The 72,089-nt window shown below is 33.1% G+C and overlaps 4 protein-coding genes across 7 annotated transcripts; 2 read left to right on the top strand and 2 right to left on the bottom strand.

The window, feature by feature from the left end:
- Positions 1-492: 492 nt before the first annotated feature.
- Positions 493-2,601, bottom strand: LOC132713836 (elongation of very long chain fatty acids protein 5-like). Its single transcript, XM_060696515.1, has 3 exons — positions 2,446-2,601; positions 1,829-1,980; positions 493-1,424 (listed from the first exon to the last, which is right to left on the bottom strand). The coding sequence occupies exons 2-3, from the start codon at positions 1,973-1,975 to the stop codon at positions 849-851; spliced, it is 723 nt and encodes a 240-aa protein (XP_060552498.1). The 5' UTR covers positions 1,976-1,980; positions 2,446-2,601; the 3' UTR covers positions 493-848.
- Positions 2,602-3,968: 1,367 nt separating this feature from the next.
- LOC132713835 (elongation of very long chain fatty acids protein 5-like) lies at positions 3,969-9,016 on the top strand. 3 transcript variants are annotated; one of them, XM_060696513.1, is made up of 3 exons: positions 3,969-4,263; positions 7,578-7,732; positions 8,281-9,016. In XM_060696513.1, the coding sequence occupies exons 2-3, from the start codon at positions 7,589-7,591 to the stop codon at positions 8,905-8,907; spliced, it is 771 nt and encodes a 256-aa protein (XP_060552496.1). In that variant the 5' UTR covers positions 3,969-4,263; positions 7,578-7,588; the 3' UTR covers positions 8,908-9,016. The 3 variants fall into 3 exon arrangements, with proteins under 3 accessions (XP_060552496.1, XP_060552497.1, XP_060552494.1); XM_060696514.1 differs by lacking the exon at positions 3,969-4,263 and adding an exon at positions 4,519-4,843; XM_060696511.1 differs by lacking the exon at positions 3,969-4,263 and having other exon boundaries at positions 7,360-7,732.
- A 9,913-nt stretch (positions 9,017-18,929) lies between these two features.
- On the top strand, positions 18,930-48,261 carry LOC132713831 (general vesicular transport factor p115-like). 2 transcript variants are annotated; one of them, XM_060696506.1, is made up of 22 exons: positions 18,930-19,067; positions 28,780-28,866; positions 30,095-30,233; positions 30,628-30,731; positions 31,465-31,623; positions 31,957-32,077; positions 32,352-32,542; positions 32,853-32,993; positions 33,922-34,010; positions 34,959-34,973; positions 37,217-37,371; positions 37,581-37,786; positions 38,423-38,533; positions 39,271-39,392; positions 39,989-40,170; positions 40,563-40,678; positions 41,252-41,390; positions 41,810-41,919; positions 42,374-42,592; positions 43,287-43,439; positions 43,841-44,002; positions 45,788-48,261. In XM_060696506.1, the coding sequence occupies exons 1-22, from the start codon at positions 18,984-18,986 to the stop codon at positions 45,845-45,847; spliced, it is 2,865 nt and encodes a 954-aa protein (XP_060552489.1). In that variant the 5' UTR covers positions 18,930-18,983; the 3' UTR covers positions 45,848-48,261. The 2 variants fall into 2 exon arrangements, with proteins under 2 accessions (XP_060552489.1, XP_060552490.1); XM_060696507.1 differs by lacking the exon at positions 34,959-34,973.
- A 1,328-nt stretch (positions 48,262-49,589) lies between these two features.
- Positions 49,590-67,163, bottom strand: LOC132713816 (DNA-directed primase/polymerase protein-like). The gene is made up of 15 exons (XM_060696489.1): positions 65,145-67,163; positions 64,597-64,680; positions 63,093-63,171; positions 61,054-61,154; positions 60,670-60,716; positions 59,750-59,841; positions 58,428-58,501; positions 57,022-57,099; positions 55,764-56,140; positions 55,171-55,333; positions 54,578-54,672; positions 53,768-53,969; positions 52,618-52,700; positions 51,877-52,014; positions 49,590-50,566 (listed from the first exon to the last, which is right to left on the bottom strand). Exons 1-15 carry the CDS (start codon positions 65,201-65,203, stop codon positions 50,481-50,483), a joined length of 1,758 nt encoding a protein of 585 aa, XP_060552472.1. The 5' UTR covers positions 65,204-67,163; the 3' UTR covers positions 49,590-50,480.
- Between the last annotated feature and the right edge of the window lie 4,926 nt (positions 67,164-72,089).

The following is a 72,089-nucleotide window of genomic DNA, read 5'->3' as shown; positions in this document are numbered from 1 at the left end:
CACAATAATTTTGTAACAGAGTATACAGAAATCAGTTTGTCTGTATTGTTATCCACCTGACCTTCAACTTTTGTTTTCCGGATTATAATTCAACAGTTGTTGAAATTCCATAGATGTTAGCTCTTTGTAATATTTTATACTTACTTTGGTCAGGAGCATGACTAAAAAGGTATTAATACTAGCTTGACACTCCTTAAATGGATAGATCTCATTTAGGGGATATACAATGACCTGGAATCATAACTCTTAAATTGTTTTAGAGTTACTGCTCTTGAAATGTTTCATACTTGTTAATGTAGATAGCGTAACTTTAAGTCAATTTAATGTATCAAGATATAACTTCATTAAACCCGCTAAAAGGGTATTTGAACCAAGACAGTGAAGGTTCTAGTTGGCCATTGACATTTTATTGGTAATTTAAAGCAAAATGTTCTACTGTATGGATATTTGTCAGAAAAGATCTTAAACTTGAAATATACTAGAACAATCAAACATTTTATAAAAATTTTATTAAAAAGTTGTATTTGTTGTTGCTTTGGAAAGTAGCCAATTAGAGACACAATATTTTAATATGTATCATACATATTGTTACTTTTATTATAACAAATGTGTAAATGCAACCGACAGTTAGCTAGCTAAACAAACTTCTAATACACATATGGGAAAGCAAGTGAAGTTGAAGAACACTCCCAGTAAATCTCGTTGATTTAGCAAGCATTCTCATTGGCTTGTCTAGATTTTGGCAAATTTGTGACTAAATGTTTAAGACAAAAACGTTGGTATAACCTAAAGAAATATACATCAACTATTTCAAAACTTAAAAATGTAACAATCATTTAAAGTTTATGCTAAATGCCCTTTCTTTTATTTGATGGACTACTTTGTTTGGAGTACGCTTTTATATAAAAATTTGAAAACAGTATTATCATTGCAATACAATAAAACACTCCATAAATACAGTAATTATAAAACATGTAACCTATTGTTGCATGTACAAGATCAATGACAAACTGAGTTATTTGAAACTGAGTTAGGAATTCTTTCCACTGCGGAGGATTTTCCGGATGTAGTGCACTCAACCCGTAATACAAGTATAGTAGCACGTGCACTGCGGAATTTAGTCCTAAATATAAACTAATTGCAACGTATGGATAAGAATGGTAGGTCATATCGCTAAGTAGGAGCATACTACTGTGGTGATACACGTGCAGGAAAGAAATCTGACGTTGTTTATGACGTAACACCATAAAAACAGTATCGAGCAGTTCTAATGTTTTAGCAAACCAGTAAACTTTGTAGGTAAACTGAAGTTGTTCTGATGTCTGCCGGCTGAAAGTTGATTCTGAGTTGATCAAGGCTACCGCACTCCCATACAGCGTATAAAAGCTGATAGCACTTGCAGTTAGGTTGTAGATCACTAAAACCTGAAAATCAGAAATACTAGACTTTTAAAATAAACAAAAGAAAAACGACCATCTCTTAAAGGAGCAAATTACCATTATGCAGGCAATCGGATTAAATTTGCTTAGAAAATAAAGTCACTTTGGAATACTAGTATCTCAGTCTTATTCACCATAATGATATAGTACGCGTATAGACAATGTCTTTCCGTAAAACATGAACTTTGGTTACTCAACTATGTTTAAATTGTATTGTATATTAATAAATTCATGTTTACTTATTTGAGCTTGTTATCGAACCTAAAGTTCTATCATAATACTGTTTTATAAACCGCGACCAGGCCGACCATTATGTCCTGTTGTAAATAAATGGCATATACAAACATACTCTCTTTTTTTAAGAAAATAAAAAAGTCAATAAAACTAACAGGCCTGAGGTTTAGAGGTTTGAAAAATTTCTTCCATTGTCCAGCCAGCAGTACCATCAGCACATACCCACAGAATATAGGGAACGAGTCAAGCCGGGACACATATCTGGCCACATTAAGTATATATTCAGTCGTCGGACTTGTCATGTTTTCTGTATGAAAAATAAAGTCAAGCAGCTACAATTACTACGTAATTTCATATACTACTGTCAAGTAAGTTCAAATAATATGATTGCAAAAAGTATTTAGTAAAAACAAATATACGAAACACATGATATTTTTTTCGATATTAAGCGTACATATACATCTACATGTATTTATTTAATTAAATATATCAAGACTGTAAATTTGTGTACAATTTATCTACAGGTATGCATGCATCAATATTTTACAGTGTGTATTTAAACCTTAGTTGTGTATAAGATTAGAAACTTTTCGATCTTTTCCGTCAAACTTCGGAGCCTAAAGAAAATACAACTGTTCGTAAAGCAATTTAACAGCCTGTTTTTGTACCATTAAGTGACCCGGTAAATTGAAAGCAGGTGGTGTCATTTTTAATTTGTATGGTTATAACTAGAGTTTAAACTTAAGTACATTAATATACAAATAAATTTTACCTTCAAACTATTGCAACACGTATGGTATCTATATACAGATAGCCTACTACATATTTACATATATATTCACCAGTGGATGTCGTTTTGTACTGTGAACCGTAACAACGTTTGATCATTTAAGGTCAGATTATTGTGTTGTAACATGGTCAGCGATTGGCTGAAAAAAAAACGTGAACTCTGACCTTTCACTTGAATAACAATGGCTTTAACCACAAACATTGACTAACAAATATGTTGTGGTGAAATTCTTATTTTATCCACTAATCTGATAATTAGAATTGATCTATGTATCGGTGATTACTCGGTGATTAGGCGACATGTAGGGATCACTTCTCCGTCACAAAATGTGTCCGTACAATTCCTCATGAACTGCTCGTGCAATTTCATCCGATCTTTACAGAAATGATACTATGTCGTGCGCATGAGTTATTAAGTCGTGCGCACGAGTTACTAAGTCGTGCGCACGAGATGTGGTGCAAACAAGATAATGAAGTCGTGCGCACAAGATAATTAGCCAATCAGAGTACACTATATATATGAATTTTTTACTTAGAAAATGCCTGGTTAATGTTTTAAGTACATGCAACATGAATCTTAGAAACTACTGAAAGTATTCAGTTGAATACATGATACATGTCTTTAGGATCATATTAGGAGGTCACTATCCAAGGCCCATAAATCAGTATTTTTGACTTAGTCATGGCCCTTTTATGCCCCCCCCCCCCCCTTTCCACTTGAAAGTGGTGACCATCCTTTGATAGGATTGATCAGTACGTACGTACTAAGGGCCTGTTAACATTGTCCATACGATAACGTGAGAAGGAATAAGCACTGCATGGTTTACTTTATTTGGTAGGGACATTGCCCATTGCCAGTAGATAACCTCAATTGATGTTTGAGGTCTTAAGGTCATGGTAACCATGACACTTCTAACTTGAAAAGGAGTAAGCCATGGTTTATATTACCTAGAACGGACATTGCACCTGATCAGTACATGCCATCTTTAGATTTTGAGGTCATTGGATAAAAAATCAGGTTCACAATGACGCTTAATGTAAAATCATTGTCCAAACAATAACTTGAGAAAGAATATGCCATGCGTTTGTTACTTGATAGGGAAATTGCCCTTTGTCCCTCTGTGGCCATTAGAAAAACCTATTGATTTCGATGTCATTAGGTCAAAGGTCAAGGCCACAGAGACACAATGTCATAATGTAAAATCCTTGTCGAATCAATAACTTGAGAATAAATAAGTCATTGTTTATGTTACTTGGTAGGAATATTGCTCACTACTACTGACTTTTAGGTCATAAGGTCAAATGACATTTGTCATTGAAAATTCATACATATAGTGTAATCTGATTGGTTAAAATGTAGTGCGCACAACTTACTCATCTCGTTCGCACCATATACTAAGTAACTCGTACGCACGACTTAGTGACATGATATCTCGTGTACACCACTTAATTATGCTGTGCGCACTATTGAGTATCTCGTGCGCGCCACTTAAATATCTCGTGCGCACGACATGATGTAAGTGCGAGTATGAAAAATTGAATGAACGGGATAGCTTTAAATGCAAAATAGTGTTAATTAAATGAATTGAATCATTTTAATTAAATAATTGAAAATGGAACGATTTCATCGGACTTATTATAGTTTCAACCGAAAGAATTAAACAATTTTATAGTTAAACACACTAACATCGAGCATATTTGTGGTGACAGGTCAGACGTGACCATGCTTAAAAATAACATGTATACACTATACTAGTATTCACAGTTGAAACACACAAAATTTATGTGGAGTTTAAGCCAGGTAAATTTTTTGTTGTGGTCATTTTGGTTTATAACATCATCGTTTGTATGCATTTTAGAAATAACAAACTTATCGTTATATTGAAGTTTACATGTAGCGAATTGATTGAATTATTAATTAGTGTGTCAGCTTCTGTATAGCAGGTCAAATTTCAGTACTATTTGAATTTACACAATACTGTGTAAATGTAAGAAATCGTAAACAGTATCCGGTATTTATTGACAAAACCGAATGTATCCTATACCGTCGTGCATGTAAATGCCTCACTCTCTCGGCTAGATTAACCAAACATGGTAATTAACATACGTACATGCAGTGATTATAAAACTCCTGTTCATATTTCGTTTAATAATAGCTCAATGAATACATGTACAGCAGTTTTGTTACAAGCCGACAAGTTTTCCGATACATGAAGTTGTGAATTTTTCATAAATACACGTGGATCCATAAATGATGTTAATACATTATTTACAGTTCATTCAATAACCGCATGAGGGCCAATAAACTGGTGATAAATATAACATTCTCTTAAAAGTATTATATAAAGTGATTAGAACGGATTTGGAGTTCATTATTTCAGGTATTTAAGGATTTCTTTTATATGTTTGCTTCTCTAAATACATTTTGCTACACGAGCATTTTTAATTGATTCTTCTAATTGAAAATCATGATCCAAATCTCTTTTGTTAAAATGAACCATGCAGTTTAACAAATGAAGATAATACAGCGCCTTCTGTAGGTCTACTAGTTTTACAGGAAAATTGGCCTATTTATTTGTACGCACAAAATGCATCCCACCAGACCCATATAACTTGACACCAAGCAATGTATCATATACATATAAGTCAAAGTTATTTTATCTCTATATAAATCCGGTGTTTTCGCTTGAGAAGTTACCTGACACTTTGAAAAGTTATCTTAAGTGAAAATGGTTTTCTATTTCAAGCAACAATGTACGAGTATACTCTAACAATATGACAAAATAATATCATAAATATGTATTGATGTTGTTCATTATTCAATCGATTTGAATATTACAGCCTTAGGCCTTCATAGGTATGCAAAGTTTATAAATAAAACAGTGTCACATTTTCGATAATATAAATCAATAGTCAAATGGCTGAATGGTCTTCAAAGAAAATTTCCCATAGTGTAGATCGTGAAACTGTGACCACTGTACAATGAAAATTAAAGTCATCTTTGAAATTTCTTTATTGATCTCCTCAATCCGACTTAACTCCGCTGTAACTATTTTAAATAAGTACACAGCGTACATAATCCTAACTTATGCGTTAAAGGTATTTTTGCAGAAGACAATGTACAGGACTACTTACTACTACTACATGTATTCGGTTTTGGAACAGATATTAATTTGGAGTGATGTATTTGCATGGTAGTCTATATCCTGTATCGCTTCAATGTAATTGTTTTATATTATTATTGTTCTAAACTAAATTTTGTGTTGTGAAAATGCCATAATTTTTATAATATTGCCTGTGCTAATATTGTGAAAATGCCATTATTATTAGAATGTTGCCCGTGCTAATGTTGTGAAAATATCACTATTGTTACCATGGTGTTGACCGGTGTTATTGAGAAAATAATCAAAATATCACGGTTGTTTGCATCCCCTCGCCATTAATTCAAAAAGTGGTTCTCTATCAGGTGACTTCTGATGTTAGCACAGGCATAGGATGTAATGCGTTATACATGCATGTGTTTATTTCACATCCGTTGGGAAACAAATGCTATCGGTAATGCTATGCTAAAAAACATATCTAACAGTTATTTGTAAAATGTTGTCAGTGTAATTACAAAAAAAAAACATCACTTTTGCTAAAATGTTGTCACTGTTATTTTGAAAATGTCATTATTGCTAAAATGTTGTCACTGTAATTTTGAAAATGTCACTATTGCTAAAATGTGGTCACTGTAATTTTGAAAATGTCACTATTGCTAAAAAGCTGTCACTGTAATTTTGAAATGTCACTATTGCTTAAATGTTGTCACTGTAATTTTGAAATGTCACTATTGCTAAAAAGCTGTCACTGTAATTTTGAAATGTCACTATAAAAGCTGTCACTGTAATTTTGAAATGTCACTATTGCTAAAATGTTGTCACTGTAATTTTGAAATGTTACTATTGCTAAAAAGCTGTCACTGTAATTTTGAAAATGTCACTATTGCTAAAATGTTGTCACTGTAATTTTGAAAATGTCACTATTGCTAAAATGTTGTCACTGTAATTTTGAAAATGTCACTATTGCTAAAAAGCTGTCACTGTAATTTTGAAATGTCATTATTTTTAAAATGTTGTCACTGTAATTTTGAAATGTCACTATTGCTAAAAAACTGTCACTGTAATTTTGAAATGTCACTATTGCTAAAATGTTGTCACTGTAATTTTGAAATGTTACTATTGCTAAAAAGCTGTCACTGTAATTTTGAAAATGTCACTATTGCTTATATATTGTCACTGTAATTTTGAAATGTCACTATTGCTAAAAAGCTGTTAATGTTATTTTGAAAATGCCACTATTGCTAAAAAGCTGTCACTGTAATTTTGAAAATGTCACTTTTGCTAAAATGCTGTCCCTGTAATTTTTAAAATGTCACTTTTGCTAAAATGTTGTCACTGTAATTTTGAAAATGCCACTATTGCTTAAATGTTGTCACTGTAATTTTGAAAATGTCACTATTGCTAAAAAGCTGTCAGTGTAATTTTGGAATTTCACTATTGCTTAAATATTGTCACTGTAATTTTGAAATGACACTATTGCTGAGCTGTCTGTAATTTTGAAAATGGCACTATTGCTAAAATGATGAAACTGTAATTTTGAAAATGCCACTATTGCTAAAATGTTGTCACTATCACAAAATACCAAGTCTTAAAGTATTACAAAAAGTTAAAAGTGAAAAAAGGCGATTAAAGCCGTCGTAAAGCATATCACATGCACACATTTTTCAATTATAGCTAGTGTATACAATTTCATGTACATGTACTGTAATTGTCCATAAAAGCGTTATTGTTAAGAGGATCGTTACGAATTCAGGAAGTGAAAGAGCAGGAATATTAACAAAAGTAGCAATAAGACGTTTTTAAGTAGCATAAGATCTGTTTACATGAACATACGAATTAAAATCTGTATGAGGAAATAAGCGTACCTGCAGAACTCGACCAATCCCAACGTAACATTGTCAAAGGATACAGCGTGTGTATTGAAGGAATGTATAGTTTTTAATTCTAAACTGGTGACTCTTTATTACTTTTGATATATTTTATTTTACCTCGGATCTAATTCTCTCACCTATAGGTACTGTAAGTATGGGTTTGACTCCCGAGAAAATCGCTGCTGGAGTACTACTGGTGTGTCGGTTGGATTCATTCCCGGTTTTCTGTGGGTATATGTTGATGATTTTTCTGGCTGGGCAATGGAAGAAATTTACCAAACCGCTTGGACTTAGACCTGTAAGCTTTATTAATTTCGTAAACATTGTATTTAGTTTATACAGATTTTTTTAGTTCATTTGTAAAGGAAGCAACGAGCTTAAAATGTTTATATTCTATTTGTATTCAATCATTGATTTCATGATCGAATGATTTTAAATATTTAAAGTCAGATACTAGTATCATATTTCAGTACAATTTTAACATTACAAATGTATTGATAACATTCATTATAAAACATTTTGTTTAATTAAACATTTATTTTGACAATGTATTCTAAATTGAATAATACACGTGCATTCATCTATGTACATTCTAATTACTGTCACACAAATATTAACTATTACAAATAATTTACATATCAACAATCAGTTAAAACCGACTTTTCAACCACAGTGTTATACTTTTGTCAGATCCTCAAACAAGGAAGTTTTATGACAGAGCAGATTTATACGCTTGTTACTGGCCGATTATACCTCTGTGTAATTTTATACTCGGAAATCCTACGTAAATTTAAAAAAATACATGTAGTATCATGTCCAACTCTTATATTTACTTCTTCCTTTTAGATTTTAGTGGTGTACAACTTCACAGCTAGTGCTATCAGCTTCTACACAATATACGGATTTTGTCACGGACTGTACCATGCGCAATCATCGTTTGAAGCACGTTCGTTCGAGCCGCTAGTGCCTGTATTTAAAATATATTGGTTCATGAAAATATTCGAACTCCTGGACACAGTATTCATGGTTTTACGACATAAACAGCGCCAGATTTCTTTTTTACATATATATCATCATGGAAGTATGTTAATTCTCAGTGACATTGCCTACAACTTTTACCCATATCCAGCTTTCGCGCCTTATTTGGCGCTAAATTCCGCGGTGCACGTGCTGTTGTACTTTTATTACGGGTTAAGCGCAATGTATCCCGATAATCCACCTAGATGGAAGAAATTTTTGACTCAGTTTCAAATTATTCAGTTTATTTTAGACTTGTTTCATGCAGGTATAGGTTATATGTATTACAACTATTGTATTTATGGAATCCTTTACGGATTAACAATGGTTTCATTATTCTCGAATTTCTATTATACGGCATATGTTAAGAAACGGGTACCAACGGCCAAACCGGAAACAAATGGAACCACCGAGGCAAATGGTGTTACCAATGGTGATATATTAAGGGGAGACTAGGAACACATCAGGAATCTCTTGCATCTTTTATACCGATATTTATAAATTTTGTTTTATTTGATAAAGTTTTGTATTTGTACTTTTAAAAAAAAAATAATTGTAGACTATTCATGACTCGTACTTCTTTATTTTTGGCACTTTCTTAGAAAATGAGTTAGTAACACTGATTTTAGTTTTGCTGGTTCTGACACCACGAGTTATAAATACTTGTAAAGATACAGCAATTTCCAAAATAAGTTCGGGCCCCTATGTCTATTGAAATAATAATCTTATACAACCATCACTAAATGGCCGCAAAAAAATCTCAGTTTTAATTCATTAAAGCTTTGTGAGATGTACGACGAAATTAGCATAAGCAATTTACTACTAAATTAAACAACACACCTGTTACAACATGAATGTAATTATAATGTTGTTTTTTTTTATTATTCTGATGTCAATAATTTTGAATAATCAATACATGTATCAAATTTCACATGGTAAAAGATTTGATTTTCAATGAGAGAGGAATCTTTAAAACCACGATGATGTATGCGATATATAAATATCCTATTTCTACAAGTAGATAAATAGCAGATACACTGCTTCTTATGGTGGTTAAACATTTGTATGAAGTTTCATTAGAATCCCCCATATGTGTAGGAGATATGCTCTGGACAAACTCTATATATCTTTAGTAACATTGACGATCTTCTTTAAGTGACATTGACCTTGCATATCCTAACCTAAATTACATGTTTCACACCATGATAATGACCATTTGTGTAACAATCCCTCAATTAATGATGAATAAATGGTCCGAATATACATTTTTTATCTGAACTTTGACCCCTATGTGTGATCTTGACCTTGGCCGCAGGGACCTAAATTTTGCACGCATCACTCCGCCTCGCAATGGTGTTTTTTGTGTGCCAAGTTATATTGAAATCCCTCTGTGCATGTAGAACTTTTGTTCCGGACAAGTGTTTTTCAATTACCTCTAAGTGTGACCTTGACCTTTGACCTAGAGACCTGATTCATGCGCTTAACACTGCTTCTCATAGTGGTGAACATTTGTATGAAGTTTCATTTGAATCCCTCCCTATGTGTAGGAGATCTGCTCTGGACAAAATCTTTATATTTTATCAGCTTTAAATAGTGACCTTGCATATATTAACTTTAATCACATGTTTCAAAAACCAGTAGTCATGATAATGAACATTTCTATGAAGTTTCCTTAAAATTCGTCCATGCGTGTAGGTGATATGCTCTTAAAAAATATCTATAATTTTTCATGTTTAGTGACCTTGACTCAAATAATTTGAGACCTTGACCTTGTATTATGCCCATATAAGGGTATATAGTGAGTAAACAGGTAAAAGTCAGAACAAGTTTACATTTTTTTTGAATTCCTTTCAATTTTATAATATACTTCGCATGAACGATAAATTACACACGTTGCCCCCTAAAAATATCTGAATATCTACCCAAATTTACCTGAAACAGTCAATTTATAAAAAGAGTGGGGCAGTCTTTTTATATTTAAGGCAGGATATATATTCTATCCAAAACGTTTTCCAATATCGAGTGTTGGTCAATCACCATAATAACAGTAAATCTTTCGAAATATGTTGTCAATTTAGTTCAACTTGACGATGAAAATATGAGCATAATGTCACTTTAACCTAAATCACAAGTTTCACACCAGTAGTTATGATAATGACAATTTGTGTTTAAATCCCTTAATAAATGATGACTAAATGGTCCTGAATACAGATTTTCATATTTTTATCTGAACTTTGATCCCTTTGTGTGACCTTGACCACAGGGACCTAAATTTTGCAAGCGACACTCCGCCTCACAATGGTAAACTTTTGTGACAAGTCATATTTAAATCCCTCTATGCATGTAGAAGTTTTGCTCCGGACAAGCGTTTTTCAATGACCTGTAAGTGTGACCTTGACTTTTGACCTAAAGACCTGGTTCATGTGCGCAACACAGCTTCTTATAGTGGTGAACATTTCTATGAAGTTTCATTAAAATTCCTTTATGCATATAGGAGATATGCTCCGGACAAAATATTGGACGCCGACCGCACGTCCACCCGGCCGCCAGGGGGGAAACTATAATACGACCCTTTTTCAAACGGACTTATAAAGATAGAAAGGGACCAGATGTTATGAAGTCTGCCTATTGCAGACAAATTTAAAGAGCATGTAACGTATCCTAACAAATGGTAGAACTCTATACCGTAATGGCTGGACTGACTGTGTAGAAAGGCAGAACCCTTCATCACCGCGTTTAAATAAATCTTAATGTTTATAAAAGCATGGTTAATATAAAACTAAAGTCAACCTTTTGTAAGCAGACAGAAAGGTTACTTAATAAAGACAAAGGCTTTGACAATTCTGTCAATAAGGATTATATATATTATTTTATACTGAAATGACAATTATTTTGTTCTACATGTTTATACACATGCATATGTACTTATTTAGTTACAGGTATTTTAATTATACTATCAGAAACAGTAAATATGACTACCTTTTCTATCTCCTTAGCAACTCAATTGATTTTTGTCCTCCACTATAAAAAACAAGCCAGAAATTCGCAAATTACCATGGTAATAATAGATACAGGTGCCCATATTAACATATTAACGGAAAAGGAATTGTATTCGTACGACAAACCTTTCATATTTTGCCATTCGTAATAGCTGTAATATTAAACGTATTTGTTACAAAATTTAGATGAAAAGTTATTGCATGACGGGGAACCAGGTATTTCATCTAAAATGTCTTTATGTATAGTTTATGTTTTAAATAAAATACATATACATGTACATTGAAACATATTTGCTTCCTATTAAGATTTTTTAATTATAATTATATAGTTATGAAAAGGAACTCCATTGAGGTCCAAAGGCCTAAAAAACCCATAAAATTTGAATTTAACAAAGGTCAACTACGGCACTTAAAACAGAGAGATAATTACATTTAACTCAATTGATTGTTGTCCTCTAGTATAAATGTATGTTAAATGTAAGTAGGCTGAAATTCTCAGGTGTGCAGACTCCTACAATGTATTGTAACAAAGGAATTTTATTATCAAGAATTTTATATCTAACTTTTAAGGGTACTAGCGGAATGATTTTAGGGATTATAAAGTATTAATACACATGGGTGTTATGGGAGAAAGTGATCACCCTATATCCTTACTAAATGGACACTTTTATGTGTCCTCTATGATAATTATATTACATGTGATATTCTGCTGACTGGGTCTAGTGCAATGCTTCGATACTCCTATTTTGCCGCCCCTCCCCAAATTACCTGATCACTCACTTGGGATAACCATACACAGAATCTGATGATTATCATGCACACACATTTGGTACAGACACTTACAGTCCAGAGTAATCACTATATACAACATTGTTTATAAACAGACAACCAATCTATACTTAGACTCCTACTTTGTACAATTATATGTACACATTTGGTCAATCATTATAAAAAAATTGATACACAATTGGTTAACAATCATGTACACACTCGACCAATCACACTGTACAATCATGTACACACTCGACCAATCACATTGTACAATCATGTACACAATCAACCAGTCACACTGTACAATCATATACACACTCTACCAATCACACTGTACAATCATGTACACACTCGACCGATCACACTGTACAATCATGTACATACGCGACCAGTCGCACTGTACAATCATGTACACATACGATCAGTCACAATGAACAATCATGAACACATACAATCAGTCACATGGAACAATCATGTACATACACGACCAGTCATTGTACAATTAGGTACACAATCAACCAGTCACACTGTACAATCATATACACACTCTACCAATCACACTGTACAATCATGTACATACGCGACCAGTCACACTGTACAATCATGTACACACACGCCAAGTCACTCTGTACAATCATGTACACACGCGACCAGTCACACTGTACAATCATGTACACACACGCCAAGTCACACTGTACAATCATGTACACATTCGACCAGTCGCACTGTACAATCATGTGCACATACGACCAGTCACAGTGAACAATCATGAACACATACAATCAGTCACATGGTACAATCATGTACATACACGACCAGTCATTGTAAAATTAGGTACACACAGGACCAATCACAATGTACAATCACATACTCAACCAATCCCAATGTACATTCATCTTTTTGCAATCAAACATATTTGGTCTAGCTCTAGTACTTTTTTTTTTACATAAGATGTCGGATTTTTGTATTGTATCTTTGTTAGCTCAGACAATTATGGTACATTTGTCATAGTATTATAATTAATAGACGGTTATGCACAAATTTGACTCTTTGGTTATATAATTCATGTTAGATTGTGTCTAAAATTGATTTAATTGTTATTAAAATGTAGATACTATAGTCATTATTTTTAATAGAATTACAGTCTCTTAAAACTCCTTATGTGGGAGAGGCTTTGTGTTGTGAAAAAATTAAAAGATTTTTTTAATGTATGTATACATATATATGTAAAGAAGCACAAAGATGAGACATTAATAAAATAGAGTTGAGTTTGAGTTGATTTGTAATTAAAAAGTGTACTAAAATGTATGTTTGCACTATTCTAAGCCCGATTTGAGTGAAAAGCGTTGCAATGCTTTTCAATTTTGGGTCTTTTTCACTACTGGAAAACGGAGTGAATGAATCATCTGAAATTTTGCAAATAAGTCATTGGGTTTTACCTACATCAAATAATCAAATAAAACATTAATCTCGGGAAATTATTTAAAGTCTGGTCATTTAAAAAAACCATCAGTGGAGTCATATTGGCAACGACGCTGTGTCCACCATACAAAGTATACTATAGATATGCTGGCTGTCTATTACATATACTTCTGCATATTAAGTAACATAAATACGTTACTTATCTTGTCTTGTCTTTTATCAGTCTGATAATCATAGACAGTTTTTTCTGTTCTATTAAAAGGAATTTGGGGAAAATTTTGGGAACTTAGCATAAATTCGATCATTAAAATGACCGATCATGATCATCATTTGTTCATTTATTTCAAATAAAGAAGAGTGACGACAACACATTATCAATTTAATACAACTGATGTGGAGAAAAGTCTGACAAATACTGTCACTCATTACTTATTCAATGTACAGCTTAATTCTTGGTAAGGTAGCTAACTCTCCGCAGCAACTAGTACTTCGCCTGATCAGTGGAGAGTTGGTGTGTTGTAGTTTAATAAAAGTAGGCATTTTGAAACTCTTTGCAAATGCGTATGCTGACATGAATAATCTTAGGTTTCCGGCAGGTTGCCTTGTTAACCAAAAAGTAGACTCTAAGATCCCGGCCGAAACAAGAGCCATCGCCATGCGGGGATCACGCTCGACTTTTTCTTATTTCTTAACAGATTTGAGGTAGAATATTCTAGTAAAGTAGAAATATAATTTAAATTTCACATTTGATCTTGACGGCCAATGCCATTTGTAGCGAATAATACGTACAGTGATTTCGTTAGGTTAGCAATCATTTGTTATGATGTCAAAGCAATTTTGAGGAAATTTTTCAATTTTGATATTTCAGTTATCGTAAATAAAGAATTACTTTTAAGGGTCAATGACTGGAACAATAGCTCGATTTTTTTTCTTCAAAAAAGTCGAGCTATGGGCTAGCAAACAATTGTCAGCCCCACAACAAAACCGGTTGTTTTCGTGCCAATGTCCATTAACGCCTTGTGTATGACATTTTATATGCATGTTACGCAAAAATGAAATAAATCTATAAGTCTAACGCCTTAATAAAAAGAAAGCAAAGTGGATCTAAGACACAGTTTTGCAGAGCAACAAGAAAGTAAATGTTTAGTAAAGCTTGACAATTGAATACAGTTTGACCTGGACATAACAAATATATTCACATCTTAAAAGAAGTACATGCATTAAGTTTAGGTAATTTTTCTCTTCATTTTCCATTTTTATTAGCTCACCTGAGCTTATGCTCAGGGTGAGCTATTAGGATCACTCTTCGTCCGTCGTCCGTCGTACGTCGTCCGTCGTCCGTCGTCCGTCGTACGTTGTCCGTTCACACTTTTCAAACGACATCTCCTCTGAAACCATAAGGCAGATCATAATGAAACTTCACAGGGATGTTCCTTGTGTGAAGCCTTAACAAAGTTGTTCAAAGAATTCCATTCCATGCAGAACTCTGGTTGCCATGGCAACCAAAAGAAAAAACTTTAAACATCTTCTTCTAGAAAACCCAAAGAGCTAGAGCTTAGATATTTGGCATGAAACATCTTCTAGTGAGTGTCTACCAAGATTGTTCAAATAAAATCCCTGGGGTCAAAATTGGCCCCGCCCCAGGGGGTCATTGATTTTCCCTATATGCATATAGTAAAAACTTTAAAAAATCTTCTTTTAAAGAACCCAAAGAGCTAGACCTAAGATATTAAGCATGAAACATCTTCTAATAAGTGTCTACCAAGATTGTTCAAATAAAAGCCCTGGGGTCAAAATTGGCCCCGCCCCAGGGGGTCATTGATTTTCCCTATATGCATATAGTAAAAACTTTAAAAAGTCTTCTTCTAAAAAACCCAAAGAACTAGAGCTTAGATATTTGGCATAAAACATGTTCTAATGGATGTCTACCAAGATTGTTCAAATAAAAGCCCTGGGGTCAAAATTGGCCCAGCCCCAGGGGGTCATTGATTTTCCCTATGTGCATATAGTAAAAACTCAAAAAAATCTTCTCTTAAAGAACCCAAAGAGCTAGAGCTAAGATATTAAGCATGAAACATCTTCTTATCAGTGTCTACCAAGTTTGTTCAAATAAAAGGCCTGGGGTCAAAATTGGCCCCGCCCCAGGGGGTCATTGATTTTCCCTATATGCATATAGTAAAAACTTAAAAAAAATTCTTTTAAAGAGCTAGAGCTAAGATATTTAGCATGAAACATATTCTAATGGGTGTCTACCAAATTTGTTCAAATAAAAGCCCTGGGGTCAAAATTGGCCCTGTCCCTGGGGTTATTGATTTTCCCTATATACATAGAGTAAAAAGTTAAAAATCTTCTATTAAAGAACCAAAAGAGCTAGAGCTAAGATATTTAGCATGAAACATGTTCTAATGGATGTTTACCAAGTTTGTTCAAATAAAAGCCCTTGGGTCAAAATTGGCCCTGCCAGGGAGAGGGGGGAGGGGGCAAAAGTCATTGTTATTCATTATTTGTGTATAGTAAAAACTTAACATCATGAAATATCTTTTAATGGGTGTCTTCCTAGTTTGTTCAAATAAAAGCCCTTTGGTTTAAACTGGCCCGGCCCTGGGGGCCTATGTTCAGGTGAGCGACCCCAGGGCCATCATGGCCCTCTTGTTTTATATCTATTGAAATCACCTTTTTAAGCGTCTTTATTTCAAATTATACATGTTTCGGACACTCTTTATAATCCAACTTTGATAGCTCAGCAACTAAACTTGCAGCATATTTCTGAACTCTCAAAACATTCAATATTAATATCAATGGGCTTCATGATTATACAGGTCTATTAATTAGGCTGCCAGGTCTTACATGGATTGGATGTATGACTTTAAAACAATTATTATTATCATTATTATTTTGAAAACAACTCTAAAAAAAACCCATCTTTTTGAAAGGCTTTCTTACCCACTTTCTGTGATTGTAAAAAGATGATACATTAGAACTGTGTCAGCATGCAATAAATGCTACCGTGTTCGTAAGTAGAAGGAACTATTAGATCTACCAAAAAAAGACATAAAAAACATATGTATACATTAAAAATATATTTGTAGCGAATAATACGTACTGAAAAAGTGATTTCGTTAGGTTTGCAATCATTTGTTAGGATGCCAAAACAATTTTGAGGAAATTGTTCAATTTTGATATTTCAGTTATCGTAAATAAAGATAGATTTTTAAAGACTTCTGCAAGATATATCTCTTTTGCTATGCTTGCAGTAGATAAAGAGATGAAAATATGTCTTTTTAAATTAAAACAATTCTTGCGGCGAGCTATATGCTTATATACCTTATATATATTATCGATATAATGTATATAATTTTTTTTGTTCTTGATATTAATCAACGGGAGATTATTTTATGATGATTTTACCGGCCCTTATTAGAAAAATAATGAGCGGAATGCCTGCATATGTGGATCCATGCTGTTTCTGTACAAAAAGTAAAAACATGTAGCAGACATTGGTTTAAAGGGTCTCCACTTAGGTTCAAAAGGGAAAAAAGCATCAATAAATGCTGCATTCGACCACGGATTTATATTACAATATTATTATAATTATATTGCAATGTTAATCCGTACTAAATTAAGATGATCTGAAATTTTGAACAAGAGTTATTGGTATAGACCAACATACAATGGAACATATTAACTTTTAAAATCAAAGCACAGAAGGCGCTGAATTTGTTTGGGTCTCAGAATGTAAGAAAGGTGCAGGTTGTGAGATTATATGTTTAGTGCCACCAATGCTTTCCAGCGTTTTAATTGTAGTAAATTGGCTATAAGACTAATTGCAACACTGATATTCAATCCAATGTTTATTTGACTTTAACAATTTAAAAAAATGAGTTACCTTTACTGGGATTTGAACTCCAGACCTCTCGCTTCCTAAGCGAGCCCGAAAACCCTTCAGCCACGGTTAAATTTATATGTGAACGGCCTGAAGAAAACCATATTATTCTAAATTAGGGCTTGTAACGACTTTTAACTGTTGTTTAACACAGATGTAAATAATCCTGAAGCTTACTATAAGCATGTATATTTATAAAGAATCAAAGGGCTTCAAGTTCTTTGGTATTTTCTGATCTTTGCAATCTAAATCGTACTGTATATCTGTATGCATTTTCCTGTATAAGTTTATTTTTATGTATTATAATTCATTTTGTAAGGCACATACGGAATTCTGCATAACTAGAGTTGCATCAAAAAATCATTTATGTACTTTTTTACGACAGCCACACTTTATCCTTGTAAATCATGGCTACTTCCTTAACAAAAACAATTAAAAAAAGAATTTAACAAAAAAAAAATTTCCTCGACTGGGATTCGAACTCGAGACCTCTCACTCACTAAGCGAGCGCGTTACCACTGTACCACGGAGAAGTTATACACAGAATGTCTGAATAATATCGAGTCATTCTAAATTTAGAACTTCCATTGCATTCAGGTTTGTAATCCTTATTAATTTCGAGGTATTTTGTTCAGGGTAAACCTGTTGTTTAAAATTGAAGTAAATATTTTAGCGAAAATCCTCTCGCCCAAACAGTCCGACATGTAGAATCTATATATTCTTCTACTCGGTTTGTGTAGTATTCGGTAATCTACATGGCTAAAAATAGTATTTTCATTGATAAAATCATATTCATCCGCGTAATTTGTGATTGTGCATTTATTGACAATTCTATAATCCAACGCTATTGTTTAACTTTAAATGCGTTGTAATTTGTTGGATACTTGTAACAAAATAATATATTTCTTTCTTTTAAATCGCTAGTTTTAAGCTGTTTTGAGAACTACTTGTTGTTAGGTTTGTCATAAACTTCTGTGTCAGAGATTGAATGTCCGCTTTGTATTTAGTTATTTTCGATCAGAAAATACCAGAAAACAATATTAGAAATCTTCGACCATTCGGGAATTACTTTGCTTGAAAATTGATGCGCCTGTCTTTGACCATCTTTACGCAGTGATCTCCCCTGAATTTTTCGGCTTTAGTGTACATACAAAAGGGAAGTAACCGCTTCAAAAAAGTGGACTACTTTCGGCATTTGCAATTAAGAACATTAGACTCTGAAATTTCGCTACCATTATTTGTTTGGTCTGACGACCCAAACAAATAAAAATCGATTTAAAAATAACAGAGAAGTGCCTTTAAGATTTATTTTGCGGTTTGATAATTGTACAGGCGCATGCAGATAAAAGTCTAATAGATCGTCACGGATTTAAATTACAATTCAATTAAAGTCCGTGTAGATCGTTAATGATAATTGCAAGCGCTTACCGACAAGGCATACTGCCACGTCGCTGCGCATGCGTTACAGTTCCAAAATGGACTACTTCCGTAAATATTTGGGAGCACAACCTGGAGAAGGACAGCCCAGTGGTGCTGAAACAGTAAGTTTAAGGTGTTGAAAAGTATGTCATGTGTAAGAAAACATTATTTTCTTGTCAACTTACATTTTTTTAAATAAACTGCGTCAGTGCTTGAAAGAAAATTAGACACCGGTTTACGTGTACAAACTGGTGGGTGGGGTATCAAAATAACTGGCCAGTTTTGGCGAAAACATGTTTTCGCTAGGACGTTTCTGGTAAAGTTCCTAATAAGGTACAGGCACCTTAGGTTAAACTCTAACTCCACCTTGCTCTACCCTTAGCAACTGACAAATATTTTTAACATGAGCAGATGAGTGGGCATTTAAATAGTCCAATATATTAGACGTTACAGGCTTGTTATAGTTTTTGTCGGTCAAGCCTGACGTCTAATAGTTATTGCTCAAAAACGAATAGCATCATAAAAAATTCCAAAAATGTCTATTGTCTTGCCTTTCAAGCTTTATTCAAAAGCTTATCATATTTTCTTTCAATTTCATGCTCAATCATACACAAAAACTTTCAAACGATGTACTTATCAATTTAAAATAAAATATAAACATCAATCTATTTTTGTCTATCAGCCATACTGGTTAAGCAAGGTGCTTTACAGATTGATTCCAAATTTTTGAACGAAAAAATATATTCGAACACACTGACGGTGCATGGGCAATTATTTCGTTAAAAAAATATTCCGTTATATTGTTCTGACTCAGTTAAACGCTTGCATTTGAATTAGCCAATCAGATTTCGCGCACTTTACGGCCGCCATTTGTTTATCAGCTGTAAAAGGAATTGAAATACATGAGAGGATTTAATCATGATTTTTAGGATGTGACAGTTTAATTATTTTGACAAAAGGTATTTATTTTTTAGTTTTGTTTATAAATAGGTCAAAAATTATGTAAATACACGCTGTCTTCATTGTTTTTCGTTCCGCCCGATTTTCTGGCGGAACATGCTATGGGTTTTTGAGCAATTTCGATATGACGTTGCTTTGCCCAGAAGCAAAAATATCCCAAAGCGACGTCATATTTATAGGACTAGCATTTAAACAGATATTTAAACAACGGCAGTCTGCGAAATGAGTTTAAGTTTGATAACATTTTATTGTAATATGAAATTAGGTGCTACCTATGGCAGGGTTTTACATCTCTTTGAAATTTTAGGGGTCCAGTGGATGCACAGCCTAGAAAAGTAGGGGTCCAGGCCTGAATTTTAGGGGTCCAAAATTATATTCACTATAAAAGACTATGAAGACCACTCTATTTTGCTTAAAATCGTTTATTTACCCTGTAAGAAATATGCATGTATATTGTACTGTTTTCATAAGAAGTATATTATTTCAATATCTTTTATCACTAGGTTTTTTATAGCATTTTAGTAGCCCTTTACAATAATATCATGTGCTATTTCCAAGGCTTATAAGTCTTTGAGTGGCTGGAATGTCAAGTTTTAGTAGCATATGTTGTTATTGACAAGGTGATTACACCAACAGACTGAAAATTTGTACTGATCTATTTGTAAATATTTTAGCTGAACAAGTAAACACACAATAGATGTCTTTACAGACCAGTCAGCTAAATATGTTGTGTTTTTAAAAATATCATAAAACAAAAGGCCGACAAAACCGCTTTTGCACCTCCTCATAAGCTGGGACATACTTGATGTCCCAGTCATAAATTAAGTTCGCCGAAACCATTATATTTATAACACCAACGATAATAACATACCCAGTGACTTAATTTCTAACACTTTTTCATATAACACTTTGCAAAAAGCACTGCATTTTTTATTATCGCTGTTCATGTACAAAATACAATCGCCGAACTGGTAGATCGACATTGGATACGCTAACCAATAGTAATTGCTTGTTATAAATAGTCCGTCTAAATATAGCAATAGAAAAACCAAAAACAGCTACCAAAAATAGATTTTACGGTAAACGTCATCAGTTACTGTAGCTTGCACGATAAACGTCATCATTTTCTGCAGCGGGCACTTGCAAATAGCATGCGCAGTAGATTTCAATTATGTTAACTTCCGAATAAACAATGCAAGCATTAGGTTCAAATGGAATTTTATGAGCTTCGAGAAGAAAGAGATAAAATCATGTCGGGTCAGAAACAATAATATCTATTGTCTAGAATTATTTTTGTGCGTACACTTGGACGCAAGTGGATAACTTATATGCGTACATGTCAAAATTTATGCGTATAGGGACGCAGAATTCTGCGTCCCGTAAAACCCTGCTATGGCGCGGAAAGCTCTTATGAATAATGATTTTAGCATAACATGTTTAGTGTACATGTAAACCAGATCTTTCTACCATAAATAAGTGCGCATGCGTGAAGGGAACATCATCTCGCCGTTTCCGCAGAGAGAAAACAAATTGTTTTACGAGTTACAAACAACACCACGATCTTCTCCTTGGTTTGATCATTCCATTGTAGTATTCCCCTCTTTATGAACCTACAAATACTGTCCTGCACCCGATTTTAGCGAAGTTTTCCACTTTTTTTCTCGCAGCGGTAAAGTGACGTCACAACAGGAAGTCGGATTTGTTTACATCCGAAATTTATGTACACATCCGAATTGCGTTCAAGAGATGAACCTTGTTTTGCTGTCATCGTATTTCATCGTATCCCTGATAACTATCAGCCACTGCTATAGTGCCTACACTCCACCCCGGCCTATAACATGTACACAGATTGTATTTTATCCAGGTGTTTTCAACATCAGCTGTTCTACGTTCAACAAACATGCAATGTTTTCAGCCCCAAAGAAATGTATGTCCGGACATTTTCTGTACCTGTTCTCCTTGCTGCTTCTGAATGCCTCAGACTGCCACCCAAATCCAGGTCCAAGAACTGTCAGGTTTCCTTGTGGGGAGTGTGGGAGAGCATGCGTTTGGTCCAGAACTGTCAGATCAATCCAGTGCACTAACTGTGAAAAATGGTTTCATAAACATTGCTTGCAAATGACTACCCTTATTTATGATGCGTTAGACGGTACTGACATCACATGGAATTGCTTGCCAATGTGGGATCCCCAACTTTAATTCCAGTCTATATATGGACTTTGAAGCATCAGCGTCCTGCTCGACACCTTCTTCAACCTCGTTTTCTTCCAACCAGTCTTCAGTCTTTGGTTCCCCACAGTATGCGTCATCGCCTACTGCCAGTCGTCGCAAGCAGCCAACTGCCAAGAAGAAATTGCGTACACTGATCATCAACTTTCAGAGCATGCGTGCCAAGAGAGAAGCGTTCTGGGCACTACTTGAGCAGGCAGACCCAGATGTTGTCCTTGCCAGCGAGACCTGGCTGAACACTAGCATCGCAGAAAGGGAAGTTTTGCCTGACAACTACAGGTTTGTTACACGCCGCGATCGACCGAACAGCACATACCGTATAAGTGGTTTTTTCTGCGATGACTTTATTTCTGCGTTTTCTGCGGTCAGTTTCGGCACCGCAGAAATAAAAACCGCAGACTATTTTCTCTTACCTGCTACGATATGTATCCTTCATTGTGACCTGTTTCGTCTAAAGTAATAACGACAAACAGTATTTTAATAAACGGTTTAGCGAGTTTTCAAGTTGTATAAAATTGCTGTCGGCTAATTGTATGTAATGTGTGTTTGTAAGGATGTACTTATTGTTAATTATGCTAATTTAAGAATAAAGATATTTTAAAGAACCATTCCAACCCTTATACTGCTAAATAATCGTTGTTTACTTTAATTGTCATCTAATACGATACGGTAAAACTTATGTTCATTTTCATTTAATTAAAGATCATACTACCGGGGTATATTTTTCACACGTTACTTTCACGCTGATCAAAGATGTATAGCTTTCTATTGTTGCGCATCATATTTGTTTGCAAGCAAACAATATAATTTTTGTAATTACTATAAAGTTTTGCAGTGACGACGACAAACAAATGCGAACGTGTTATATGAAAATATAATAGATAGGGTAATGTGAACTTAGACTTTGATAAGACGAGTCGCAGAATTTAAATCATGTTTTGTCCAAAGAATGTCCCGCAGAAATAAAGTCCGCAGAAAAAAAAACATGCCAAAATTTTGAAAAACCGCAGAATTTGGAGCCCGCAGAAAAAACCACTTATACGGTATGGTGGTGTGGCGATTATAGCGAAGCAAGACATGGAAGCCACCGAAGTACTGAATAGCGATACCTCTGAGTTTGTTGCTGCATCGTTTAACACCACAAGCTCGAAGAAGCCTATTATCATCGGCTGCCTTTACCGTCCCACAGATAACAACATATCTTATGCAACAGACCTCTGCAAAGAAATCCAGAATCTCAACTCAAAGAATAGGAACAGTTCCATCTGGCTGGGCGGGGATGCCAAACCTTCCAGATATAGATTGGCGTCAACAGACAACATCCGGGGCCACCAGTATTCCCGTTCCATTAACCAGACCTTCATTGACAACATTTTAATGAACATTGGCAGCGAACAGATAGTAAATTTTCCTAACACGTAACGACAACCACACTTGACATTTTCTGCACGAACAGACCAACCTTGGTGGAAAGATGCTCTTCCATTCCTGGCATAAGTGACCATGACATTGTGACTGTGGACTCTGATATTGTTCCCAGACGCCAGAAACCAGTCCAACGTCGTATTTACTTATATGGAAAAAAGCTAATATACCGGCCATGAACGAAGATCTCAACAACTTCTCCCAACATTTTATACAGGAACACAACTCGAGCACCCCAATTAACACCCTGTGGACCAGCTTCAAGAAGAAGTGCTCAGACACCATCGATGAGTTTGTGCCATCTAAACTGACATCCACAAGATTCAATCAACCCTGGTGTAACCGACTGATAAGGCGTCTAGCCAGAAAGAAGAAAAGAGCCTACAGGAAAGCCAGAAAATCAAAAGAACCAGACAGACTGGGACATTTACAGGAGCATCCAGAAACAGAATCAACAAAAGTGCCGAGAAACCAGGAACAAGTATGTTAGGAACATGGTCAGTGAGCCCTGGTACCAATAACAAAAAGCTCTACTCGTACGTCAAGAGCATGAAGAGTGACAGCTCAGGCGTTGCACCACTCAAGAAAGATGGCATCAGCCATTCCGACCCATGTGCCAAAGCAGAAGATTCTCAAATTGCCCAATTCTCCGTCCGCGTCTTTACCGAAGAAGGGAATTGTGAAGAGCCACCGAACATGGGCCCCTAACCTTCAAGAAACAGCCCCTCCAAACTGCAGATCCCATGAGAAGGGATGGTCAAGAAGCTTCCTGGAGAATTCAACCCCACCCAAGGCCCCACGGACCGGGACCAATCCATCCAGAATTTCGAAGGGGAAATGGCTTCAAGCCATATTCCCAATGCTGGACACTCATTATTCCAAGCTTCACACAATCGAGAGGCCAAGTAACCAAGACTGGAAAAGGGCGCACTAGTCACACCATTATTCAAAAGGGAGACAAAAGTAACCCTTCAAACTATCCCCAGCTCTGCTGACAATCCATCTGTTGCAAAATGGAGCACATTGTCCATAGCCACGTGATCAGTTTCCTCGATCAGAACAACATCCTCTCCGATATGCAACATGGCTTCGGAAGAAGAGATCATGCGAGACGCAACTGATCACCACAGTCCAGACCTTGCAACGGGCCTGAACAACAACAGCAGATCGACGCCATCTTACTAGACTTCTCCAAGGCGTTTGACAAGGTCCCCCATCGACGTCTCTCGGCCAAGCTTCACCACTATGGGATCAGAGGCAAGGACTCTGGGTTGGATCAACAGCTTCCTCTCACACCGTCAACAACAAGTAGTACTCAAAGCGGAAGACATCCTCTCCAGCACCAGTCACATCAGGAGTCCCGCAAGGCACAGTCCTAGGGCCTCTCTTGTTTCTAGTCTACATTAACGACTTGCCGGGCAGGGTCTCCTCCACAGCACACCTCTTCGCAGATGACTGCCTACTATATAGGACCATCAGCTCTGAAGGAAGACAGCATTGCACTACAAACAGGATCTGACCGCCTACAAGACTGGGAGCAAGACTGGTTGATGATGTTTAATCCCGACAAGTGTGAGATGATTCGCATTTACCAACAAGCGGAAAGTGATAACTTGGTCCTATGCCATCCATGGCCAAACACTCAAGCAGACGAACAAGGCAAAGTATCTGGGTGTCACACTTGACAATACGCTTTCCTGGAACAGCCACATTGACGCTACTGCAAAGAAGGCGAACACCACCACTGCCTTTCTACGCAGAAACTTATCACAACTGTCCACAGAACATCAAGGCGACATGTTACAAAACACTGGTTAGACCTCAGCTCGAGTATGCTTCGTCGGTATGGGACCCACACACCAAGGCCAACATCAGTAAGCTCGAGAACTGCCAACGAAGAGCAGCCAGGTTCTGCACAGGTGATTATCGTCACCCACCAGCAGCGTTACTGGCAATGATGGAAGCTCTAAGCTGGGACACTCCCCCGAAAACCCGCCTCAGCAAACCCAAAACAGTGAAAAATTTTACAGAAATCATTTAAAAGCCTGGTGGAAAATCCGAGCCCACACATACTGACCCTGCCCGGATACACACCCGGGGGCCCTGCCCAACAAATACCTACAACCCCTTTTTTCCCGTGTCCCAAATCATTACAATACCGTTCTTTTTCCCTTTTGGGGTCCCCACTTTGGAACAGGCCCCACCAGAAGTCTGATGGGCACCCCCTCCCTAAAAAGGTTCCCAAAACGAGGATTGGGGCGATGCACGAGGGGAACTTTTGGGGCAGGTGTTTTTTAACCCCGTTTTTTGCTGAAATTGAAAGTTTCCCCCTTTACTCATGTAAATTTGTCACAATTGGCGACGATTTCTTTCCCGAGGGGGCCCCGCAAATTACCCCGGGAAAAAGAAAATAAACAAAACAAATAAATTGGTGGTGTTCAACCTATCATCGGAGTGCTCGGAATATTCCGAAAATCTCCAAATGTAAAGGGGGACCACTGCGCATGCGACGGTGTTTGGAAAATCCTGTCCGCCATTTTTTGTTAATCTCTAATAACAGTTATTGTTTTAACGTTATTTTTTGATGTGCTAATTTATCAAAAAGGATATGTTAAAGTAACTTTATTATAATCGTTATTATAGTTCTTATAAATGAAATGCATGTTTATTTTCTGATTTTATACATCCTTCTTTCACCGGAAGTGTTTTTTAGCATGCGTCTGCTAGCAATAGTCCGAATTATGTAGACGCTCATTAAAAGCGCTCTGATATCTATATTTAGCTCAAAAGGATTTCAAAATGGCGGCGCCCTGTTAACTAAGGATTTTTTCACAGCTCATTAGGTATAGGATAATTATATATTTTTTTGAAATTTTCATTTACTTTTAATTTGATTTCATTTGAATTGATAAGCGTCATACATGTTATCTTAGAGCGCTACGGCCCTCGCGGGGCCTTTGGCCCCGCTTGGACTTTCCGCGTATAAATAAACACACGTTATACAAGGTTATTATTTTACAGACATAATCAAGTGTACATACAAAAGGGTTGGGCCAAAAGTTCAAACAACATTTTCGTGGGCCCTTCTCCTTCCTCTATGTAATAAGGCACAGGCCCGATGCCCGAGGCTTGTAAACTCCAATTGAGGCCTGTAAAAGTTAGAAGATTGTAAGATCGACGGGCCTTTGAATTCAGAATATGACTTTCTATATATATACATGTAAATAGTAGAAACTTAAAAAATCTTCTTGTAAAAATCTAAAAGAGTAAGAGCTTAGATATTTGGCATGAAACATGTTCTAGTATATATCTACCATGTTTGTTGAAATAAAACCCATAGGGTCAAAATTGGCTCCTCCCCTGGGGTCATTGATTTTGCTTATGTACTGTAAACCGGCGTTTTTTTCGCAATGTTTTATCTTTTCCCTATTCCTCATGGGGTGAAAAGGGGCTCCACTTTAAAATATTTCTCGGGTGAGCGATCCAGGGCCCCCTTGTAAATGTAAATAATCTATATAACAATAAATTATAAGCCTTTTTAGCTCAAAGTGACAGGGTGAGCTTCTGTGATCGCTTTTGTCCGGCGTCCGTCTAGCGTCCATAAACTTACTTTAAATGACATCTCCTCATAAACCACTAAGCCAATTTCATCCAAACTTCACAGGAATGTTCCTTTGGTGGTCACCTTTGAAAATTGTTCAAAGAATTTAATTCCATGCAGAGCTCTGTTTGCCATGGCAACCAAAAGAAAAAACTTTAAATATCTTCTTCTAAAAAACCCAAACAACTAGAGCTTAGATATTTGGCATGAAACATCTTCTAGTGTGTGTCTACCAAGTTTGTTCAAATAAAAGCCCTGGGGTCAAAATTGGCCCCGCCCCAGGGGGTCATTGATTTCCCCTATATGCATATAGTAAAAACTTAAAAAAAATCTTTTAAAGAACCCAAAGAGCTAGAGCTAAGATATTTAGCATGAAACATGTTCTAATGGATGTCTACCAAGTTTTTTCAAATAAAGGCCCTGGGGTCAAAATTGGCCCGGCCCCAGGGGTCATTGATTTCCCTATATGCATATACTAAAAACTTTAAAAAACTTCTTTTACAGAACCGAAAGGGCTAGAGCTAAGATATTTAGCATGAAACATGTTCTAATGGATGTCTACCAAGTTTGTTCAAATAAAAGCCCTGGGGTCAAAATTGGCCCCGCCCCAGGGGTCATTGATTTTCCTTATATGTGTATAACAAAAACTTAAAAATCTTCTTTGAAAAAACTCAAATAGCTAGAGTTTAGATATTAAGCACGAAGCATTTTTTAGTAAGTGTCTACAAAATTTGTTCAAATAAAAGCCCTGGAGTCAAAATTGGCCCCGCCCCGGGGGTCATTGATTTTCCCTATATGCATAAAGTAAAAACTTTAAAAAACTTCTTTTAAAGAACCGAAAGGGCTAGAGCTAAGATATTTAGCATGAAACATGTTCTAATGGATGTCTACCAAGTTTGTTCAAATAAAAGCCCTGGGGTCAAAATTGGCCCCGCCCCAGGGGTCATTGATTTTCCTTATATGTGTATAACAAAAACTTAAAAATCTTCTTTGAAAAAAACTCAAATAGCTAGAGTTTAGATATTAAGCACGAAGCATTTTCTAGTGTGTGTCTACAAAGTTTGTTCAAATAAAAGCCCTGGGGACAAAATTGTCCCCGCCCCGGGAGACATTGATTTTGCTTATTTGTGTATAGCAAAAACTTAAAAATTTCTTTGAAAAAACCTGAATAGCTAGAGTTTAGATATTAAGCATGAAACATTTGCTAGTAAGTGTCTACAATGATTGTTCAAATAAAAGCCCTGGGGTCAAAACTGGCCCTGCCCCAGGTGTGTCATTGTTTTTAACTATATGTGTAAAGAAAAAACTTGAAAAAATCTTTTTTTTAAAAACCCAACAAGCTAGACCTTAGATGTTTAGCATGAAACATCTTCTAATGGGTGTCTACCAAGTTTGTTCAAATAAAAGCCCTGGGGTTTAAACTGGCCCCTCTCTTGGGGCCTATATACAGGTGAGCGACTTCAGGGCCATCATGGCCCTCTTGTTTTCAGTTTTAATCTAATGATAGCTGGAGCTGTCAGATATTTATATGGTATTCAAATAGAAGTTGAATGAGTAAAATAATGCGAATTACTTTGTAGAATCTATTATAACTGTTTGATATGTATTTATTGCACCAGGTTGAGAGACTTGTTGATAGAGCTTCTTCATCTACTCTTCTTGAAGACCGTAGGGATGCTGTCAGAGCAATTAAAGCACTATCAAGGGTAAGAAATACATCAATTAAGATGTCTAGTACCAGTTTTCTTTTCTGCTGATTTTATAGCTGATATTTGTTATTTTCCCAATTGAAAATAGTATCTTTTCCCCCAATTCATAGGCAAAAATTCCCAATTGAAAGTTCAAAAAAGAAAGTAAAAGAAAATAAAAATGATGACTTCTGTGTTTGGAAAACGATTGCAAAGGCCATATTACACTGGTTGGAACGAGTTTAGGGTGAAGTTGGGGCGAAAAATTTGCCAAAAATATTTTCACATTGCCCTATTTGATCAGGAAACTGAAATTCTAATCACCCAAAAATCTCTATGAAAAAGTCTGACATGTATATAGATATATATATTTCTTTACTAGATAAAAGTGCCTGGGGTGTAAGCTGGCATAATTTACAAATGCGCTGATGTGTAGCCATTGCTACACTTGGTAACTGACATCGCTAAAAACAGCGCTTTGTTTAAATTATCAGGTGTTAAAACTGTAGAAGACCCTGAATGGCTGATGGTAATTAAAGCAAGCTAATTGATAATTAAGTTACATGAAACATATATTAATGTATTTGATTTACATTATCCCCTTATAAATTTGCCAGTTTGTTGTTGTTGTTTATCACTTGTTATCAGCGTTACTTATGAAAGTAATTAATAATAAATGTATTAAATGATTTATTGGCTATTAAAATATCAATCAGATGTGATAGAATTTGAATTATCATTATGGATTTTAGAACTTTTACTGTTCATTAATTGCAAGAATCACAGCTAAAAAAACAACAATATTTAGATGTATTACATTTGCATAGGAAACAGCTTGTTAATGAGACTGAATGATTGCAAACTTAAGTATGCTGTGCTAAGGACTGCTATGTGCTTATGATAATTTGTGTTGATAAAATATCATTGCATCTTTGTTTTTCATTTAAAATAAATGGAAATTTTAAAATTATAGTCAAATATTTTTCCCAATTTTTAGCAAAACACCGCTAAAATTCCCAATTCAAGGGTATGGGTCATGTTCCCAAAATACTGGAAAAAAATACCTGGGTACAAGAACACAAAATGTGCCGGTCTGGTCAAGTTGCTTTGTACACATGAAAAATATGAACCATTATTTTAATTCTGTTGGGTAGTTATGATTAGACAGATTTGCAAGTTTGTACTATGACTGATTTAACATGTTGAAAATATATTTAATATTAGAATTTTAATTTGTTTCTTTCAGAAATTTCGGCTTGAGGTTGGAACTCAGGCAATGGAAACACTTCTTCACGTCTTGGAATCGGACAGGTCAGATTCTGAAATAACTGGTTATGCATTAGATGCCTTTTGTAATGTCATGTCAAATGAACCAACGGATGATGGTAAGCTGACTATTAATTAGTATACATATATTGATAGAAACCACATTCAAGCCTGAACTAGTTGATTACTGCATTTTTACAAAGAAAATCTGCTCAGTTATGTACCACTTCAAAGATTCAAATACATCTTACAAACTGATATATAAGTATACAATAGTACAAGAACTATATATATATTGTTTTACCTTTTTTATTGCTAAGATATAGTCTCAGATTTCTTCTATTCTGTACAGTTTTATGTCACACTTTGCACAATACTGACAACAAGCCTGTTTAAACAGTTATGCTCATTAAAAATGATTTGATAGTGAAAAAAATTAATTTTTTGATATTTTAATTGTTATTATCTACAACATGCTGACTTTTGTTATTTTTTTGTCAATTTATGTTTTAGAAGAGGAAGTACAGTTCCAAGGACCAGATGATTTAGGTGCTCAATTTACAGAAATCTTTATAAAGAAATCAGACAATGTTGGACTTCTACTGTCACTGTTGGAGGTAAAATTATATCTATAATTCTTAACAAACCAGTTACTGTAATTCTTAAGTATGCAGGTGAGCCTCAACTTTTGGTTTCATCTCAATAACTTGAGTTTGCTTTGGCCTTTTGGCACCAAACTTGGTGTATGGGTAGCTTATATCAAGAGGTAACTTGGGATTGCTGCCAAGGTGTCTGTGATCAAGGTGACTGTTGCTAAAAATAGAAATTAAGTTTCTGCTCAGTAACTTCAGTTTGCTTAATATTGATGCCAAACTTTGTAACTGGGTAGCTTATTTCAAGAGGCAGCTTGGGGTAACTGCCCAGATGTGTTTGATCAATGTCACTGTTGCTAAAGATAGAAATTAAGTTTCCACTGAATAACTTCAGTTTGCTTTGACCTATTGACAGTTCAACACCATACTTAGTATGTGGTTAGCTTATATCAAGATGCTATTTGGGATTACTACCCAGGTGACTATGATTAAGGTCAAGGTCGCTGTTGCAGAAAATAGAAATTCATTTTCAACATAATATTAATAACTTGAGTTAGCTGTGACCTGTTGACAGCAAATTTGCTGGGTAGCTTATGTTAAGATGCAGCTTGGGATTGCTACTAAGATATCTTAGAGCAAAGTCAAGGTCACTTGTAGGTATTTGCAGGACTGGTAATGAAACATTATTTGGAAATATTCCTTTTACAAACTTAGTTTTGTTAACCTTGATTTTGATATTAAAACCTTTAATTTAAAGGAGTATGACTTCCATGTGAGATGGCCGACAGTGAAGTTAATCACCATATTGTTGACTAACAAATGTAAAGATCTACAGGAGTGTATACTAGTTCATCCAATGGGAGTTTCCAAATTAATGGACCTTTTGTCTGATAGCCGGGAAATCATTAGAAATGATGTAAGTGCTCATTATGTTGTTACTAAACTAAAAAATATTTGATTGCATAGTTTAAATTTTAGATTCATTTAAACTTTAATGTTGCAGGAAAAGTTCTAAAAGTATTTCTCTTTCCTTAGCTGATATATTCATTAGTTCTAATATAAAAGTACATCTGTTGAACCTCCTTCGTAATAAATTTCATTTGAATAAATTATTTAATTTAATACATTTACTGCAGGAGAAACATCACTGTTTATGGGTAATACAGTTCCCATGGAATTGAAATATGTTTCTATCATATAAGTATCAATATAGAAAGAGTATTGAGATTTTATTGTGTTATATTATCAGGCTCTTTTGTTGTTGAACCAATTGACGAGAAGCAATGCAAATATCCAGAAGATTGTAGCATTTGAAAATGCTTTTGAACGTCTCCTTGATATTATACATGAAGAAGGCGGAATAGATGGAGGTTTGTTACACATTCTTGATGAAATTTGCAAACTAAAATCATTCAAACTACAATATATATTCAATAATTTCTGGTATATTAAATATATTTAGAATGCATATTTGTTTTTAGGATTTAAGCAAAGTTTAGATCTTGAATAAACAAAACATCTGATAAATTTAATAGAAAGTGTTAGTATTATTAGAATATGTACTTTTTATTAGAATGAAAATGAAGATTAGATGTATGACATATTAATTATTTATTAATTATTAAGAGGTTGTTTCCCTTTCAGGCATAGTTGTTGAGGACTGCTTACTTCTGTTACTTAACCTGTTGAAAAATAATTCCTCAAACCAAAACTTTTTCCGAGAGGGCAGCCATGTCAAATATCTGACTCCATTCTTTGACCTTGAGCAAGATCCACATAGATCACAGGTTGGCTGGTCTGCTCAGAAAGTTACAAATATACATCTAGTTTTACAGGTAATGTTTATGTTAATTTTTTTCTCTTGTACATAGATACGTAGATAACACTTGAACTACAAGTTATTTCAAAATGCATCATCATAATGGTTATGTGAAACTACAGAATATAGAAATACAAGTTTCAGATTAGTTCACAACCATGTCCATATTTCATTGCCTCCTTTTAAACAAAATCAGATGATTAATTGTTGCAAAGACTGTTTTTAGGCAAACACATTTTTTAATTAATATAATTTTTTGTGTAAATCAGGAGTTATTGTGCTAGGAACTATAAAGTAATGACTATTATAATGTTGATGTTATTCAGCTTGTGAGGTCACTTGTATCGCCCAGTAATCCACAACAACTCAACACTAACTGTCAGAAGACAATGTATACATGTGGTCTGGTGCAACAATTGTGTACAATATTGATGGCCAGTGGTGTACCAGCTGATGTTCTCACAGAGGTAAATTATACATATAAATGTGTTCACTTGTCCCTTGTGGTTGAGGGTTTGCCTTTAATAGTTTAGGCATACGAATTGCAGACACCATTTATCTCTGCCTGATCGTAAAATGCAACTAAGCGGGTTAAAAAAACTGGAGTCTATGCATCTTTTAGCTCAAGCGAGGTGATTTGACCCATGGTGTTACTTTAAAGTTTGTAACACCCGAGGTTAGTCAAAATCATCTTTGCTGTTTGTTTCTGCGTCATATGACCTATACTGTGTTGGTGTGCCCTAAAACAAAACATAAACAGAGAGTGTTCACTTGTACAATCATGTATTTCATTACAAATTGCTCATACTTAATATACATGAAACAATATATTCTAAAAGAAAAAGCAAATACTTAAATGGAAGTGTACTTGAGTATTTTACTTTGTTATTTATCACATACCCTTGCCGATTTTGCGACTCTGTTTATATGGTATTGCACGGCTGTGCATATATTTTGACGTGACGTCATTAGCGTTATACAAACATAACGTAAAGGCGCGATAAATGTTAGCGTTATACTATAGTCGCGTCAATGAAAAATGACTCTTATTTCACTTTAAACTGTCTTTATTTTGGGTATGTGATAAATAGAATATTAAATTTGTGTAAGTTCATTACTGAATTTATTGAACTCATTGAATAAAATAATATTATGCTCGACACTGTTTTATTTTAACTTGATCACTTAGTTCTTTGAAGTTGCTAAATTCATGCAGTTGATGTATTATAATTTCAATCTTAAAGACGTTTCATTTTGTAAAAGCATTAGATATAAACATTATTTGTTAAATCTTGATTGATTATGATGTAGTAATTGTGTGTTTGTTGATGTTGTTTTATAAACATTATTGTATGTGAGTTATAATGTATACACAGATACATTACTTTATTGTAGACTATAAACACTGTAGCTGAAGTTATCAGAGGGAATCTACAAAACCAGGAATACTTTGCTTCAGTGATGGCTCCATCTAATCCACCAAGGTACGGTATCTAATAGTCTAACCCAACAACTCAGCTTCAAATTCTTGAATAATTCAATAAAATTATTTGTTTTGATGATATATAGAAGAGCATATAAAGGTAGATTAAAGCAGCCTTCAGCTTTTATTTCCTGTTGGAAAAAAGTTTCATTTACAATGTCATATTTTACATTCAGATAACCAATGTTTTGTGAAATCTTGTATTAAGTTTAAGGCTCATTAAGCATCAGAAATGAATAATTTGTTCTTTTGTGTGTTTTATAATGTCATAATAAGTGATTTAGAACATGTAAGATGCTTATTACCTGCTACAAGTTGTGCTGAATGTAAAATCGGGGATTTTTTCCAGGATTTTAGCTACATGACCCATATCCATGGACTTGGGAATTTCAACAATGTTTTGATAAAAATTGGGGGGAAAATAAATGAATGAAATTTTGCAGTGATTAAAGGAATGCAAACAATCACTGTCTAGGATGGCACCTTCAAACATTTAAGCACTATTACTGTGGTGAAGCCCTTATTTTCAAAAATTATAGAGTTCTTTATTCAATATTTTTATTTTGTAACTTTAAATTGGGAATATTTTCCTGTGGATTGGGGAAATAATATACTATTTTCAAATGGGAATATGACCCAAAGTAGGATAATGTGAACAAATTGGTATTTTGACCTTCATTTAAAATACTAAGTCACTATAACTGTACTGATTGTCAAAAGTAGAAGAAGCAGAGCTATATGGCCAATGGGAAACTTTTTGGGAAGACACCAAAATTAAAAGTTAAAAAAAGAATGGGTGCAAATTTTGTAGAAAAAAAGAAAAACATCATGGGTTTTAGAGAGAATAGTACTAAGTAGCAAAAAGTCATGCATCATTATCATTAATGTTGGCTTTATTTATTTTGTTTATTAGAGATTTCTCTAGTAGAATTTTATGTAATTTTTGTAGCTACCCAAGTCTTATGTATGTATGTTTAATTACAAAAAGTGGAAACATGGTTTTCAAATATATAGCAATATGTATATTTCCTTTTGGGGTTAACATTTTTTTAAACATTTTTAGCTCGACTATTCGATAAGAATAAGTAGAGCTATTGCAGTCACCCGAGCGTCGGCGTCGGCGTAACCACTTATGTTAAAGTTTTTGTAATAGTTCAAATATTTTCAAAGTCCATTGACATATGGCTTTGAAACTTTGCACACTTGTTCACCATCATGACCCCAACCTGTAGACAGGAGGAGGTAACTCTATCAAGCATTTTGACAGAATTATGCCCCTTTTTCGACTTAGAATTTACGTTAAAGTTTTTGTAATAGTTCAAATATTTTCAAAGTCCATTGACATATGGCTTTGAAACTTTGCACACTTGTTCACCATCATGACCCCAACCTGTAGACAGGAGGAGGTAACTCTATCAAGCATTTTGACAGAATTATGCCCCTTTTTCGACTTAGAATTTACGTTAAAGTTTTTGTAATAGTTCAAATATTTTCAAAGTCCATTGACATATGGCTTTGAAACTTTGCACACTTGTTCACCATCATGACCCCAACCTGTAGACAGGAGGAGGTAACTCTATCAAGTATTTTGACAGAATTATGCCCCTTTTTCGACTTAGAATTTACGTTAAAGTTTTTGTAATAGTTCAAATATTTTCAAAGTCCATTGACATATGGCTTTGAAACTTTGCACACTTGTTCACCATCATGACCCAACCTGTAGACAGGAGGAGGTAACTCTATCAAGCATTTTGACAGAATTATGCCCTTTTTCGACTTAGAATTTACGTTAAAGTTTTTGTAATAGTTCAAATATTTTCAAAGTCCATAGACATATGGCTTTGAAACTTTGCACACTTGTTCAACATCATGACCCCAACCTGTAGACAGCAGGAGGTAACTCTATTAAGCATTTTGACAGAATTATGCCCCTTTTTCGACTTAGAATTTACGTTAAAGTTTTTGTAATAGTTCAAATATTTTCAAAGTCCATTGACATATGGCTTTGAAACCTTGCACGCTTGTTCAACATCATGACCCCAACCTGTAAACAGGAGGAGGTAACTCTATCAAGCATTTTGACAGAATTATGCCCTTTTTCGACTTAGAATTTACGTTAAAGTTTTTGTAATAGTTCAAATATTTTTAAAGTCCATTGACATATGGCTTTGAAACTTTGCACACTTGTTCACCATCATGACCCCAACCTGTAAACAGGAGGAGGTAACTGTATCAGGCATTTTTTTTACTATCAAGCACTAAGAATAGTCGAGCATGCTGTCCTACCGACAGCTCTTGTTGTTAATTTTATTTAAGTTATTTATAACTGTGTAACATTCTTTTTTGGGATGTTTTATGTTTAAGTTATTTCTAAGTTTGTCATACATTTATTTTTAACTATTATTCAACTAAGCAAAGAAATATGGTATAAATCAAACCTCATAAGTAAGATTATTTGTTTATAAATTTAGAAACTGTATAGAATTGAAGATATACCTTGGACCTCCTCTTTTAAGATATTTACAGTAACAATGATTTAAGAATTATTTTATTAGTGCTACATTCTGAAGTGATATAATTACATTATCTTAGGATTTGTATTTTTCATCAGACATTTATACTGATGTTTTGTTGATTAATTGTTAAGAGAAGTTATAAAATATTCAGGTTTGATTATGTAATGCATTATTGTAACCCAGGCCACCACATCCCTGGTATAATTATGGGGACTTTTGGATTAACAAATCCCTGGTAAATTTGCAGTGTAATATTGACATATACCCCACTATTTTGGCAACAAAGCAATCAAATGCATTGACCGAGGTGTTTAGTGACACATCAAAGAAGTTAAAAACTGGCCAATTTCACTCCAACTATACCCAAAATCCTGCAAGGGTTTGTTGGGTTGGGGGACAATTGACTGATTCAAAATATGTATATTTATCTTTAAATACTTGGACAGTTTAGTTTCAGGTTTGCACATTTTACAAAAGAAACGTTGATTATGATTTGTAGTAAATTATTTAGAATTGTTCATTTCATTTAATTTTTAGCCTATTGAAGGAAAACAATGATTTAGTTAGAAGTAGAAATAGAAGTAGTAAAGCTTAATTGATGTCCTTTATGACCCTGGTTACCCATTGACAACTTGTTAAATAGTTTTATATTTTAATCTATATGTGACTTGACCAACTTGTATTATTTCAGACCAGCTATTGTTGTACTGCTCATGTCAATGGTAAACGAGAAACAACCATTTACTCTCCGCTGTGCTGTACTTTACTGCTTCCAGTCATTCCTCTATAAAAATGAAGTAGGCCAGTCACAAATTGTACAGACTTTGTTACCTACTTCTGCTGATGGTTAGTCGATCTTTTATAATAATCAGTCAATGATAAAACAATAATTATTCATTACAACACTTCTAGATTGTTTTGATTTTCAATAACGCTAGACAGATGACAAAATATGTTTAGATTTGTAATTACCTTTCATTTAATAGAAAAAAAAAAATGAGATGAAGTAACAGAAGAGCATATGCTGAATTTTTTCAAACCTTTCTATCTTTCAGTAAACACAATATCAGCTGGTCAGTTGTTGTGTGGTGGACTATTTAGTACAGATTCATTATCTAATTGGTTTGCTGCAGTAGCTATGTTAAATGCTATATCAGATAATGCTACACAGAAAGAGCAGTTGTTACGTGTACAGCTAGCAACCAGTCTTGGTAATCCACCTGTCTCTCTTTTACAACAGTGCTGTAATATAGTAGCTCAGGTATTTCATTCATATTTACCTTATATATAAATTTATATTTCCTCACATTATCCATGTGTAAAATAATGGATTTATTGGCTAGTGATGAAACGATCCAAAATGTCCACGTTTTCTTAAACTTACTCTATTTGTACATAGCTTAACTTCAGCTCTTTCATTTCTTTAGATTATTCTGCGACTACCGGTATTTATTCCTTAAATTGGCAGACAGTCTTAACATGCATTCCATAAAGAAGTAATTAAATCTATCACATCACTGCACGCATGCATGTAAAATATTTGCGTAGGGCATGTTTTATACATTAGATCATTATAAATGACATTGTCAAGGAATTGATTGAAATTGGTGGAGAATGGAAATTAAGTTAATCAAATTGGTTGTGAGTTGCTTTACAATTTGATGTTTGATGACTTCTTCTTTGCAGTTTGAAAGATCAAGCTGTCATAAGTTTTGCTTTACAGTCACTTAATATGAGTAATATCTTAATTGAAAAATGTTCAGAAACTTTGAATTCATTGGAGGCCTTTAATTTATCAATGCTTATTCTATAAAGCTTTACCATATCTTATATTGTAATTTTTTTCTACTTTTATTTCTGAATTTCATAAAGAATATAACTGAATATATAATTTCAGGGTGGACGTGTTCAAACAAGACTGGGTATCCTGATGTTACTGGCTACCTGGATGGCAGATTGTCCTACAGCTGTCTCACACTTCCTCTTCAACACGGCAAATGTTCCTTATGTATCCTTTATATATTATGCATCAAAGAATGGTAGTTGTTGAAACATTTTTATGCCATGTTTAATCAAATGAATAATTCAGTGAATTAAAGAAAGGGTTCAGAAATTAAATTATTGTAAGAAGAAAAAATATGAGTAACGGCTATATTTTTGTATCTACAACTGAAATTTCAAACTGAAAAAGAATATCAAGGTGAAGCTCTATGTCATAAAAAAAGAAATGTAAGGGAAGGTAAACACAACTTTATGGAGGTTGTAGTTCTACTTGAAGGTCTACTATTACATGCAATTTTGATAATTAACTGGGAAACGTCTGTCTTTTTAAAACTAAAATTTGTGGTCTTAATTACTAGGAAATTTCAGATTGAGCATACTGTTACAAAAGCTATGGCTCAGTCAACATTTGTGCCAAGTTTAATGAAAATTGAAGCATCTTTTATAGTTCCATAGCAATTTGAACTTGTAACAGGAGGCTTTTCAATGAAAACAGCCATTTTTCACAAAATGCTCATGCACTTACGGGTTAAGTCATCCTGCAATGTGACTTACATCCCCCCATTCCCAATTAGAACTGTAGATAGTTCATTGTTATAGCTGCCTTAAATTGTCAAATCAAACAGGAGGTCAAGAATTTTCAAATTGACATTATTAAATGAAATCTTTCAAATTTAAAGATTATGGATATAAGTAAACGAAACTTGAAACAAACCAACATTGATGACCTTGACATTATAACAGCTGATCTCTCAGGTGTCATCATCTGATGGTGATGAAAATGAACAGAATGTTCAAGGATTGTGTGCCTTCCTCCTTGGTATATGTCTACTTAGTAATGATGACCAGAACGAAACATTCACTACGTATGTATATACTCTTACAGAAGAGGAATTATATTAAATATGCTTGTATGAAAGTGGGGATAAAGAAAAAAGAGAAAAAATCCCTTTAAAACTTGATTTACTTTATGTCAAATGTATTGTTTATTTTAAAAGTTACCACTTAACTTTTTGATGGGTCATAGGTTGATAAGCATGGATATAATGTTGGAGAATGCAAACAACAATGTATACTGGTGGTAAATAATGAATCCAGATCATATCATTTATTACTGTGACTTTGAATTACTTGCTAACCTTCATATCTACTAGTCCTATGTAGCTTAAATTTCTGTTAAAATTGCCAATTCTTGAAGGCGGAATATTTTTTTTGTAATTTGTAAATATTCATTTTCATTTTTCTAAAACAAACTAATGACTTGCTAGAAGGCTGTATGGATATACTTTGGTTATTTCTCATCCCTGAAAGACTGCATGAAAACACACCTGAAGTTTTCCTCCATCAATATAGTTTTGAAAATCAATATACGGCCTTTACTTTGTCTAATGGCCTTATGCAAAACTAAAAATTAATTAAGATATTATGAGATGTAAGTTTGATTATGACATTATATTTTCAGGGCATCATTGCGACAGATTATTGAGAAGAGGATAGGGTTAGAGGCTTTCACAAACAAACTAACTCAAGTCACCAAGTCAGAGAGTTATACACGAGCTATAAAAAAACCTCACATTAATTATAAACAAGCTAGTGAAGTTGTTTTTGACTACGAGTTTTGTAGATTGTTTAAAAGTGTAGAACGTAAGTAAACTTTATTTTTATTGACAAATTAAATAGAAAATATAATGTCTATAAATTTTTGTAAAATGTGGTTTATGTATATTTTACAAAAATTTTCTGTAAAAAATTAAATTTTTGATTGTAAAAGAAATTTGTAGAAGAAAGTCAATTCTGTAATGATATTTCTTTTGACTCTTGGAGGTTTTCTTAGACTAAAATCATGACCAATATTTTTGACTCTGAGGAAAAATGTACAAAGTAGTTATACTGGTTATGAATATTTAAATCTTGTAAACCATATCACCAGGCGAGCAGTTATGGGCCATCATGGCTATCTTGTTACATTATTATCATTATGTATAACAGCCTGACGGTGAGATGCATAACTACTATATCTCTACCTGTTATTTCAGATGACATATTAAAAGCTTTATCATCTAATAATAGAGAAGAAAGTAAGAAACAGTTGGCCAATCTGAAGGAACATGAAAGTATAGTTACACAATATAAAGACTTAATTCAAGAACAGGTGAGCTCAAGTTTCATACATTTACAACTGTTATATTTCTAATAGGAAATTTCATGTATATTAAAGTGTACCTAGTCCCCTGCTTAGCTCATTAGAGCTTCAGATTTGTTTAGAGGTTGTTGGTTAGATCCAAGAACGAAGCAAATTTTCTCCATAACATTTGATTTCAGACATTGAGTATAATAGTTGTCTGTCTCTCATTGCTGAACCATAAATCATGTAGGATTAGTAGTCTGTCACTTGCACAGAAATTGCTCATTACTGGTATTCAAGAAAGCCGGTAAGATGGACTTATTCCCGCTATATGGCCAAAAATTTGTGAAAATCTGCGTAAAAATAAGGCAGACAAATACATGTATCTGCTAAAAATTTACACTATAATTCAAATTGAATTCTATTAAAATGTTATTTAAGTTTCCTTTTATTTTGAAAGCATTTCAATGTATATTATTACATACATACATTATTACATACATCATACTTTAAACCAAACCTTATTTGTTAACTTAAATTTTTGTAATGGAACATGATTATGTTTGTGATTTTACATTTCAAATATTGCTATAATTACAGGATGAGAGATTAAAAGATTGCCAGGGCCGGTTAGAGTCTATAGAAGGGGAATATAGAAAGGCTAAAAAACAGTTAGAAGATTATGCTCAACAAATTCAACAGCTAAAAGACCAAAATGCTTTATTAAAAGCCACAAAAGGTATCAACTTGAAGACTTCATTAGAATATGAATTTTTTATCAAGTCAGATTCTACATTGATTGAAATACTGTTAAAGAGTTCATCATATTAAATTTTATTTTTTATAGAGATTTGTCTTCAAATTTTTAGTGAAAAATGTTGTGTTTTTCTCCAAGACTTAAGTTAAGCTGGTTGTTAAAATTTTTTCAGTAGTTTTGGTAATGTACAAGACATATTCTATCAGCTCATGAAATTGTGTACTTATAAAATATTCTGCTATTGAGTAAGTAATAATATGTATGTAATATGCTTTTAAAAAATAGTTTTAAGAAACATGGAAACCTTGACCATTTTAAGAAAAAAAATATTGTTTATCACTTTTTCTGTTAAAACATTGTACATAGATGTTGTGTCATTGAGTATTTATATTTTGTTGCAGGTTCTAAAACTTCTGATGGTGATAAAGATGAAGAAGTTAGAACTTTAAATGATAGAGTACAGTCCCTTAGTTTACAATTATCAGAAAAAGAATCACATATAGAAAAATTAGTAAGTATCCTATCAAACATGGTTGAATGATACTGTATATATCTAACTAATAGAGATTTGAATCCTGCCATGGATTACCCTTGTTTCTTGTTAGAAAAATATCCAATAAAGATGTAAAAGATAAACTTTTCTAACAAGATGCATGCCCAGAGAGTCATATTGAAACTATGTCTGTCATGTTAACTGTAAACAAAATGTAAATGTGACTAAAAACAAATTTAATCAGAAGATTTTTAGTAAGGATATAAATTGAATTTGTCATAAATCACAAGGTGAAAAATTTTAATTTGTAATTTTTACAATAGTATCAGCTTGTTAAGATTTTGATGTGGAATTACAAATTGCTTTCCTGGAATGTCTCTCAAAGATGACTTCATTATATATGGTGTACAATTATTATGAATATCCCATCTTTCTGACAGACATGTTAACATTGTGAATTTATTTACCACAGAAAACAGATTTATCTGTAGTAGAGGCAAGGGTTGTTGCTCAGGAAATGGGTGAAGAGGATAAAGAAAATAATCCCAGTGAAACAGCAGTGTTACAACAAACTGTTAATAGGTTAAATACAGATTTACATGAATTGCGTGTTGAACTGTCAAATAAAGACGCAGAAATTAATAAACTAAATTCTGAGTGTAGTCAGTTACAAACTCAATTACAGCAAGTGGTAAGTTAATATTCTTCACTATAATAAAACAATGTATTATCTCAATCTTTATAACCAACCCCGAATATTAAGGATTCCTCCAGCTTTTAATCTAGATAAAACCATCATTTTTTGGGAAAGTTTTAGAAATTGGTACATACTGAATAACAGACAGATCATAATAGATGGCACAGATATGCAGGCTGATCTTTGTCTGTAATGATCACCTTGATAGATTCTGTTGACCCCTGTAGGTTAAGTTATTACATAGATTTTATGGTATTTATCTTAATTTATACCTGTGACATTTCGGGATTTTATGTTAAAAGGACTATCTACTAGTTTTTATTTTTGACCCTTGTTTCATTACAAAATACTGAGTGAGTATGTATAATAAGCCCAGGTTTGTTTAACTTAAACCTATAGATTAACGTAGTTGTTTTGTAAGTTTTATGTCAGCCATTCATTTACAAGTGGTCAAATGTGCTAGTTTTTGAATTGTTGTATATGATAAAACAATTCAGCCTGTTTCTATTTAACTCAGTACCTAGTACTTAATATGGAGCATTTGTTGTTAAGCTGGGAAAAATTACTCTATGAGATACTCTGTCATCATTACTTTAATTCGACTTCACTTAACCAAGCCCCTTGAAAATGAAAAATACCTTCATATATTTAATTATGTTTAATGGTGTTTTCTTTTGTTCTCGGACAGCAATCAATATCAAATACCAGCAATGAAGATTCAGATGCCAAAGTAGTTTCTCTCTCCGAGGACGTGACAAAACTAACTGATGAGAGAAATACATTACAAGACCGAGTGAAAAAAGCTAATGAAGAAAATTTAAATCTCATTGATAAAGTTCATGTAAGAAAACTTTTTATATATTACATTTACATATTTTGTTATGAATAATCTTTTTATGAAAGCAAGATGAGGTTGATTCATTTAATGTTACCTTGTGTAACCTTATACCTACATAAAGTTTTTTTTTTTAATTATAGTACTTCAAACTTGAATTGTTAATTGGTATTACTAATCGACTATTGAACATTTTCATGAAGTTGATGTTGCATTTAATAAGTTTCAAAGCAATTCAAATTTCAAAGTCGTTTATTTTACAAAAGTTGTATTTTGAATAAATTTTTCAAACATCGTAAAACTATGTGAAACAAAAATGCAAACATCTGTTCTGAAAATATGATTTTAATTTGTTTGATGATGTAAGTATATTTATATACTGTCACTTTATGCTATAATTTATGCAGAAAATGGAGGACGAGTTATCTAAGAAAGATGGAGAAAAAGATATGATTAAAGAGGAGTTAGAAACATTAAAGAAGGAACAGGAAGATTTATTGGTGCTACTAGCTGACCAGGACACTAAAATTGACAAATATAAACAGAAATTAAAGGAGCTTGGACAAGAAGTAAGTGCTGTAAAAGTTATGGATCTGGTATCATATGACATACACTGCTTTGTATAAAAATAATATAAATGGGTATGGTCAATATACTAACAATTGGACTATTTGGTATTGACATATTTTTTAAATGTATCTTTTTTTCTAAAACAGTAAAGGAGAAACATTTCTCTGGAAGGGTTTCATGTATAATCAAACTTATTAATAACTATTATTTTTACCTGCTAATTTTTTGATGACTTTCACTTCTTTGAATTCAATTGTTACTGGATTCCAATGTAAAAATACAAAAATTGAGCTAACAACAATAAAAGGGTTGGTCAGACTTCACAAATAACGCCTGGCTCTCTACTGGTGGCAAAGCCTAATCACTTTTAGTTCTAACAAGGTCAAAGTTTTAACCATTTCAAAAAAATATTTAATATAATGAAATAATAATAATATTAATAAGTTAATAAAGGTAATATATTGAGGTAACCACTTAACCATGGTTTGAAGTGAACAAAATTTTGTGTCGATGTCAAGTGAGCTATTTGTATCCCTTGTTTAAAGCAGAATATAATGATTCCTTATGTATATCCCTTGTTACACAGCTATCATGTTATTTTAGATATAACATTAACTTCTATTATTTTTGTTCATCAATAGGTCGAAGAGGTAAAAGATAATATTTTTAATTTTCCACTTTGTTTCCTATTATTCCCCAGCATACTGCTTATGTTTAATTGTGCAGATTTTGTCCTTGTTATACCTTTCATATTTTTGTTCTTTTGAGAATAGTTTATTTTATGTGGTTACTAAGTTGGAGAGGCATTGTATATCATGCATGCTTTATCTGAATATTATATGAAAAATCTTATTTAAGCTTTTGGTAAGTTAAGTAGATAAGTGATTAAGATTGCCTTGTATGCTTGAACAGAGTTTTCTTCTACATGTTTGTCTTAAAATAACTAAACCAGTTCATATTCAAATTTAAAAGGTTAAAACCTGAAATTGATAAGGTAATATAACTAAAAAAGATATTTTATTACTCATTTTTTTCTCTCCCATTGTGCTTCTCCCTCTCTGTCCTTGTTTTTATTGCTTATTTACTTTCATTTGGTTACTAGATAATATATTAGGTCCTTGGTAATTAATTCAGTTAATAACAAGTCATGAGAAAAACTCAACATGGTTTTTAAAAAAAAAATGTTGTACATTTTTAGCTCAACTATTCAAAATTGTACTCACCCACACTTTGTTTAAGTTTTTGTGTGTAAGTTGTTATCTAATCTCCAAAACTGTTGAAGGGAACACGTTGAAACTTCACACACTCAATTAAGAGCATAATAGTAGGTCATTATCTAAGGCCCATTACTCTAACAATTACATGGACTTTGTCAGAATTATGGCCCTCTTTGAACTTAAAATTTTTTACTTTATCCAGGCTCTTGTTTTACTATCAAGCACTGAAAATAGTTGAGCATGCTGTCCCACCAACAGCTCTAAGTCTTGTATAAAAGATGTGTTACATGCATGTATAATTTTTATGACAATTTGATTGTCCCCGTTGACTTGATACATAGTTAAGACACATGCATTAAAATGGATACCTATATAGAAGCAAACAATTGGCAACTTTGACATCTAAAACATAATAATTATTATTATCTATTTCCTATAACTGATATATTATTGTGTAATGTTTGACTTAACATGTGTAGAATTTTTACATTATATTTATTGATTACTGCCATCTTCTTATAAAGTCTTTTATTTGTTGTCAATGTAATTCACTGTCTATGATTTCAGGTTGAGGACGATGATGATGATGATGACTTTGATGTTGAAGATGATGATGATGAAAGCTGAGAAAATAATACAGTTGCTATGGAGATATATTCCATATTGGGATACCTGCTTTAAGACTCTGATTTTTTTAATTAAATAAAGAATGGGAGAGGTCATGGTAAAAAGTCAGAAGGTTGAGCTTATTTATTGGACTTGGGTCAGTTTTGATTTAATGATATATATCAATTGAACACACAGGAATAAAACAGAAGAAAGTAGAAATTTATCTGCGTTGCTGAAGCGAAATTTTACATCAGCTTGTAATCAACCATTAATCTAATGAATTGATTGCTGGGTGAAAGAATCAAAGTTTTATTATTGTACACCAAAATTACAGGTTTTCAAATGCAATAACATTAGATAACCACACAATTGAACCATAATTTTGTTAAACCAAGTTGTCCTAGTATTGTTAACCCATGTACAGTATTTGTAAGTGATTGGCAGCTTTTAATAAACACAACATATAGATATCTTAATGTATCTTAGTCTACAAACAAATTATTGCTATTCTGTATAGGATAACTGGATATTGTTTCAACCAACTTTGTCATGACTGTTTTCAAAGCATTTTTTTGCCTACAAGTTTTTAATGATTTATGTAAACTCTTAATGGGAGTAAATCAATGCAATATTGTTCTCTTACAGAAAGTTGCTGTGTTCAAAACTGGTTTACAATCTCTTGATAATTAATGTAAACCTCTGATACAAATAAAACATTAAAACTGTTCTATTCATCTAAATAAGACCATTCACAAACAGAGCACAAATTTTTGAAGATTATTAAATCAAGTGTGCCATAGATAATGTGATGAACGATTAACTTTGAATGTTATGTTCCAAGTTTATTGCCCATGTCGGTAATATTCAGAATAAATTTGCCATTCATTTTCATTAATCTTTACTTAGAAATTCTATGGAATAAGGCATTGAATATTTGGTTGCTTTTTTGGAAATGAAATGTTATTGAGTGACCTTGATTCAGTAAGTCAAGACATTTGCACAGATTGTATATATTAAGTACTGATGTTCATGAAATAATCATAGGAAAGACTTGGAATGTTTTGTTTATGAAATAATCATGTGGAAGATTTGAATAAATAGAAGATCTTAGAATCTTGATGAGAACAATTTAAAAGGTGCCATGTGGAAATGTTCATGTTATATGTACCAATCAAACATTTCTTCAAAATTCTTGTTGTTTTTGTCTATTTCTTCATAACACCAGTTTTATACCATCTACTGACCCATACAAGGCTGTTGTCAATTAAAAAAACGACAACAAAAAAACTTCACCTTAAAAAAAATCACCTTTAATACATATATTTCTAGGGGCGAGCTGCATATTAATCATCTAGATTCATGTAAATATGTAAACCTTTGATGAAAATTTATCTTTTTGTGACACTACTTTGTGTGGGGCAGTAGCTGTATTAAATACAACAAAGTGTCAACTTCTGTATGAAATATTTGTATAACTAACTAGTCATCTTTGTTATGTCATTGTGCATTTGTTCAAATTCATTAACATTATTGCTACAATCATTTGTACAGTCGATTCAGAGAATAAATGAAAATAAAAAATTATAAACTATACAATTTTGAAAGTGCTTCTCTTGAGATTTTGGTTAAGTTTTTATCATGATCGTTTGCATTGTTGTTGTATAAAAATTATTTGTTCATTTTTCCCCAAAAAAATATTCTTTTAAAGGCACATTATGCCTCAGACTTTTTTTTCTTCTGTAGAATGGGCAAACATGTGTTTTATACTGTTGCAATAATGGATTTAGAACATGCTAGATGCTTGTCATTATCACCCTGAAAATAGCATTAAATGTAAAATAATTTGTGTTGCAAAATGTTAACAAAGTAGTATTTTGACTTCCATACAAAATACCAACGCTACTTTTGCTTGACTTTTTGACAAACACTAAAGAGGCAGTATATAGCTCAGCTTCATGGCCAATGAGTAACATTTTGGAAACTGTAACAGAATACCAAAAAAATGAAAAGCTTTTGAAAAATTAAAATGATAGCATTTTTGAGATTTAATGGGCCTTTAATATAATAAAACAAGTGCTGCATATTTATGTATTCATGCTTTTATAGTAACATTGCTTGAGGTGAATTATAAGGTAGCAGTTGTAATGAAGATCACATTGTGAAACACATTGTATAATGACAATGTTTAAAAGGCTGATGAAATTATGATTTTATTTCATGTTCTGAATTGTAATTCCTTTTATTTAAATTCAATGGCTTTAGAAAAACATGTTTTATTTTTCTACCCTTCATTTTGTGTGTATATGAATGTTATATAAGTTGTATTTATTTTGCTATCAGATGGTTAATTGTATATACAAATGGTCTTGTTCATGACAGGGCATATATTATATATATTGAGAAAATTCATGAAAATAAAATGATGAAATCTTCTTTCTTGTTTGTTACTTTGAGCCAAAGTTCTATTGATTTTAAGCCTTAACCTGCAATATAGTGTACTGGGATATCCTTCATGTTACTGGACAAAATATGATGTTTTTTCCATGAAAACCAATGAAGTGCAGAGTTAGGATTCTTGTGCACTGCACTTCCAGTCATTGAAAGAAGCATGCATTACAAGTTTAGAGTCGATCCAACCAATAGTGACCTAATTATGCTCTGGACAAGCCTAAGGGGACAACACGACAACAAAAGTAACCACTATATGTCGACTTTTTCAAAAATCATGTTGACAACTCAATTTACCGGACATTGTGTTTCAAAATATTTTGAAGTTGTGAATTGAAATTACTCTAAATAATCAGCGAGGGAACTAAAACTGTTGAATGGTAAGGTTTACCCATTTTCTTATATGGTTTTTAATTTGAAGCATTTCTTTGTAAAAGACAACAACAAAGTAATGTTTGGACTAAATTTAAATTTACTTTTTATCATTGATAGTCTGCTGAGATAATGCACATAAGATGTAAAAGTAAAATATGTCTTAAAAAAACCATTAAGAGCCTCAATATTCTGGCATGCTCGGAACAGATTATGACCAGGTCATGAAACAACATAGTAAACAAATGGGCATGTAAGTAAATAAAGAACTGAATGAACAATATTTACTCCAGAGAAAGGTTTTGTTGTTTTTTACTTCAAAATGTAGTGTGTTAGCGATTAAGATCAGATGATTTTTTAATTGAAACAAAAATAAAACATTATTGACAGGTAAAGATTTTGTCCAGTAAATTGATTGTTTGGTAAATATGAAGGATCCAGGTAGTGAAATATGAATCTAACCATGTAAACAGTTCAGACCAAGATTATTTGTGTAGTTTTATCATAGTCTACATTGTTATGTCAACACTTATTTTAAAATTTTCCCTAAAAATGATGAATGGTTTTGTCCTGATTGAAATACAGCAACATTAATGAAACAACTTGTATAAAGAGTAGTTATTTTTTTGTAAAATAACTTTTACCAAATTTATCAGTTTGACTTGGAATTACATGTGTTTTGTCATATCTGTTAATATATCCACTGTAGTCAAATTGAATCAAACTTTTCAGGTATATTATAAGCATGGAGCAGTAAGGTTACTCAAATGGTTCTGGTCTATTGCATGTCTCGGTCACATGAACTATAATCAAAATTCAACAAGACAATTCAGTGACCATGTCACCTGATGATAGGCAAGCGACACAAAAAGTGTAATACTCACTGAAAGCAGAAGACCTAGATCTTAGATATTTGATGTATAGCAACTAGTAAACTTGATTTTGTTTAAAATTTATTAAAAATATGATTTCATTAAGTATTAACAAATAAAAATCACTTACAGAATGATAATACACATAACTTGCAAATGTTAACAGTCATATAATTATACTTCATCATTAATGTTAAAAATCCTTCACACAATAATCATTAAATTTTACTACAACATTATCTACTTGAACATCTATATGTCTTTCCTTCTCAAATAATCTTAAAATTTCAGTGTAAAACCTTGTAGATATCTTAGAAAAACAAAATTTTAACTTCAAGCCAATATCATACATGTAAACAATTTATGTATTTTGTAAATACAAATTAATTAAAATACAGCTGCTTTTCATGATCGCAGTTTGGATTTATAAACATTATTTCATTATGTCAATTTATTGGTCTATAGTTTTCTAGTGTCTGCTGACATATAAGTAAGTCAGATGATATTATTCTTGTACATGGATTATAATTTGCTTATAAATAATATACAGGATTCCTTGTAGATGACTTAATTATTTGTGTAGAAGATATATCACAAGTTCACCAGTGTTCTACTAACACATGACCATCTAGATCTAGAACCTTGTTCATGTTCTCAGTTTCCTCACAAATAATGACAGTAAACATTTCAGCAACTCTCCTGTTAATACATTAAATAGCAATTTCTTTTCAATGCTGTTTGATAGCTAACATTTACAATAACTCCATTTGTTCATCAATTTCTGGTTGCTAGCCTGTCTTCTCTTCATTACTCTATATTTAATCTTGCACTTATCTCTCAATATCTCAGAAGAGGTTTCAAACTTAATATCTACAAAAATCTTCAGAACTTCGGAGGTTATTACCGCTAGATATATTGATTATCATATACAGCATATTTGTTGGAAGGTTAGTTTAATGTCAACCATTCTGTATACTATTATCTAGAAGTGTTACAGCAGCAACAAGATCATCATCATCACCATCATCATCAAGTTCTGATACACCTGTAATAATAGAAAATCTATCAAATATCATCAACTAGCATATCATGTGTATTTTGTTAGGTTTCTAGGTAAGCTGCGTTACAGATGTACCTCCATGTATTTTTTCACACAACAACCATTATATGTGGCTTAATAACCTGTCTGTCACTTTAATTAATTTTTATTAATTACTTTTCAATATTGGGCAAGTTTTCACTTCAAATGTAAGGCTGTTATGAAGTTCACTACGACATTATGAACCTAAAACAAGGCCATTATGCAAAAAGTATGGCCTTATGAGAAAACTCGGCTATTATGAGATTGGAGAATTTTGATTGGCTCTCCAGCTCGGCTATTATGAATCTGCTTTTTTTTCTTTCATTTAAAAATAGTCGCCATTTTGAATTGCTCCTAGACATTTTTAAAACAAGAATCTCATTTGCAATACCTCGCAATGTTAGTTTTTTTTCTCTCACAAATTATTTACCTTTTTTAGATACGTAAGACAGTAGTTAATTATTAAAATTGTCAATAATTAAGTGTTTTCATAATGATCTTGTTATTGGGCTTTAGACTGTCATATTAGCCTTTGGCTTTCAGCCTCAGGCTAATATGACAGTCTTCAGCCCAATAACATGGCCATTATGAAAACACTTAATTATTGACATTATAATAATACATGTACTGCACAATTCCTTCCTTTGATTATAATAAATATTGATTCAAAAATTAGCAGAAGCCATGTATATATACAAAATAAAAACTTTCATTGCCCAATAATATTCTACTTTACGAAAGTGTAGTACATGTTTTACTAAACTTGTTCAGTCTGGGCGTCAATTTTTCAGCCTGGACACCAATTATTAAAGTCTGATATTTCGGTAAATTTTCAGATAAATTTACCATGAAGCAAAGAAAAATTAACCTTCTCACATAACCCATAGCACAAGAGTGTAATAAATCCATTTAAAATGATAATACACTAGTGTTATAACTTTACAACAAGACATCATTTTATTATACAAGCATAGCATAAAAGTGTACTAACGTTGCATTAAATTTTACTTTTTATGTAAAAACTAAAATGCTGTATTCACCAGAAACTCGCTTGATATAATTTTATTTAACTTTTTCAGTATTGAACCTACACTCATTTAATATCCTCTTTTTATATCATAACATTGTAACCGTATCACAATTTTTCTTTTATATTCATAAATCTGATACCATTTTCAAAAAGGTGGATTTTTAGGATTTAAAAAATTCTGGAATAAGAAATAATCCTCTAAACTTTCAACCATGAACACAGAATAATCGTAACATAATAAAACCTGAAATGTTGGCTTGTTTCTCCATGTATTGTTTCTCTAACTCGGCTGTAGTATTCAATAGTTCATCATCCTCCATCTCAAGGTCAAGGTCATCATCAAAATAACTGGCAGGTAACACATTCTTTGGTAATGGCCATTCTAAACAATGAAACTTTAAAATATTAGACTTTAGTATAATCATTGTTTTCTGCTACGCAAGCAAAACTAAGATTTATGAAGTGTAAACCTCTATTTTATTTAAGAAAAAATCACAAACAGTAATTTTATCTCTCAAAAAAATCACTCTTTGTAGTTTGGATGCGAAGAATTATATCACAAGGTTGTATCCCAAGTGATAAAATGATGTGCATCCGAATGACAAACAGTGATTATAAAGAAATAAAATCACTGATTTGGATATATTATTTCAATTCTAACACAACATCAACAAATAAATGCTGCCACACATGATAATAAGCTTAATTGCGCCTGATTTGTTTTCGTACTTATTTCAGCGCATCACGTTTTTAGTGACTATTATGTCACATGTCTAAATATAGAACATCAACAATGATTTTATTGCATGATAACAAACACTTTCGATTCTCCTATGTTCAATAGGGAAAAATGCGTTGTGTTAGAATGTGTGTTTATATTTTGAAAGATTAAAATAGGCAAAGTTCATTTGTACTTTTATGATTTACTGGAGATTTGTAATTTTATAATTTACCTGGAGTTTTGTAATTTGTAAAATGTTCTTACCTGGAGATTTGTAATTTTGGGTATGACAATCAGGATCATGACATTTCTGGTACCAAACACCTGCATGTAAATCTACAATCAACCTGAAACCAGTAAAATTTCTGTGTGTTGGACTTCAAATAGACAATTTTCTCTAGTGTCTAAGTTAAAAGAAAGTCTTCATTTATCCCCCAATATATATATTTAATTCAAATTTTTTGAAATTATGAAGTTTGAATACAGAATTATTTGAGTATAAATAAGTCAAAACCAATGACACCTTTGATCCTGAGATATTTTTTTTACATTTGTTTGGCCCCAATTTGCTCTATTTTAAGTAAATTTTTTGGAAAACAACCAAGTACTTAAAAATTGGTCTCAGGATACTAAGTAAAGTAAAATAGTTGAGACATGTCTTCATCATGTAAGATAGTCAAAGAAAACAAGTGTGTTAAGTTTACAACCATTTAATTGCCATTCCCTTCCATAGTTTTGGAGATACTAACTTGCACACAAAAGCTTAACCAAAGTGTAATGTTGCCACCAACGATGCCAGGTGTATTTAATAGCCCCCCCCCCCCCCCCACCGATTATATGCATAGTCAAGCTAAAAATATATCTAATTATATTCTTACATCACTTTATTAAATTTAAGCTGCTTGCTTGATATACATAATATCAAGAAGCAATATTTAATTCTATACTTCAAATTTGTGTAACTATAAACAAATCAGAAAACATTAACAGCATACAAAACATAAATTGCATTATAACATTAACTTGTATCTTATTTTGGAGATCTTTCTATAGTAAATAAGTCAGAGTTAAACCGTATACCCATACATGAACAGTGTGCTCACTGGAGTGCAGGTATTAGTTACCTTAATTAGTGCTGTCTGTCGGAGCATGCTCGCTGATTTGATCATTTTTTCTGGGATTTTCTAATTATAATGTCAGGGAAAGGGATATTGACAGAAAAGTAAAATTCAGATGCTCATACACTGGTTCCTGTTTTTTCTGGGGTTTCATGTTGTGATGACAGGGAACATGTGAATATTTTTGCCTATGATACAAAAAAAAGAAAGAATATCTAAACTGACTTGGCAATCTGATTAAGCCCCTTCATACAAATCAGATAGCCTAATGTTTCGATGCTCTTCCTGTTACTTACATTATATTATTACTGCGGTGGTGTCTTCCTATGTTATGACAATATCTGTATTTAGCTATCTCATAAACAAGTAGTTCTCCCTGATGAAAATAGGTCCAATGCCTGATCACACCTTTCCCAGAATCCTGTGTTATAATGTTCTGAATGAATTCATCAACTTCAGGATATGGGGATTTGCTGTAACCATCAATACATTCAGCTTCTATACAAAAAGAACAAATGGTACATTTATTATCAAATACAATGTAATTAGATTTTTTCACTCTGGAGTGCATTAAAAGACTTTTAAGTATACAAACAGATAATCTTAGCCTTACAACAAATTCTCTGACGTAAATCTTAAAGTACTCAAAATTGTTTTTGATCTTCAGTCATGTACTTCACCTAGAAACAGTGGTAAACGAGATTCCTGAACTGTAACTGCAGCTTTATAGCTAGGAGGTAATGATACCACTGAGGTACAAAATAAGTAATTTTTTTTTGTTTCTTTGGTTAATATCCAATCACATTTTTTTATCACACCTCAATAATAAGTCCAGTTAATCCTGGATAACTCACCAGTGATTATCAATTTCTCTGCATGTGACCCACTATTAATGCCATGTAATTTCTGCAGTAGTGAGAGACAAATGACCATTAGAAACAATGTCTGGGATCAATTGTGATGGAAAAAATTTGCTTCTACCGACAATATAACAAAGGACCACTCACTAGATTACAAACTGAATTTGACCCTATTAAGCTAAGCAGGTGGACCTAAAGTTACATTTGATATCCAAAGAAGTTTAAGTGCAAAATAATCAGTAAAACCTTTTGAACTTTTGTCTTGTTTTCTCCGAGGTAAACCATTAACATGGTGTGATATATTGTCGTCATATGTGAGAATCTTCATTCTACTGGAGTACCTGTCAAACAAAAAAAGAAACTATAGAAATGACTTTTGAATTGTACATTAAAAATAAAATCAAATATTTATCAAAACTGAAGAATGTCCTATGAAAGAAGACAAAAGATGAATTTTAAACATGAATCAACTCTGTAAAATGATCTCCCTAAACAAATATATAAAACATTTGCTACATATTTACACACCATTCAATTTTATAAAAAGCAAATAAACATAAAATAAACATAAAACCAGATTTCTTTTTCACTGAGATGTTAGGAAACATACATCTTTTACAGTTAACAAAAGCACTTGATCATATCAAACAAAAATTTCTTGTAGCATATATACACCTATGTGGTCTTCTGAACCACCAGGAGTTCTGAGCTGACACCTTTTAACTGATGAAAAATAGATAGTCAACATGTTTCAAGAAATGGTGGAAAAATAAAACAAAATTCACATATGGACACTTTTTAAAAGAAAACAAAGACAAACATGTATAATAATGACCTACTCTATATTTGAAACAAGGGAATCGTAGAATATATTCTCAAGTTCTGATCGCTGTGAATCTACTTTCCTGCAATATTCATTCTCAGATGCTACAACCAGGGTATTCTTCTTCCCAAGTTTAGATGACAGGAACAATCTGAAGTTTCTATTCTTTGTATAAACACCTGCACACAAAATATGTACTCATAAAATGTAAACAAAGTACCGGTAGTATTTTGACTTCTATACAAAATACTTATTCACTAATATGTACTTATTGCCAAAAAGCAATAGATTAAAAAGATGGTTCCAATAATTGGCCAATTACAATGAATAATGAGTTTTTGGATACTATAAAAGCACACCAAAATTAAAAAGCTTTTGAGAAATAAAAGCATTTCTGTGGCATAATGAGTCTTATATGTTTGTATTAAATATACCATAACTAACTAAATAAACAACAATACTATTTTACTTTGAAAATTCACCCCAAAATTTAATGAAAATTAGTAAGAATTATCATATTATGATATAAATAAATTCATATACATGAACTATAACATGAAAATTTTACAGTTTGAAACATTGACACAATATATATGATAATAGAAATACCTGTATCACAAAATAACACATCTCCATTCTTGCTATTAACCATCAGTTTCTTCAAGTCCTCTATAGAGAATGAGTCCAAAATTTCATCTATATGACTAGTGTGTACTCTGTTTTTCTCTTCACTGACCGACTCATTTACATCTATATGACCAGTGTTTACTCTGTGTTTTTCTTCACTGACCGACTCATTTACATCTAAATGACCAGTGTTTACTCTGTGTTTCTCTTCACTCACCGACTCATTTACTGGGTCTGTTTCAACTTTAATTTCAGTAGGTAATTCTGTTTTTACACAGCCTTGATTTGTGGAGATATTCGGTGTGTCTGGTGTAGAAACCTGGTCTGGCATTTCTCTCTTTATGTCATTTATTTTTGAACTACATTTTTACAAAATTAAAAAACAAATTTTGTAAAATTTGGAAAAACCTGTATTTATTAATACTGCTTCTCCAAATAAAAAACATTATACAAAAAACATATTCTATTGATCTTCACAAATGTTGTTTTTTTTTGTTTTTTTTTTTGTAACACTTTTTATGTAACACTAGGTCATTTAACAGCTTTCCAGCTTTTTCTGGTGGGGAAGACCTTAGGTGTCCCTCTGTATATTATTACAGACAAAAACGGGCACTTGAGTAAAACCATTGATGTTCAGCCAGCTAGCTGGAAAGCTTTCTCACAAGTAGAATCCGACAACGCTTTCACCCATGCACCATCAGCGGTAGGGGTGTCACGGTTAGAAAAAGTGCTCCCGTTTAAACGGCAGCATAATAACCGTTTAACCGATCTTACTATAAAAGTCCTTAGATTTTCAACATTAACTTTTAACTTCCCTTTGACAAGATATGCCATTTTGTTCATAATCTGCTGTACTCAAAATGATTACAATACATATCAAAATATGGAGTGACTATTTTCCGCTAGGGTTGTTGAGTACAACTAAAATTCAAACAATTGTCATATCTTGTCGTAAAAAAAACTCAGGTAATATTTAGAATCGATTTAAAGTTTTTCTGCCCCTTATTTCAAATAATAAACTCGGTTACCGGTTATTGAATTTTCTAACCGTTTTTTTAGCTAAAAAACCGACTGTACCCGTTTAAACATGACACCCATATTCAGCGGTGAGACCATGAATTTATTTATTATCACACCATCTAGTGTCTCAGTTATGACTCAAGCCAGGGTGATTAATTGGCAGCGGACAATGATACATTCTTTATTACAGTCATTGTACTACAGTGACTAAAGTGATTACCTACCAGCATGTATATTATCTTTAAATGCTGCATTCTTCATCTGAAATATCAAATGTCGACTAAACTTTCTCTCTGTACTGAAAAACAAAGATAATAAATAATCATATCATAATATCCACAATTTCTTAAAACTTTATGTTGAACAATTTTTTTTATTTTTTTTTACAATTATTTGACATAAAAATGTTAATGAAGTCAGTCCACTTTATGTTGAGACAAAGACTGTTTGATGTTTTATTTGCCAGGTATATCAGATCACAGGACAAAGCTTATTTTCTATGTAAATATATAGTGAAGACCATAACAAAATACCTCCACATTCATGCATTTTTTGACAATTTAGGAAAGATATAAACACAAAAAAAATGTTATGTTACAAATAAAGTAACACGTAAAGTGCCTATTGCAATTAAAATCAATATAACTTACCAAAAACAAAAATGAAAATAAAGAAAAAATATAAAAAAAAACAGCCCTTGCTCTATCAGTAATAGATGAAGATAATAATTTGAACCATATTATACATTAAACCAGTAGTGTTGCAATTGTTTTGAGTTTTTTTTAGATAGCTTTAACTTAAATTTGATTTATTGAAAAACTGATACATGTATATAGAGGATATTTGTTTGTTTTGCATGTAAGATTAAAATATAATTTCACTGAGTGAACACCAGATGCAATATTTTCACGAGTGGCGTAGCCACGAGTGAAAATATAATAGCTGGTGTTCACGAATGAAATATATTTCAATCTTATATGTAAAACAAATAAATTTTCTTTTTATTTCATGCTTTTTAAATGATTTACTGATTTCGCCGCGTAACATCGCGCATTCTCCTTTGTGACGTCATCACATCATGACGTCACGTCATCAATTTTGAAATATAGTTCTGTTAAATTTCTCTAATTTTGTTACATTTTTTAACATGATGTATGATGACATCGACTTTCTTTTCCTAAAGAAACAAAATTTACGTATGACGGCATTTATTTCTGCCTGTTATTCCATTTAGTTATGATTTTCTTTTCATCCGCATTCAGATATAGTCCGGCTACAGTGAAAATTATATTTTATAAATTTCACTAGTGGTTTATCGGAATATAATCATCTGATATATTACAATAAAACACTGGAAAGCATAAAATAAATCATATTAAGCGGTGTTTTTTTAATGCAAGACTATTGTTGTATGTCTGGTGTACAATACATACAGAAAGAGTAGACAAGGAAATACAAGTACATACTGGTACACAACACAATCACAATGACCTATCTCAAAAGACACACTAAATTGAGACAGGACACACTAGAATTTTTAACATTCACAAAACTAATTAAAAACATAATTTCTGCCAGAGAAAGTTAGTTTATTAAAAGGAATCTTCATACATAAAACATAGTTACCTTGCTTGTAGATCAAGAACATCTTTTCTTGTACAAGATACATTAAATATAGCCATCAATGCCTTGCATACAAACTAAAAAATACATGTATATTATATAATGTAAATTGCTCAGTCATCCAGAAATGAGATTCTTATAAAGTAGACAATTTAGTAAGAACATGTACAGTGATTTTATAACATAAAATGTAATATATCAGCTTGAAGATTATAAAACAAATGCTGTCTATCACTTCTTTAAGTCCCTCCCACCTCAAGCACATTGCCAAAAGGCACACAGCAAGTCACAGTCAAATCATCTTAAGTACCAGAGATGATTGGTTGAAGCTGTCTTTTGGACAAAGCTGTGTACCAGACAAAAGCTGTCTGCTGGACAAAAGCTGTCTACAGGACAAAAGCTGTCTGCTGGACAAAAGCTGTCTACAGGACAAAAGCTTTCAACAGGACAAAAGCTGTCTGCTGGACAACAGCTGTCTGTAGGACAAAATCTGTCTTCAGGACAAAAGCTGTCTACAGGAAAAAAGCTTTCAACAGGACAAAAGCTGTCTACAGGACAAAAGCTTTCAACAGGACGAAAGCTGTCTTCAGGACAAAAGCTGTCTACAGGACAAAAGCTGTCTACAGGACAAAAGCTTTCAACAGGACAAAGGATGTCTACAGGACAAAAGCTGTTTACAGGACAAAAGCTCTCTGTAGGAAAAAAACTATCTACAGGACAAAAGCTGTGTACAGGACAAAAGCTGTCTGTAGGACAAAAGCTGTCTTCAGGACAAAAGCTGTCTGCTGGACAAAATCTTTCATCAGGACAAAAGCTGTCTACAGGACAAAAGCTGTCTTCAGGACAAAAGCTGTCTACAGGATAAAAGCTGTCTACAGGAAAAAAAACTTTCAACAGGACAAAAGCTGTCTACAGGAAAAAGCTTTCTGTAGGACAAAATCTGTACAGGACCAAAGCTGTCTACAGGACAAAAGCTGTCTAAAGGACAAAAGCTGTTTACAGGACAAAAGCTGCTTGTAGGACAAAAACTGTCTGTAGGACAAAAACTGTTTACAGGACAAAAGCTGTCTGTAGGACAAAAGCTGTCTACAGGACAAGAGCTGTCTAATGGACAAAAGCTGTCTAAAGGACAAAAGCTTTCAACATGATGGATTGTGGTTACCAAGGTTACCCTGTATCTGTAAATACATGTAACACCATCTTCGTAAAGCACTCCACAAATCAAAAACCTCAATCTACTTACTTATTGAAAAGCAAAATGAATAACTTTTTATATAAACAAATGCAATAACAATTTTGTTGAAACACATAAAATAGAGTGTTACCTGTATAAATATAGCCACCATGTGGTCACCATCACAGTCTTGGTTAACAGTTTTATCATACTCCAGATCAAAATACAACTTACATACTGCACCTATATTAAATATTTAGTATATTAGATAGTAAGATAGGTATGTTATATACAATTTTCATTAACCTATACATTCTTTAATCAACAATAATGTGTTTTTATGGTGTTGATAATTTCGAAAATTGATGTGTCTGGGACTTCAACAATAATGATTTCTTTGCACTTGGGTAAACATTTTTCTGTATTTAACATAACTTACATTATTATAATTTTCAATGATATGAAGTAAAGGCATATTCATTAATATAATACAATAAATACTGAAGAATTAGCAGATTTATATTTATATAAATTTGGTATTTCATGGACCCAATTATTACAATAATGTAAATGATGGGTTCAGCTGATTCAACACAGTTGATATATCATCACAGTTCAAAACAGTCCACTGTATAAGGCAGATGTTGTAAGGGGCCATATCTTAGCTTAGTCGATAAAGCAGTGAATGGGGGTTCGAAGGGTCCCAGGTTCAAGTCCTGGTTAGGCTGCACATTTTTATCATCCTGTGACATTTGGCACCAGACATGGGGCCGTTACTGCATATAGCTCAGAGTGTAATTTCACATTGCTCTGTCACCCTGAGAAATTCAGAGACAAATTTCGATATATCAGCAGAGTATGCAACAGTTCAGAACGGTTCACTATATAATATAAGGGATAAGATGTGTAAGTGGCTGGATAGCTCAGTCGAGCAGCGGAACGGTGTTCCGAGGGTCCCAGTCAGGCTGCATATTTTTCTCACCGTGACATCTTAAAGTATCACTTTAACACAGTACATACCATCAGCTAGAACTTTAAAACACATATTAGTATATTTTCTAGATAAATTACCTTCAGGTATTACTTCATAGTGTAATCTTTTATCTTCATCCAGTTGACTAAAACAAAATATTACCAAAGTACAGAAGAGGGTCATGCTATTTTAAGATTTCATTTTCTACTCTACTTTTAGTAAAACAAATGCCTGGATAATGAAGAAGTTAAGAAAAAGAAAGATTTCATTAAAAAATAAATCACATAGTTATTGACCTAAGAATTTGTAACATTTGTAAACGAAAAAAAAAAAAAAATGAATAAACTATGTAAATGTAAACTTATGTTTTCAAACCAGTAACCTTGAGCAACTTGTTAAACAATAGAGGCTGATAATACATGTACAGCAAACTACAAGTCTAACACTCAAAATGCTTATTAGAAAAGTTACTAAGACCCTACCTATAGTAATGCCAGAAAACAGGATAGCTAGTTGACAAGTATAACCTCTGTCCTGTGTTTCCCTCAAAACTCTCACTCTCAAACGCAAATACATGCAAGTCCTGTGTAATTATATAGTATAATTATTTTGTAAATATTTTACCTGCTAGAACCAAAAGTAACAAGAATTTGTAACAGAGTTACCAACGTCCCCCGCCTCTGGAAGTTTTATATGAAGCATAAAATTGTGCTATTTCAAAAGATTGAGGTATAGATCTCAAGACTTTCAGTCCAAAATTATGATCAATACTAGATTTGCAAATGCAACAATAAATTTTTTAAAGAAATAAAATGAAACACAGAATTTAAAACTCTATCATGCTAAGCTTTGACCTCTAAGTGTGACCTTGACCTTGGAGGTAAGGGTGCAGGTGTTGTGCATTACATAGCGTCTTATTATTGTAACTATTTGTGCCAAGTATTTTCAAAATCCCTTGAACTATGAAGAAGTTATAGATCGGACACAAAATATACCCTATAACAGACTATGTTAATTTTTGACCTCTAAGTGTGACCTTGAAGGTAGGTACCCATGTTTGGGCCTGACATAACGCCTTATTATTGTGATTATTTGTGCAAAGTATTTTTAAAATCCTTTGATCTATGAAAAAGTTATGGACTGGACACAAAATATACCCTATAACAGACTATGTTAATTTTTTATCTCTAAGTGTGACCTTGACCTTGGAGGTAGGGCTGCAAGTGTTGTACTTGACATATCATCTTATTATTGTGAATATTTGTGCCAAGTTATTTCAAAATCCCTTGAACTATTTAGAAGTTCTAGATCGGACACAAAATATATCCTATAATAGACTATGTTAATTTTTTACCTCCAAGTGTGACCTTGACCTTGGAGGTAGGGATGCAGGTGTTGCACATGACACATTGTCTTATAATAGTGACTTTTTGTGCCAAGTATTTTCAAAATCCTTTGATCTTTGAAAAAGTTTTTGACCAGATACAAAATATACCCTGTAACAGACTATGTTAATCTTTGACCTCCAAGTATGACTTTGACCTTGGAGGTAGGTGACCGGTTGTTGCGCATGACACATCGTCTCATTATTGTTAACAATTGTGGCAAGTATTTACAAAATCCCTTCAAAGATAAGAAAGTTATGGACCGGATACGACATATACCCTCAAATAGGAAATGTTGACCTTGAATGAGCAAGTGGACCTTGGCCCTGTAGGTAGGAGTCTGGTTATTGCGCAAGACACATCGTCTTATTATAACAAATATTTGTGCCAAGTTATTTCAAATTCCTTTGATAAATGACAAAGTTATGGACTAGACACGAAAGTGTGACGGACAGACGGACGTCCAACCGCATAGGGATAAAGGGCCATTTCTATTGTTATTTTCTTTTGTTTAATAGAGGGCCATGGCCCCTTATTCTATTGTTACGGAATAAATTCTATTGTTCTCTTTTGTTCTATTTACAGTGAGATGGCCCCCTATCCCTATTTGGTAGTGCAGATGGACAGACCGATGGACGTACTTACAAAATGGTTCTTATGTGACTTTTCAGCCATTTTTAGTCACACAAGGGCTTAAAAAAAGACACACAAGTAAAAACGGAATGAATAGGATCAAATTTGTACCATAACCCATTGTTCTCCAAGTCACACAAGTACCTCTGGGTTTGTATGGACAGACGGACGGAGCCTATTGAAAAGGCGGGGACAATTAGCCTATGCCACCAGTATACAGCCAGGCCAGCCTGAACATTTGTGCAGTATGATCAGGCCTTACACTGTTAGTGACTCTATTCTTGTATTTTGATACTCTTTAAATGGATTGTTCCAAATCTAAACAGAGCCATTCCTTTACATAAATTCAGCAGGGTTTCAGAAACAGTGAAACAAATTATTAAAACGTAAATTAAAAAAATAAATTCTGACTTCATAAAAATACCAATAACAAAATTTATCATAAATTCCTGATCATATTTGTCATGTATCACTGTCTTACCATTTTAATGCATTGATCATACCTTAGCTGTACTTTTTGTGTACTGGAAGGCTTCCTGTTGTCTATAAAATATCTGCCATGAAGTTGTGGGTCCTAAAATCCTACACAACAAAATGAATAATAATATGATTTATAGTCTTAAAATGTGTCATTGTAACAGTTTATATATCACTGTTATCACAATTAGCATGACTCATGAGTATATCATATGGCACTGTCTGTAAAACTATTTTTCATGATATAAAGGAAATATAAACAAGAGGACCCTTGGGACCTTGGTCGCTTACCTGATGCATGGGTGTATGCCTGTATTTAGTCCTTATGGCATAATTTGAACAATCTTTGTAAAAGACCACAAGATGATGGTACATACCAAATATCAAAGCTCCAGGTCGTGTGGTATAAGACAAGGAGATTTTTTTTAGATTTTCCTATATAACTTTATATAAAACTGAGGAGCCCCCTGGTAGGGCCCGTTTTTGACCCTAGTGTCATTATTTGAACAATCTTTGTAGAGGATCACTAGATTAATATGTAACATACCAAATATCAAAGCTGAAGGCCTTGTACATTTTGACAAGCTGATTTTTTAAGATTTCCCTATATAACTTTATATTAAAATTATGAGCCCCCCTGGTTGGGCCCCTTTTGAAGTTTTGACCCAAGGGTCATAATTTGAAAAGTCTATGTAGGGGACTACTAGATCATGCTACATACCAAATATCGAGGCTCTACACCTGGTTTTTGACAAGAGGAATTTAAAGGCCATGGCAACCAGAATTCTTTAAGGAATTTAATTGTTTTAACAAATTTGGTAGTGCTTTATGCAAGGACCATGCCTGCCAAGTTTCATAAAATTTGGCCAAGTGGTATTGGAGGAGAAGTAATTTGAAGGAAAAGTTAATGCACTGACATACGAACGACTGACAACATGGTGTTACAAAAGCTCAGCTTGTCACCTTGTGACAGGTGAGCTAAAAATATCATAGAAAAATTAAAAGAACACTATAAAAATCTGATTAAGTATCTAAATAGAAGGGAAATTGACATAATTATAAATAGAGGGGAAATTGACATAATTATAAATAGAGGGGAAATTGACATTATTATATCTATTCATAAACCCTTAGCCTGCTGGCAGCAACTAATTCTACCGATACAACCAGTGAAGACCAAGATAAATCAACACATTGTGTAATTCAAATTTAGTTATTCAATGAGATTGTTCCATTTTCAAATCATTTGGCACATTTCCTCACCTTAGTGCAGTAATGGGGTATATCCTTCTAAATTTAACAGGAGTTAACCAGTTATTGCACTAAGGTTAAGATTTAATCGGCACCAACATGTCATTACATTTTTTATCCTGTTAAATCTTTATTGTGCATCATACACAAGATTCAAACATAATATAAGTGTATATGTATATAAAAATTAATTGTAAGACTTTATATACATTATGCTCTTAGACTGAACATTCTGATTTCTGGAAACATTCATTATACAACCTGGAACAGCATATTTACCTATAAGGAAAAGATTTGGGTATTTTCTCCTTCTGATGTTTCTTCACAACACTGTTAATTGACTTTTCCAATCCAATCCATTTCCTATCAAATACATGCATTACAAATCAATAATTATACAAGATCACTCAGTCTACAATTAAACATGCCTAGCACATCATATCCAAACAAACACTTTTGTACTTTTTTAAATACAAAATGCAGAAGCAACATAAAAATTTACTTGGATATGCTTAATTTCTAATTGGATTTTGAATTAATCAAACATCAAATCTGAAATGCACACTTATGACACACACAGATGAATCAAACCGTCTTACAGTTGTCATACATTCTGACTTTTTCACATATCTTAAAAATTTACAAAAATGTAGACATAGAAAGCTAATGTACAGATAATGAGCAGTTGACTCATTGTAAGATGGATGACAGATAGAAAACATTCAAGTTTTTCTGAATGCACGCAAGATCTTTGAAAAAAAATATGTTTGTTTATAAAAGAAAATCATACATATATAGTTATATACATGCATAATATTAGAATTTACCTTTTATTTTTCTTGCCATAAAATCCAGCAGTGCTAAGATGACTTTCTGCAGATGACATTTTTTACTCTGTTCATATCATTAGCTGCATTGTTGAACATAAACTTCTGCTATCTATCTTGTTAAACAGAAAATTATATTAAGCTTCTTCAAAAAGATCAAATTTCCTACATGTTCAAAATTCTGATATTGTCTACAAAGATATAAATACAACAGGGCCATGGATCGCTCCCCTGAGAAATAGGTCAAAGTGTAGCCCCTTTTCACCCCAGAAGCACAATTTGAAAACAAGGGACAGCTAAATCTGAGAATAATCAAAGTGACACAGCAAAAGGGCAGGACATAACTGTTTCTTTATTTCTTCCGATAAACAATTTTTATAACGGTATAGAAAATGTAATCTTCCATTCACCTTTGAAAGAATGCTCTTGACAATTTTATCTCCTGATAGGTAACAAGACACAGATTTAATCAACAGAGTGGCTAAGGGAAAAAAGGTATGTATGTGCAGTATAACATAGCTACTGTAGCTATGAATGAAATGATTAGTGCATTGAATAATGAAACACAGTCGAGAGTAGTTGTTATGGGTGATTTCAACTATCGTGATATAGACTGGAAGCATTGGATTTCAAGTGCGCCAGAAAATCATGTAAGTCATGAATTTATAGAAGCTGTACGTGATAGTTATCTTCATCAAAACATAGAATTTTATACAAGATACAGAAACGGCCAAAGATCTTGTTTTCTCATCAGAAGAACTTTTAGTGAACAATATTAAATACTTCAGTCCCCTGGGTAAAAGTGACCATATAGTGATTACCTTTGGTATTGACTGTAATTCCAACAATGAGGCATACATGAAAGAGTCATTTACTTATGATCGAGGAAACTATCATGAAATGAAAACTGACTTGAGTAATGTTGATTGGATAAGTGAATTTCAAGGTAAAGAAGTGAATGAAAATTGGATATTTTTCAAAGATAAAATAACAGAATCAATGAAAAAACATATATATTCCTGTTAAGAAAATCAGGTCATCAAATAGGGGTAATAAACCAATTTGGATGACTAGAGAAGCTCTTAAAGCTGTGAAAAAGAAACATAGGGCATGGAACAAATATAGACAAACAAATGAACATGTTCACTTTCAATATTTTTGTTGTCAACGTAATATAGCTACCCGTGAATGTCATAAAGCCAGAAATAACTTTGAAACAAAAATTGCAGAGGATACAAATCAGAAAGCATTTTACAAACATGTGAATTCTCGCAAAAAAGTCCAAACAGGAATAGCAGACTTAAAGAGAGACGATGGTTCGATTACGGAAAATGACTTGGAAAAAACTGAAGAACTAAATAGGTTTTTCAAGACTGTATTTACTATTGAAGATTTGAACAATATTCCATATATAAATGATAGAAGTTCTGGTAAAAGTATCTTGGAAGTACAGTTCAATGAGCAAATTACCATGAAATTACTTGAAAATCTTAACGTAACTAAATCATGTGGACCTGATTTCTTACACCCTAGAGTGCTGAAAGAAGTTAAGGATGCAATATGTTTACCATTAACTCTTTTATTTCATCAATCTTTTGAAGAAGAAGAAACACCGATTGACTGGAAAACGGCAAATGTGAAAGCGTTGTTTAAGAAAGGGGAGAGAAACCAGGCAGGAAACTATCGCCCAGTAAGTTTGACTTGTGTCCCCTGTAAGCTTATGGGAAAGGTGGTAAGGGATCAAGTAGTGAAACATATGACTGAAAACAATCTATTTTCAAATTCACAATATGGATTCAGAACACTGAGATCTTGTGCTCTACAGTTACTGGAAGTTATGGAAAAGTGGACGGAATGGATAGACGATAGTCAAAATTTTGATTGTATTTATTATGATTTTCAAAAGGCGTTTGACACTGTTCCATATGCTAGATTATTGAAGAAACTTGAAAGTTATGGAATTAATGGTAAATTATTAAAATGGATTGAAGCTTTTCTCCGGGATAGAAGACAAAGGGTTGTAATTGATAGTGAAAAATCTGCTGATGATACAAAACTGTACAATTTAGCGAATGATGATGCAGATATAGAGAAAATTCAATCTGACAATGACAAATTAAGTTTATGGAGTGAAAAGTGGCTACTTAAGTTTAACGCAAACAAGTGCACTACATTACACTACGGAAATCACAATGTCAATAATACCAACCATCTTAAAGTAAACAACACCAGAAATGAAATTTCAAACAGTGAATCTGTAAAAGACCTTGCATGTAGAGTTACTTTTGATGTGAATATGAAATTTAGACAGCAAATAAATGATTGCATCAATAAAGGAAATAAAATTACAGGACTAATGAGAAGAACATTTCTGCATTTCAAAGTGAAATCTTTCGGGAAATTATTTAAAACCCTAGTTAGGCCTCATCTAGAATATGGAAACATTATTTGGAATCCTCGTTTTAAGAAAGACATCAATGCAATTGAATCAGTACAAAGACATGCAACAAAACTAGTTGGTCAACTAAGAGATCTGTCATATGAACAACGACTTAAAACACTGAAATTGCCTTCGCTAGCATATCGTCGATTTAGAGGTGACATGATTGAAGTTTTTAAATTGTTACATCATAAGGAGGATATTAACTATGAAGTGTTTTTTGAATTTAAATAACAATGCAAATACAACAGGTCATGGGTATAAACTGAAAGTGAAATCATGTAGAACTGAGATTAGAAAGCATTTCTTTTCTCTATGGGCTATCTCGGACTGGAACAATTTACCAGAAGTGGTTAGACAAATTCATGGGAGCAACACAGTATACCACCTTACCGGATCAGAACTGGGTACAAAGCCATGGGGGGGGGGGGGGTTATAGAAGACGATGATGACGTCTTGCGACCTCAACTCCAGTAAAGTACTGTAGTCTGTAAATAACCGGTCAGTTAATAACTACCGGTATTAAAATCACCCTTATTACTGTACTGTAAACAAATTTGGGTAAAATAAAAATATCATTTGATAAACAAATCAATTTTGAATCAATTCGTGTTGTTTTTTTGTTTTTTTAATGAAACTTTAATGACATCCTGTACCCAACTATTTGCTAGGAAATATGTAGAGTTTGTAAAACTGCTTTTATTTTAATTAAAATTAAAACTCGCGGGACTTCAATTTTTGGGAATTCCAGTAGTATCTATTTTTAGTAACTGACCATACCTTATTTCATTCGGAACTGCCTCGGCTATTATCTATAATCTATCCTTATCCGAAGACTGACGGAAAGGGCCTATTTTTAGCTAAGACTGACGGAAAGCGGTCCTACTAAACACTGCTAAGGACTGCTAAGGACCGCTAAGGACTGCTAAGGAGCCACAAAGAACTACTAGGGAGGCACAAAGGACCTTAAAATACCTCCTAGGGCATTCTTATAATATATGGTAGTATGTTTAGTGAAAAAAAAATTATAATTTTAAGAAAAAATATTATTTTGGTGAAAATTTTATGAGTTGCCGGACCGCTAAGGACTGCTCAGATACACAAAAGACTGCTAGGGAGGCACAAAGGACCTTAAAATACCTCCTAGGGCATTCTTGTAATACAAGGTAGTATGTTTAGTGACAAAAAATGTATTATTTTAAGAAAAAATATCATTTTAGTGGTAAAATTTATGTTTTTGAAGAGTTGCTGGACCGCTAAGGACTGCTCAGGTGCACTAACAACTGCTAGGGAGGCACAAAGGACCTTAAAATCCCTCCTAGAACATTCTTATAATATATGGTAGTAAGTTAATAGACAAAAATGTATTATTGTAAGAAAAAATATAATTTTTGTGATAGAATTTATGCTTTCGATGAGTTGCCGGACCGCTAAGGACTGCTCAGATACACAAAAGACTGCTAGGGAGGCACAAAGGGCCTTAAAATACCTGTTAGGGCATTCTTATAATACAAGTTAGTATGTTTAGTGACAAAAAATGTATTATTTTAAGAAAAATTATCATTTTAGTGGTAAAATTTATGTTTTTGAAGAGTTGCCGGACCGCTAAGGACTGCTCAGGTGCACTAACAACTGCTAGGGAGGCACAAAGGACCTTAAAATCCCTCCTAGAACATTCTTATAATATATGGTAGTAAGTTAATAGACAAAAATGTATTATTGTAAGAAAAAATATAATTTTTGTGATAGAATTAAAAAAAAATTATGCTTTCGATGAGTTGCAGGACCGCTAAGGACTGCTTAGGTGTGCAAAGGACTGCTAGGGAGGCACAAAAGACCTTAAAATATTTCCTAGGGAGGCACAAAGGACCTTAAATTACCTGTGAGGTCATTCCTGTAATACATGGTAGTATGTTTAGTGACAAAAAATGTATAATTTTAAGAAAAAATATAATTTTGGTGATAGAATTTATGCTTTCGATGAGTTGCCAGACCGCTAAGGACTGCTCAGGTGCACTAACAACTGCTAGGGAGGCACAAAGGACCTTAAAATCCCTCCTAGAACATTCTTATAATATATGGTAGTAAGTTAATAGACAAAAATGTTTTATTGTAAGAAAAATTTATAATATTTGTGATAGAATTTATGCTTTCGATGAGGTGCAGGACTGCTAAGGACTGCTCAGGTGCGCAAAGGACTGCTAGGGAGGCACAAAAGACCTTAAAAAATTTCCTAGGGAGGCACAAAGGGCCTTAAAATACCTGTGAGGGCATACCTATAATACATGGTAGTATGTTTAGTGACAAAAAATGTATAATTTTAAGAAAAAATATAATTTTGGTGATAGAATTTATGCTTTCGATGAGTTGCTGGACCGCTAAGGACTGCTCAGGTGCACTAACAACTGCTAGGGAGGCACAAAGGACCTTAAAATTACTCCTAGAACATTCTTATAATATATGGTAGTAAGTTAACAGACAAAAATGTATTATTGTAAGAAAAAATATAATTTTTGTGATAGAATTTATGCTTTCGATGAGTTGCCGGACCGCTAAGGACTGCTCAGGTGCGCAAAGGACTGCTAGGGAGGCCCAAAAGACCTTAAAATATTTCCTAGGGAGGCACAAAAGACCTTAAAATACCTCCTAGGGCATTTTTATAATACATGGTAGTATGTTTAGTGACAAAAAATGTATTATGTTAAGAAAAAATATAATTTTAATGATAAAATTTATGTTTTCGAGGAGTTGCTACACCGCTAAGGACTGCTCAGGTGCACTAACAACTGCTAGGGAGGCACAAAGGACCTTAAAATCCCTCCTAGAACATTCTTATCATATATAGTAGTAAGTTAATAGACAAAAATGTATTATTGTAAGAAAAAATATAATTTTTGTGATAGAATTAAAAAAAAATTATGCTTTCGATGAGTTGCCGGACCGCTAAGGACTGCTCAGGTGTGCAAAGGACTGCTAGGGAGGCACAAAAGACCTTAAAATATTTCCTAGGGAGGCACAAAGGACCTTAAATTACCTGTGAGGTCATTCCTGTAATACATGGTAGTATGTTTAGTGACAAAAAATGTATAATTTTAAGAAATATATAATTTTGGTGATAGAATTTATGCTTTCGATGAGTTGCCGGACCGCTAAGGACTGCTCAGGTGCACTAACAACTGCTAGGGAGGCACAAAGGACCTTAAAATCCCTCCTAGAACATTCTTATCATATATGGTAGTAAGTTAATAGACAAAAATGTATTATTGTAAGAAAAATTTATAATTTTTGTGATAGAATTTATGCTTTCGATGAGGTGCAGGACTGCTAAGGACTGCTCAGGTGCGCAAAGGACTGCTAGGGAGGCACAAAACACCTTAAAATATTTCCTAGTGAGGCACAAAGGACCTTAAAATACCTGTGAGGGCATTCCTATAATACATGGTAGTATGTTTAGTGACAAAAAATGTATAATTTTAAGAAAAAATAAAATTTTGGTGATAGAATTTATGCTTTCGATGAGTTGCCGGACCGCTAAGGACTGCTCAGGTGCACTAACAACTGCTAGGGAGGCACAAAGGACCTTAAAATTCCTCCTAGAACATTCTTATAATATATGGTAGTAAGTTAATAGACAAAAATGTATTATTGTAAGAAAAAATATAATTTTTGTGATAGAATTTATGCTTTCGATGAGGTGCAGGACCGCTAAGGACTGCTCAGGTGCGCAAAGGACTGCTAGGGAGGCACAAAAGACCTTAAAATATTTCCTAGGGAGGCACAAAGGGCCTTAAAATACCTGTGAGGGCATACCTATAATACATGGTAGTATGTTTAATGAAAAAAAATGTATAATTTTAAAAAAAAATATAATTTTGGTGATAGAATTATGCTTTATGATTTTAAACACATACCAAAACATCTATATATAAACATATATTATTACAAAATAAATGCAAGTACACATATTTATGTTTAAGCATATATCACTTATGAAGCCGGTCTCTAACACACATCATAACATCTATATACAAAGACATACCCTGACAAAAATGCAAGTATACATATTTATATACAAGCACGTACATATCAATAATAAAGCCAGTCTTAAACACATATCAAAACATCTATATACATGAACACAGATCCTGACAAAACAAATTCAAGTTTACATATAAATGTACAAGCACATATAAAAAGAATATATATATACAAACACATATCTTTATGAATCACATTTTTTCATATACATGTATGTTGAAAATGTGTATATTGGCTGAACAAATTGTCCCTTCTGCACAGTAAATGGACCATCTATGTCAAATAATAAAGTTAATTAAGGCCATGTTTGTTGTTTTAATGTACCTTATTGTCAGAAAGGATAACTTTTTGGACATTTTTTTTTCAAAATATTACAGAAAGGATAACTATTTGGACGAATATTCTGCAAATTGTCAATCTTAAAAAAAGATACATACACCAAATCATTCTTAAATCAAATATGCAAA

Source organism: Ruditapes philippinarum, unplaced genomic scaffold, assembly GCF_026571515.1.
Source record: "Ruditapes philippinarum isolate M1 unplaced genomic scaffold, ASM2657151v2 ctg587_1_1_1_1, whole genome shotgun sequence".
NCBI lineage: Eukaryota > Metazoa > Mollusca > Bivalvia > Venerida > Veneridae > Ruditapes > Ruditapes philippinarum.
Note: the sequence above shows the minus strand (reverse complement) of the source record. Positions and strands in the feature narration are given on the sequence as shown.

Bases quoted from the DNA above. Each gene is read 5' to 3' on its own strand.
- LOC132713836 (XM_060696515.1), bottom strand. From the start codon at position 1,975: ATGACAAGTCCGACGACTGAATATATACTTAATGTGGCCAGATATGTG. The intron at 1,425-1,828 runs GTTAGTTTTATT...TCTGATTTTCAG, and splicing joins AACCTCTAAACCTCAGGCCT to GTTTTAGTGATCTACAACCT.
- LOC132713835 (XM_060696513.1), top strand. From the start codon at position 7,589: ATGGGTTTGACTCCCGAGAAAATCGCTGCTGGAGTACTACTGGTGTGT. The intron at 7,733-8,280 runs GTAAGCTTTATT...TCTTCCTTTTAG, and splicing joins AACCGCTTGGACTTAGACCT to ATTTTAGTGGTGTACAACTT.
- LOC132713831 (XM_060696506.1), top strand. From the start codon at position 18,984: ATGCGTTACAGTTCCAAAATGGACTACTTCCGTAAATATTTGGGAGCA. The intron at 30,234-30,627 runs GTAAGCTGACTA...TTTATGTTTTAG, and splicing joins AAATGAACCAACGGATGATG to AAGAGGAAGTACAGTTCCAA. The intron at 37,372-37,580 runs GTTAGTCGATCT...TCTATCTTTCAG, and splicing joins GTTACCTACTTCTGCTGATG to TAAACACAATATCAGCTGGT.
- LOC132713816 (XM_060696489.1), bottom strand. From the start codon at position 65,203: ATGTCATCTGCAGAAAGTCATCTTAGCACTGCTGGATTTTATGGCAAG. The intron at 61,155-63,092 runs GTATGATCAATG...ATAATTACACAG, and splicing joins ACACAAAAAGTACAGCTAAG to GACTTGCATGTATTTGCGTT. The intron at 59,842-60,669 runs GTAATTTATCTA...TATTTAATATAG, and splicing joins CTATGAAGTAATACCTGAAG to GTGCAGTATGTAAGTTGTAT.